Source organism: Lontra canadensis, unplaced genomic scaffold (genome assembly GCF_010015895.1).
Source record: "Lontra canadensis isolate GAN:19392208 unplaced genomic scaffold, GSC_riverotter_1.0 scaffold41, whole genome shotgun sequence".
NCBI lineage: Eukaryota > Metazoa > Chordata > Mammalia > Carnivora > Mustelidae > Lontra > Lontra canadensis.
The window spans coordinates 3016437-3084050 of NW_022631035.1; the positions used below are offsets into that span (position 1 = coordinate 3016437).

The window sequence follows — 67614 nt, forward strand, 5'->3', positions numbered from 1 at the left end:
AGGTAGCCAGTCCACAACGCAGCTCACCCACGAATTTTTCACGTTTCACTTCGGATCATTTATTTCAGAGTGACGACACCCGCCAGACGTGCACAGGCTTAAATGCCAACATACTCATTTTCCTGCCCCCGAGCCCCTACTCTGCGTGGGATAGGGACAGCGCTCTCGGGAGCTCTCTGCCCCCACCACGCACTGCGCTCTAACCCCTCACCTCTCATCGCCTGCTCACCAGACTGTGAGAAAATAATTGCACCATCAATTTTCCCTCCTCCTCTGCATAAACTGGCTGGGGGCACAGACACTTCAAGCCAACAGGCTGCGACAATGGAGAGCTGCTGCCTACCTCCGGGCACCCTGCCTCGCCCGACTCCCGCCTCTGGAGACACGGGGCAGAGCCAGACCCCCCGGTACAAAATGGGAGGCTCAAAGCAAACCAGTGGTCCACACCAAGAACACGGTCGCGGGAGCAGCTCCAAGCGGCTGTGACTCTGGTCCCCCTGCCACCGCCCTGTCCAGGTTCACGGGGACAGGCAGGTGCTGGGTGACCTGTGCTCTGAGCTGGTCAGTGGAGGCGTCCTCCTGTCCTGCTTGAGCTGTCCTCCCGCTCTGCTGGGCAAAGCCCTTCCCCACAGGGGACCAAGCTGGCTGGGCCACACGTGGGACATGGAGAGTAAAATGTCCCTCTGTCCCCCTGGGAAAGAGGCACCCGGGCCGGGGGCGGGGTGGGGGGAGGGGATGGAGGCAGCCCTGGAGGGACACACCCTCTGCCGTCCTAAGGGCCAAGGTTCACCAGGGCCACCGGACCAGGCTCAGATTCCTGAATTCTGGACAACCAGGAGCGGTGCGGCTGCATTGCCGCCTAGTGGCCGCTCCCCTCCCTACAATGTAGGAGCGAGGCTGAGGACTGGGGCTTGCACCCAAGGACAGCCAAGAGGCGGGACCCCGAGCTGGGAGGGTCATGGCCCTTGGCACTGCTTCATGTCGCATAGCACAGGTGGAGGGCAGAGAAATGGGCATAATACCCCCCATCAACGGCCCTGTGAGACGCGGGGGTAAGACCCCCAGAACAAGGGACGCTGCTCAGGCCAAGGACAGAAGCTGGGCGGCGCAGCAGAGAGCCCCAGGCTACGGGGTGGAGGGTGCCCACCCCCTGGAGGCCAGCATGCTGGCCCCGGGGTCACCAGGGGAGCCGTGTGGTCGGCAGGGGCTGTCTCTGGCCCACTCACCCCATCCTCTCCTCCCTACAGAGCCTCTGGCTGGCCTCAGCCCAGGCAGAGGGAAGGAAGGTGCTAGAAGACAGAGGAGGTGGCAAGACAGGAAGGGGGCCCAGTGGAGAGGGTTCTCAAGGCACCTGTGCTCACAGGGGCCTCGGTGCCCCACCCCCACCCCTTCCCCTGGGAGAGGCTGAGGCCGGAGGACAGGAAGGAGCAGACCGCCAGAGCTCCCACTGCAAGGCTGGGCTAGGCTGCAGCCAAGGGCCTTTCTGGGCCCTGGCCAGCCTCCCACTCCCCGAGCCTATACAGCCTCGCTCACTGCAGACACAGAGCCAAGACCCACAGTCCGGCTCTGTGCAAGCTTCGCCAGTACCCACGGCCCAGAAGAGACACAGCAGTGTGCGGGGCCGATGGGAAGGCTCTGCAAACAGCTCCGGCTCACGGGACCGCACACGGAGCCAGCCACAACATGGGAGGTCGGACGAGGACGGGCCACCTGGCCCAGGGTGGGGTGTGCAGCCTGGTGCCGGCCGGGCCCTGGGCTCCCTAGTCCTAAGGGGAAGCAGGTCAGCCCCCAGGGCACCACGTCCTAGCTCCCTGCCACGCTCAGCCCCCAGCCCTCACCCTGGGAATCGCTTCCAGGGCCTGCTGGGAGGCTTCCTGTCCCACGTAAGCCTGTCAAGTTAGGAAACACCCTTCGGGGAGCTGGTGTGACTAGCTTTCCCAAACCCTGTCCCTCGTACCTGGGAATCTGTACTCCAGACAGGGATTAGACATAACAGAGTTCATTAACCTCGGGAAATCATCAGCCCAGCAAACGGACTTCTTGGTTTTCCTGTCACCGGCATCCACCACTGAACAGCCCCAGCCACAGCCATCTGGCACCCGTGGGCTCCCAGACACCGCGTGGGGCCCTGAGCTCAGAGGCGGGGAGACGCCAGCTTTGGCGCTGGCTCACAGCTGGGGCAGGGAGTAGAGCAGGGCTGCCCTGCCCCACTCGGCCTGCGGCACCAGGAACCCCTCCTTGGGGACGGGCTCCACCAGGAACTGCACACGGCTGTCCCTGCCAGGCCCCGCGGCTGCCACCGGCAGCTCCACTACCCGGTATTGGTTGACGAAGGCCAGGCCCAGGAGCGCGGGCTTGTCGGGCCCTGGCGGCCCCCCGCGTGGAGAGCCCCCACCACTCCCTGGGAGGCAGTGGATCCGGAAGCATCGAATGGGAGAGAGGAGGTAGGACCAGTGCAGGGTGCAGCTGAGCCGCAGCCGGGCAGGGGCGCCCCCCTCCTCCTCCTCGGACGTGGCCGGCTGCCAGTGCACGCGGGACACAGTGACGGCCAGCACCCGGGGCAGCGGGCGGAGCAGGCTGTCGGCATCCACCACCTGGTGGGAGAGAGAGGGCTCGCCCTGACGCCCACCGGCGGCGCGGGGTGCCCGCCCCACACTCCCGCTCCTCGGGGACTCCGCCCCACTGGCCCTCAGCCTCCTGTGTGACCAGAGGCCCCTCCGCCCACACCCGCACCCCACGGCCCACCTGGATCTCCCCGAGCCTGCAGACAAAGCTTGCTTCCTCCCGGCTGCCGGCCGGCCGCGCAAAGCTAACGAGCAGGTCTCCCAGGAGGCAGTCCCGCAGGTTCACCTCGTAGCAGCTGGGGGAGGTGACGGGCCGGTCACAAGGCGCCCGCCTCCCCCAGTGCCTCGAGGCCGGCTGCTCAGAGGCCAGGAGCCGTGGCGGGAACAGAGGGCCATCCCGACATGGGCCCTGCGGCCAGCGGGAACCCCAGATGGAAGTCATGGCCAGGACCGCTCCCAGCAGCCTCCCGGGCTCATGTCCCCGCGTTGCCCGGAAACCTGGGGGGTCGGCCAGGGCCCCTCCAATCCCTCCAGTTCTGGGGCTTCTCAACCCAGGGCCCCTCCCTCAAGCCCCCCGCCCCCAGCAGGTAGCCCTCCCAGGCTGGAGACCCAACAGGAAAAGACTCACCGCTGGACCCAGCCCCCATGGAGCTGTTGGCCGCAGCGGCCCACCCATCTGGCCAGCTTGGTGGGGGGCACCCGGAGGGGCCGGGGGCTGTGCCTTGAGCTGGTTTCTGCTGGGGGAGGAGACCCAGGACTTGAAAATGAGAAGAATCCAAAGGAAACCGCAGAGAGGTGTCCACTGAACGGAGTGGGGGCGGGGGAGGCCTGGAGGCCAACAGACCCCCTGCTGGTGCCAGGCCTTGGGGGGAAGGAGAACAGGGCAGAGAGCCTCCCCAACCCCCTCCCCAGGGTCTCAATGCCATGGCAGGCAGGAGACCCGTTCCCCAAGTCTCTGTGGAACAGGGACCCAGGCCCACACAGCAAACCGTGTTGCCCAGTGGGGGCTGCAGGCCGGAGGCTGCAGCTGACCCGTGTCTCCCTGTCCAGGCCCGGCCCACAGCAGCATGGAGGACATCACCTGTCCTCTGCCCAGCCCCGGCTCCCCAACACCCTGGTGTGCTCTCTAGATGCTTCCCCAAGGCGTCCCCTGAAACAGAGGGGCCACAGGAAGCCGAAGCCCTACGCCTCTCACCATCCAGCGTCCAGAGGCCACCCACGTAGCAGCTGCCTGCGTCCCCCGTGGTGAGCTCCAATGCCACCTCGACAGCCGAGGGCCCTTCTAGTTTATACACCAAGGACAGGAAAATTTTGGGAGGCATGGGCACGTGCAGAGAGAACAGCCTGCCGGAGGAGGGCCGGGGTGAGCTCATGCAGGCTCTCAAGGCGTCGGACCCACAGAAACAGCAGAATGTGGTAGCTGGGGGGACGGGCGAGAACATTCTGGAGACTGATAGCATAATGACGTGCAAACAGCTCGCGCTACCGTACCACACATTCAGAAATGCCTCAGACGTACGGTAAATGGTACGTTACGTGCTTTCTACCACGAGAACCCCCTCTGTCTGTCTTCTGGTCTTCCGGCCGCTGCAACCCACCCGCCCAGGACAGTGAGGGACAGGGTCGAGGGGGACGCCGACGATGTCACAGATCTCTCCCCCACTCACTCACCTACCTCACGGCCACGGGTCCGACCTCAGGCGGAATCACCCCACGGATGAGCAGCGAGCTGCCCCCATGCCAGGCGTCCGCCAGACAGCAGCTCGTCCTCACCCAGCCCTGGCCGGCCCCTTCCAGCCTGTGCTCCGCAAACAGGGGTTGGATCTCCTGGGCGCTGGGGTGGTACCAGGGCCCCACCGCCTCCTCCTGGAGGACAAGTCCGGGTGAGGGAGGCCCGGGGGCCGACAGGGCCCAAGGGGTGCAGGGGGAGCAGCGTGGCCACCATGTCTCCCACACCCGGAGCCCCCTACGTGTCCCAGGTGAAACCAAAGCTGAACACCACGAAGCCCACCAGGAAGCCCACGCACCTGTCCGTAACGCACTCGCCGTGTCCCCATGCCCAGGCAGAAAGAGGTGACAAAGGGCAAAGAACAGATGCTGTGTGTGGGCAGGTAGCGTTCCAGCAAAGCCCAGAACCTGCGGGGAAAGGTGCAGGCGGACCCCGAACTCATTCCCAGCATCTCGGGGCCCCTGCATCCCTCCCAGAGTGAGCGCCCCCCCCGCTGAAAGTGTGGGGGATGCAGGTCTGCGGCGGGGTGGCCCCCCGGGGTCCCCAATCCTCATCCTTCCTGCTTGGGTTGCCAGGACCCTCCAGCCTGGACGCGGCCAAGACGGCTGGCTTCTCTCAAACTGGGCCCCTCAGCCCTGCCCGATGTGCGCAGCAAAGGTCCGTGGAGAACAAGGCCTGAGCTATCTTGGGAAACCAGAGAAAATGCCGGAGCCCCCATCTGGCCAACACCAACCCCCTGCCTGGGACGGGAAGGACTCACTTGTCCTGGTTCTGGAAGAAATCCTTCTTCTCCAAACACTCGTACACCCAGCCAGGGGCGAAGAGAGCTGCGGAGAAGCCGTGCTTCCGGATCAGCTCCAGCGACTGGGGAGACAGCAGTCAGGGCAGAGCGGGGCCTGGCCGGCCAGGCCTCCCACCCAGCCCGGAAGGGGGCTCCAACCCCAGCAGCTCATCAGCCCGCAGTGGGGGGAAGAAAGGCGGTAAGTGGGCCGGGGTCTGCGCTGGAGGCGGCCCGCCCACGGCCTGCACGGGCCTCTCCCTCGCTCCAGCTCTCATCGCGTTACCAGACTCCGAGCAGGTGGAGAGAATCTTCGGTTATTGGAATAATTTATTCACTTAGAGCTTAATTAATGAGCAGGAGCAGCCCCATGGCACCGGAAGGGGCAGGACGGCGGGTCCGGAAGATGAGCCAACTCCCTGTCCATCCCGCACCGGGGTCCCAGCCCCGGCAAGCCCCTCTTGTCTCTCCTCACTGCCCACGGGACTCGCCTTGCCAGAAAAAAATCTCACTAATTATTAAACCACCAAATTCCCCAAACTGGCTTTTTTACCCGGTCCTGGTCCCTGAGCTGCCTGTGGATGCGTGCGCTGCCAGTGCCCCCCAAGCCCACCCGATGCTCTAAGCCCCCAGCTGGGCGCCCGTCAGCGCCCACAGTCCAGGAAGAAGGAACAGCTCGCTAGAGCGCGGGGGTCGCCCAGCTGCTTCTGTCCATCTACACCCACGTAAAAAGCAGCGCCTGATGGCAGGAAGGGGCTGGAAGTTAGGGTTCCAGGGCACAGCCTGGCCTTGCGGCATCAGCCGGGTGTCCTGGGCCCCAGCGTCCCGGCGCTGGGAAGCACGCGGCCTCTTTCCCTGGAGCACAGATGGGAACGGAAGGTCCCGGGAAAACCAGGCCGCAGAAGGCACACAGGCCACGGAGGGCAGGCAGGCCACCGCGCCCACCTCCCCGGCCCCCAGGGCCACCACCCACCTTGTGCGTGTCGAACTGGCCTCCCACGACGTTGCTCCGCGCGAACACGTCCACGCCCACGTACACGTCGGCGCGGCGCCCCCCCGCCGGGCCGCGCATGCGCTCCAGGTGTTCCTCCCGCCAGTTGTAGTTGGTGAAGAAGCCGTCGCAGGCGTCGAAGAAGACCCTGGAGGCGGCGGCCAGGCGGGGCGGTGAGGCCGGGACGCAGCGAGGCCCCGGGGGCTGTCCACCCTGGGGGTCCTCCTCCTTGCCCTTCCGAGGCTCGCCTCCATCCGAACCCCCACACTGCGCTGCCTCCAGGCCCAGAACACGGCCCGCTCCGGACAGCGGGGGCCCGCCGGGAGCGCATGGCCCGCGGCCCGCGCGGCACCGGTCCTCCCGGCGGGTGGCCGGTGTCTCCGACTCTGCTCCCGGCCTCTCCGACCCAGGCAGCCGTGCGCCCCAGGCCCTGGGAGGCGGACGGCACTCCCGCCCCCAGCCTGCTCGGCCCTCACCGGTTGTGCTGGTTGAGTTCATCCTGCCACTTGAGCTGTCCGCTGCTCACCACGCTGTCGTACCACAGCACCAAGCCCCCAGGCACCCGCTGATGGAGCTGGGCGCTCAGGTAGCGCAGGAAGTGGGGCACGTTGCCCACCGCGGCCGGCTGCAGAGGGAGGCAGAGCAGACCCGCGGTGAGGCCCGCCCCGCCGTGGTCAGAAGTGCCCCTCGCAGCACAGACAGGAGGCTGCTTAACCCCAGGAGCAAACACAGACTCCAAAGAAGCCCCGGGTCCCTGGAGCCCCCTGACCTCACAGCCATGGAGAGGAGGATCCAGCCCGATGTTTCCCACTGTCCTGACTTTCTTTTTTTCTCATTTTAAAAGATTTTATTGATTCTAGGGGCGCCCGGGTGGCTCAGTGCGTTAAGCCTCTGCCTTCGGCTCAGGTCATGGTCTCAGGGTCCTGGGATTGAGCCCTGCGTTGGGCTCTCTGCTCAGCGAGGAGCCTGCTTCCTCCTCTCTCTCTGCCTGCCTCTCTGCCTGCTTGTGATCTCTGTCTGTCAAATAAATCAATAAAATCTAAAAAAAAAAAAAAAGATTTTATTGAATCTAGAGAATCCCAAGCAGTGTCCCTGCTGAGCGCAGGGTCCGACATGCGGCTGGATCCCATGACCCTGAGACGGTGACCTGAGCTGAAATCCAGAGTCAGACATGCAGCCGACTGAGCCCCCGCAGGAGCCCCAGCTGTCCTTCCTTTCTGAAGCAGGAAGGACATGGGCACAGCAACAAAGAAAAAATAAAACCCCAGGAAAGGGGAGGGCGGCGCCAAGGACAGCCGCACACGCGGCCCCAGCAGAGCGGACGGAGGAGGAGGAAAGGGAGGCCTTGAAAGGGCAGCAGGGCAAAGCTTAGCCAACCAGGGATTCTGGACACGGTGCCGGAGAAGGTTCTGTCCCTCAGTGAAGGGACAGAGGTATCACTTAACCGGCCACAGTGATGCTGAGGAAAGCGACGGAGGAACAGTGCGCGGGGCCTGGGCTGGGCAAGTGCCAGGAGAAGGCTGTGCTCACACTCAGAGAGTTCTCGATGTTGACCAGCCAGCCATCGAATCGGAAGAACTGGGCAATGAGGACCAGCTGGTCCGCCACGGCTCGGTACGAGCGCTCGTCCCCGGCCAGAAAGGCTTCACAGAGCTGCGCACCGTCCTTCCACTCGGTGATGAAGGTCCCTGCCAGGGCCGAGAGAAACGAGGGCAGGCGAACCCAGCAGTTAAGAAAGCGTGGCTCTTGCAAGAGCACAGCAGCCCGGCCTGCAAGCTCATTACACACTCCCACACCGGCCGTCCCAGATACCTGCGGAGTCGCACGCCCTGCGGCCGACCCTGCGGCAGTGAAGGGGCCAACCACTGACGCGGGTGTGGGGGAAGAGAGCCGCGCCCACGGACCGGCCACCTGTGGCCTGTGGGCCACGTCCGCCCCTCCCCCCCCCACTTCATAAATACAGCCCGTCTGTTTGCCTGTTGTCTACAGCTGCACTGTCTTGGTTAGGACAGTGACCCAGTGGCCTGGTCGCTTCCAGAAGTTGGCCCTTGCCTGTCGTAACCGATCAAGGCAGCCCCAGGCGAGGACTGCTTCGCCCCCAGAAGCCTTCTCGTTGCTGGTCACCTGGCAGGTGCACTGACGAGCGCGTGGGAGGCGAGCCCCGGGGCTCTTACCCAGCACGCAGACCCCATGCCGATGGGCAGCGTTGGTCCAGCCCACGGGGGGGATGGTCACGGTGTGGTGACTGAAGTACACGAAGATGTCGATGCACTGCCAGTGGTAGAAGCAGTAGGGGCTACGCACCGCCGAGCCCTGAATGAACCTGCGCGACACACGGAGCAGTCGGGACCCAGGACACGGGCACCCCGGGAAAGCTCCTCTTTAGTCCCAGCCAGCAATCGGGATGCTGGCTACGCACCAGGCACGGCGTAGACCCCAGGCAGAGTGGGAAGTGGGACTGCACCTTGACCCTGAGATCAAGAGGTATTAAGGGAAACATCTTCCCCAGGACGGGCTGGTGGTCACTGCTGGACCTGATGGCCGAGCGTTGTCAGCCTCGACAAAGACGGGGCAGGACGAAAACGAAGGGGCGGGGCTCAGGCAAAAGCTCCAAGCGCGGCCCCTGCACCATTTTTGCAGAACGGTCTCCCTACACCCAATGCTGGGCTGGTCACCATGAGCTGCACCCAAGATGTCGCCTCCTGCCTCCGCCCGTCCCTTGGTGGCCAGTTCGGACTAGGCCTTCCCATCTATCGTCCCCTCCAGGACTGTTTTACAGACGTCTAAGACCTCTAAGTGGACTGGGCAGCAACTCTGGAGGAAGTGTCCCCTGGCTGGGAGGGACACGGGAGGGTCACAGCTGAGCATCCAGAACTGATGGGCCGAGGACAGTCAGAGCTGAAGGGGTCGGGGGAGAACCACAGCTCTGGCCCAGGAGTGTGGAAAGGGTACCAGCTGCTGGACCTGCCCCGCACACCAGATTTTAAGGGCACACACTCCCCAGAAGCAAATGGGTGTCAGGCCTGCCAGAGGCCCCAGCTTTCACCTGACCCAGGTCCTTTAGAGATGACACCAGAGACCTGGGCACCTCGCCCAGTCAGAGCAGTCTGGTCCAGAGACTCCCCCTCCCCCAGTGCTCTTTGTCACACATCTGTCCCTCTCCCTGCCTCCTTCCCCTCCAGCCCCGTCTCAGGCAACAGAATTAATGTCAGGCGATGCCCTCACAAAGCCTCACTTGTCATCGAGATACCCGCCCATCATGTCATGGCACAGCAGGGTGCGGGGCCTCTGGCTGCTCAAGGGGGGCTGCCGGCACTCGGAGGGCTCCAAGGCCACGTTGAAACTGTCCTCCACGTCAGGCGTCCACGCCAGGAGTTCCTCCAGTGAAGAGAAGTAAAAACTGACAGGTTTGGTGGTGTCCTTGTCATAATATCTAGCTGGTCAGAGGAGGGGGAAATGAGGAATTGATTAGAAAGTATGGGGACCCTAGATGCTCTGACAACGACCCAGAGAGAAAACACTAGACCGGGGGGGCCTGCCCAAAGCCCCAAGAGTGAACACAGAGACAGCGTTCCGAGCCTCCGTCCGTCTCACCTGGCAAAGGCTCCGGGGTAAAACTGACCACTTCACGAAAGACGGCTTCTTCTTGCTCCTCAATTCTAAGCAATGAGGAAGTTTAAAAAAAAAAAAAAAAAAGGTTTTTTTAAGTAAAAGCATGAAGAAAAAGAATGCTGACAAGCACACGCACCAGGCGCAGGCAGACTGGCCGAGGGGAGGGAGTACTGTTCTCGGACTTATATTCTGAAGCCAATTATGGAAATACGCATTGAACCAAAGGGGCGAGTGGGCGCCTTCTTCCTGCAGCCGCCCGTGTTGGCGCCGCGGCCGGCCCTCCGTCCAACACCGGACACTGGCGGCTCCTCCTACAAATAAACTGGCTTTCTTTTCGAAGTAGCTATCACCATGCGGACGTGAGAAGACACTCCAGCCGCCGTCTGTTGGCCGCGGGCTTCCGCGTGGAAATTCTCTCAATCTCCCCAAACCCGCGCCACTTCTTGTGACTTTCGTGGGGGACCCTGCAACTAGCTGGGTGGGTGGAGGGTCAGGGACATTCAGGCCTCACCAGAGCACAAGGGCGGTGGAAAACACTTCCTTTAGAACTCCGTCCCACACCCTGCTGTCCTTCGGCCCCCCTGGCCCAGCGCGCATCGGGGCGCCTGCGAGCCCGCCCAGCATTCTCACCCCTACGGCCGCAGCCACTCCGCGGCCATCCCTGGCCAGTCGGAAACAGCCCTGGTCTCCCTCTCGGGGGGGGTTAAACAACACTGGGGACGCTGTTTCCAAGCAGGCCGTCCGGTGCGCTAGTGCACCCCAGGGAGCCAAGCAGGCCGTCCGGTGCGGGTGACCCCCCGGTGCGCCAGTGCCCCCCCCACAGGGAGCCAAGCGCGGACCGCGACGGTCTCCCCGCCCCTTCCGTGCCTCTGAGCCTGCGCCCGCTCCGTTCCTTCCACTCGCACACCCTTCCCCCGTCCGCCACGTGCTCCTACAGACCAGCTCGGCGGCCCCGCTCCGGGCGCGACCCCCTTCCGGGCCAGCGAGGGCGCCAGTGCCACCCGCCCGCCCCGCCGCGCCGAGCCGAGCCCCACCCGCCTCACGCGCGAGGACCCCGAGGCTCCCCGCCCACGACTGCGGCCGCGGCCGGTCCCCGCCCACCTCCTCCGCGGTCGCCGCTGCCCCGGCCGCCGCTCCGGCTCCTCCGGGATCCTGGGCGCCCTCTTGCGCGCCGCCGCTCGGGTCACCGGCCCAGCCGCCTCCATCACGGTGCCGCTCCCACCGCCGCTGCCGGCCAATCGCAGGCCGGAGCCGGTCCCCGCCTCCGGCCTCCGGCCAATCGCAGGCCGGAGCCCGCCCCGCCCAGTGGAGGGACCGCGCGGTACGGCTGCCCCGCCCCGGCCAACCCGGTGGACTCCCTGCGCGCACTCTGGGAGCAGCCGCGGGTGGCCGGGACTTTGTAGCCGGAGGGAGGCCTGGGGGCGGGGCCTAGACGGGGCGGGGCGGGGCTCGGGGCGGGGCTGCGGGGCTGCGGGGCTGCGGGGCTCCGGGCGGGGCTGCGGGGCTCCGGGCGGGGCTGCGGGGCTCCGGGCGGGGCCGCGGCTGCGCAGGCGCCCTGACTTGCGCAGCGCGGTCCCCACCTGCCCTCTGTGCGGAAGCGCCATGTCCCGAAAGTCACGAAGTCGGTGAGCCGCGGCGGTTAGATTCGGTTCGTCTGACCCCGTTCAAAGGCGATCTTCGGAGGAGATGAAGTCCGGAGTCTCGTTCGGGTGTGAACACGGACAAGAGCTGTCGTTAGCGGAGCGCTCGGACGGACGTTGCGACCAGTTCGAGGAAGGCCGAAGAGGAGGCCGGTGTCCTGAGGAGGAGCGCTGAGTGCGCGCCCACGCGGAGGCACAACTGGCTTTTCAGCGGGGCGGGGGGTTGGGAGATCCCTGAACCCCTGCAGAGACCACCTGCTCCCCCTAAAAGCCGGGGCCGGAGCCGCTCGCAGCAGCACGGACGGCCGGTAGACGCGGCGTCGTGTTCCCGGGGCACGGGCTTTCCCCACACCCCACGTCTGCGCTCCGAGGCTGTCTCCCGGATGCCCGTACCCAGCATCCCGGGTAAATGCGGAGGAAGGAGGCCTGCGCGGGGAGGAGCGGCGCAGCGGGCCCGGTGGTGCAGGAGCCCCTGGCCCCGGGGGTCCCAAACGGACCCGGCTCGGCCGCCGCCCGCTGACGGAATCCAAAGGCAGAGACGAGTGATGGGGAACCGAGAAGGGAGTCTACTTCCGAGAGGCCCGCTGAGGACAGCATCTCAAAGACTTGTCTCCGAAGTGCTGAAGACACTGCTAGGGTTAAATGAGGACAGTGTGCGACGAGCGTGGGGGGTGCGCGCAGGTGGGCAGGGAAGGCCAGGCTGACCGTCGTCTGGGGGTTGATCACACGGGGTCTTGCTGGCTCAGGACAGTCCTTATAGCTTAAGGGGGTAGTTTCGGTTCCTACCACGGGATGCTATGCCCGCAGGGTCTTTTGCCTGAGTTAGGAGAAAAGCCTCAAGGAAGAATTTAATCAGAAAGTACAGACCGAGGTCAGAATGGAGGTGGTTGACCTTCCCTTTCAGAAGCAGGAAGTCCAAGGAGGCCAGATATGGGACTGGGGCCCACGCACAAATCTTGGGCTAGCCTGAGGCTCTCCTCACTCTGCCACCAAAACCCCTTAGTGCAGCTGGGAGTGTCCAGCGCTGGGCTGCAGGTGCCGCCCAACCCAAGTTGAGTGGGCCTCTTTACAATGCTTGCAGACTTTGAACTGTAGAAGGCCCCAAGCTTCCATAAACCCCAAGCTTCCGTAAACCCCAAGCTTCCATAAACCCCAAGCTTCCATAAGCCCCAAGCTTCCATCAACCCCAAGCTTCCATAAACCCCAAGTGTGGGAGGGTGACGAAGGCTGCCACGCTGCAGGGAGGGCAGGCCACTGTGGAGCAGGAGACAGCAGTCCGAGGGGAGAACAGAGATTGCAAAGCCCTGGAAAGTTGGCCAGGAGAAGGGGGAGCAGGGCCACACAGCTCACTCCGGCTGTGATCAGGTGAGCACAGGGAATGGGGAGTCTTGATCTGGGCTGTACTTAACCAGCTCTTCACAAGCACTTATCTGCAGCTTCGCGATTACTAAATAAATCAACTTTTCCTCCTAACCGTCAAAACATAGTTCTTAAAGATATACTAAACAGCCCTTAGGTGATGCTCCGTTTCTGGGGGGAAATATATTCTCGGGTCTCTCTTTTCTGTTTGCACAGCACTGGCCTCTGGTCTGGGGGGGGGGGCAGGGAAAAGCAGGTCTTATGGCCTCCGTGTTGGCTCCAGCTTGCAGCCTTCCTGGTGGACCCTTGTGGCTCCTGGTCTCCCTGGGGATCAGGACAAGCCTGGAGGTCCGCATGTCTGCCTTGAGGTCACATTGGTCCCTGCTGGAGCTCTAGCTGTCTCTGAGATCTGGTTGGGCCCCCTAAAACCTTAACCTGGTAGGATTTCCAGATAAAATCCAGGACATGCCCCTCTCCCCCGCTCCCCCCCGCCCCCCCCCATACACGCCCTGCCTGGGTGGCTCTGGCCGTGGACTTGAGCTCACTGTCCGACAGTGCAGTGGCATACGTGGGGTGCCTGCCCTCGCTGGGTCCCTACGCGCACATGACATCCATTTCCTCCTCCTGGAAATGTAGAGTGCTCTGGGTAAAGCTAATGTTCCTTTTAACCCACCGCCCTGCGTGTCCCCTGCCTCCTGTACCTCAGAGACGCCCCTGCATTTCACTGATTTCCTGGGTCAGGCCTATGTCCTTCCAGATGTTGTAAATCCTTTCACGCACAGGTAGGCACCTGGAGCGTGGTGTGTGGCTCATAAAAACAGGATCGTGTTATACCAATTACTCCGTATCTTTTCCGTCCCGCTGCAGACATATTTTTGAAGTCGAGCAGTGCTGATTTATGCTGCTCTAAAACGTGCGTTTGCACGTTGCTGAACACATCGCCTCCTGAAGGCGCCAGCGGCTGCTTACCCCGACCGGTCGGGGGCGTGTCCACGGCAAGCTTGCATTTGCTTTCATGTTTTTTAATGTTAAAATGAATGTCATCGTAATGAAAATGAACCTTCTTGGGCTCCCATGGTTGGCTGGTGTTTCTTTTCCAGACACAGACACAGTAATCCCCACACATTCCCGGACTCGACAGCCACTCAGGAGCCGGTCCAAAGGGGCTCCGGCCTCGATACTCTTCCCCGCACCGATCAGGCTGCGTCACTGTCACTGCACGCCTCTCTGCGCTGTTAGCTTACGGATTTGCGGCTCACCTGATGGGTGCGTCGTCGTCGGCTCTGTTTCTCGGCCGGCCATTTGGAAATGAATTCTTCCACCCCTGTTGAAGCCCTCGCCCGCTTCCGCTGGGGTGTTTTCCTTGCCGACGTGGGGGGCGCGTCACGGGTCCCAGATACTTTCATTTTGCTTCATACACATGTAGACAGAGCAAACACACGGGCTGCGCACCTTTTTAATTTTAAAGATTTGGTTTTTTTAAGATTTTATTTATTTATTTATTTGACAGAGATCACAAGTAGGCAGAGAGGCAGGGGGAGAGAGGAAGGGAAGCAGGCTCCGTGCCAAGCAGAGAACCCGATGCGGGACTCGATCCCAGGACCCTGAGATCATGACCTGAGCCGAAGGCAGAGGCTTTAACCCACGGAGCCACCCAGGCGCCCCTAATTTTAAAGATTTTTTAAAAATTTTTTTAATTTATTTGAGAGAGAGAGCACAAGCAGAGGGGAGGAGCAGAGGGAGAGGGAGAAGCAGGCTCCCCGCTGAGCGGGGAGCCCAGTGCGGGGCTCGATTCCAGGACGCTGGATCATGACCTGAGCCCAAGGCAGATGCTTCACCGACTGAGCCACCCAGGCGCCCCAGTGTGCTCTGTTTCTTTTGAACTCTTTGAAGGTATCCGGTAGGATCGGCATTTCAGATCCGAGATGGTCAAATTACTAACATTGTTTTATGAGTTGGCTATTTTCTCCTGTTGAGGGCTGTCCCAGCGTTAAGGTCAGGAGGAGGTTCTCCTACATTTTTAGATAATAATCGTCACATTTAGGGGTGGGGTGTGTGTATTTTGCAGACTTATAACTTCCAGACGCCCCTGGTCTTTAACATGTCATCTCCCGTTTTTGGTCTCTGGCATGTTCAGATTTTCCTCTCTTCCTGGGCCAGTTTTGCTAATAAATGTTTTCCTAGATAAGTGTCCATTTCATAGAGGTTTTCAAATGGGGGGGTATTAAGTCCTTCCTGATCATAGTTTTTCTTCTCTCAGTGATGCCCTCTCTTTAATTCCAATGTTGTTTATTTGTGTTTTCTTCTCTTTTTTTTCTTGCCACTTTTTGCCGAGGGACGGTCTATTTTATTAGTCTTTTCAAAACACCAGCACTTGGGTCTCTTCTCTTTTTTGGTTTGTTTTCTCTTTCCCTACCTCTGCTTGTATTTTCTTTCCTCTCATTTTCTTTGGATTTATTCTGTTCTTTTTCTGGTTTCAGAAGTGGACAGTTGGGTTCACTTATTTGTAAATCCTTCTTGTTTTTGTGCAAATGCAGCCGGGGCGGGGGGTTGGGGGGGAATGCATGTCTCTCTGAGAATGGTTCCACCGCGTCCCGCAGGTGTCCTTAGGCAGCACTAACATTTCCATCGAGTTCTGAAGACAACGCGAATTCTGTTAGCTTCTCCCTGTGCCATCCAGACGGCCCTGGATTTTTCTGCAGGAGGATTCATCAGTCTCATCTGTTGTAGTTATTACTTTCATGTGTTTCTCAAAATGTATTTCCCTACCCCAAATGCACGACCACGCGGAACGCTCCGTCCGATTGTTTTCTAGAAGTGCTACTGTTGGGCCTTTCACCTTCAGACCTGCAGCCCAGCTGGAGTCATTGTTTATGACGGGGGGAGGAGGGCCCGTCTTATTTTTTTACCACACGGATCCCTAGTCATTCTGTGGTTTTTGGAAAGGTTCGCCCTCGTCCAGTGCTCTGCAGGGCTCCTTTCTGGAAACTCAGTGTCCATACGTGCTTGAGTCTGCTTGGGGCTCTGTGATGTTGTGATTTGATAGTAATAAATGCCTACTTGGAGCGGGGTGTGGGGGGGAGGGCACCTGGAATCGCCCCCCAGGCGGTGGAGTGTGTGTCAGCCTTCAGTTCAGGTCATGATCTCAGGGTCCTGGGATAGAGTCCTGTGTTGAGCTCCCTGCTCAGCGGGGAGTCTGCTTCTCCTGCTCTCTCTGCCCCTCTCCCTCCCCCGCTTCTTGCTCTTTTTCTCTTTTCTCAATTAAATAAGTAAAACCTTAAAAAAAAAAAAAAGGAGTGTATATTTGGCCTTCATTTCTGGCACAGACCTCCTAAACTCTTGGAAATTTCCTACGTGTAAGAGCCCTAAAGGTGTCTTTTGTTATTCATAATAAGCCCCTTTCAACCACACCAGAGTTTGTGTCAGGGGGACCGACTTCCCAGACTTTTGGAAAGCCCCTAAGCACAGGGGCTGATTTGACCTGGTTTGACCTCCACGAGAAGGCTGGAACGTCTGAGACCACCCCCCCACACACCTCCTGGGAGGGGAAAGGGACTGACCTGAGCTCATCGGCACTGGCCCCGGATGGAACCAACCGTGCCTGTAGAATGACGTCTGCGCACAAACCCCCGAGCTCCAGGCTTGGGAGAGCTTTGGGGTTGGTGATCCCAGGGAGGTGCTGGGAGGGCGGCACGCCTCCCTGCTCCCAGCGAGCGCATGGAACCCCCGCACCCCTTCCCACATGCTCTGCCCTTTGTACGTCTTCCATCGGGCTGTTCCTGACTGTAGACTGATAATTATGAATCTCGTCCATACCCAGCCCTGCCTCGGTGTTTCCTTCTCGGGGCCGAACACCAGCACACCGTTCGCTGGTTTGGGCGTTATATTGTCTGGATGATGTTCTGTAGTTCTCCGTATGGACATCCTCCACGCCTCCTGTTAGATCTACCCCAACAGTCGACGATGCGTAAGCGGCGTCTCTGCTGGGTTCGATGTGTGCAAATTCTCTTCCCCTCCTCCCAGCGGAGGATGGAGTCTGCACCCGCTTCTCCGGGCTGACTGGTGGAATATGGCCAAAAGAGCTCCGCTGGGGCTTGTGAGTCTGGGTCTCGAAAGGCCGCGCGGCTTCTGGCCCTGCCCTCTCGGCCCCCTGTGCTAAGACCACCGTGCTGTGGAGGAGGGAGGGAGGACAGCACGGAGAGAGAGCACTAGTCCCTCGGCCCCGGCCGTGCATGTGAGCCCGACGTGGGCCACCTGCCCCAGCCCCACTGCGGACCCCGCCAGGGAGCCCAGCGAGGCCAGCAGAATGGAGCACCCAGCCACCCTCCAGACTCACGAGAAACACGGAGTTGTGGATCCGTTTAAGATACTGAGTGTTTTGGGGCGCCTGGGTGGCTCAGTGGGTTAAAGCCTCTGCCTTCGGCTCAGGTCATGATCTCAGAGTCCTGGGATCGAGCCCCACATCGGGCTCTCTGCTCAGCAGGGAGCCTGCTTCCTCCTCTCTCTCTGTCTGCCTCTCTGCCTATTTGTGATCTCTTGTCTGTCAAATAAATTAATTAATTAATTAATTTAAAAAAAAAGATACTGAGTGTTTTAAGTGGTTTGTTACATGACAAATGACAACGGATCCAGCGTTTGCTTTCAGACTTCATTTTCGGCTTGGGGCTGGGGCAGCGGCCGTGCGTATCGCTCCCACAGCCTTCCACCACGATGACCTGCACGTTCTTCTAGATCTTCTGCGTAACTTGTCAACTGCAAGTAAGGACAATCTTATTTCCTCCTGTTCTATCCTTACCTCCTGCACCGACTTCCCCTCCCTTACCGCACTGGGCGAGACCTCCAGAGCAACGGTGGGTGCGTGTCCTCGGAGGGTCCCTGCCTTGCCCGCAGTCTCCGAGAGCTTTCCACACTTCCCCTGGAGTTAGGTGTGTGCTGGCGGTTTTTCCGCAGGGCTGCTTTATTAAGCAAGGGAAGCCCTTGGGGCACCTGGGTGGCTCCGTCGTTAGGCATCTGCCTTCGCTCAGGTCATGATCCCAGGGTCCTGGGATTGAGCCCCACATCAGGCTCCCCACAGTGAAAAAAAAAAAAAAAAAGGCAAGGGAACCCTGTCCCGCAGCAGGTTTACGGAGACCCTTGCATCCTGAATGGATGTTGAGTCTCATCAAACATGTTCCCTATAAGTCCCAGGTAATGTGCTAAAACGCGCTGACTTCACCATGTTCTCCAAGCCTGCCTTCCCACAATAAACCCGGTTTGCGTCTGACCCCCTCTCCTCGGTGCTCCCCCACCTCCGGGTGCTGGCACCAGCACTGTGATCACCTCCTGAAACTGTGGGGGATATGCCCTTTGCTCTCCTCTGGGAGAGCCCAGAGGACTAATTATGGTTGCTGGTGCGCAAACCTTTGGTAAAAATTCACACATAAAACAATCTGAGCCACGAGCTGATTGCGTTAAAAGCTTTTCTATTACCGATTCTATTTGATTCTTCCCAGAGTCTTCAGATCGTCCCTTTCCTCCCGCGCCACCGTTGGGAGTTGGGGTTTTTGGAAACAGGGAAGTGCTCATTTCATGTCATTTTCCGGATGCGTTACCGTGACATTGTCCCTAACACGTGCGTCGTGTTTCCCGTGTCTGTGCGTCGTGTTTCCCGTGTCTGTAGCATCTGAAGTGTTTCCTTTGTTTCTCTTCCTTTTGCATTGTTTTTTTTCCTTTTATCTTTGTTGTTTCCTTCCTCTCCCTTTCTTTGGGCCCATTCGATGCTCTTTCCCTAAGTTCTTGAAGCAAATGCTCATTTCACTGATTTCCATTCTTTCTTCATCTCTGAAACGTGAGTGGAGGCTGCGCCTTGAACGTGGCTTTACTCTGTCCCACAGGTTTTGATCCATCGTGGGATTTGTTTTTTTTTTTTCCATTTTAATTAATTTCAAAATATTTTCTAATTCCCTTGTGATTTGTTTTTTTAATCCAATGGTTATTTCAAAGTATGTTTCCTAATTCCCACACATACGGGGGTGCCCTAATTTGCTCTTTATCATGGTTTTTTAGCATCACTGAGTTATATACTTGAGTATACAACTGGGTAGATGCAGAGAAAATGCTCCGTATCATTCAGTCCTTTGAAAGTAAAACCTGCTTTATGGCTAAAACCGGGTCAGGTTTTTTTTTTTTTTTAAGATTTTATTTATTTACTTGACAGACAGAGATCACAAGTAGGCAGAGAGGCAGGCAGAGAGAGGGGGAAGCAGGCTCCCCGCTGAGCAGAGAGCCCGATGGGGGGCTCGATCCCAGGAACCTGAGATCATGACCTGAGCCGAAGGCAGAGGCTTTAACCCACTGAGCCACTCAGGCGCACCCCTCCCCGGTCAGTTTTTAAAAATAGGCCATGTGTGCCTGAGAAGATGGTGTATTTCGCAGTTGGTGTTCTATAAATGACCATTAAGTTAGATTTTCTTACCATATTTCTCAAATCCTCTATTTATTGATTTTTTTTTAAGAATGGGATTATTTTAGGGGCTTCCGGGTGGCTCAGTCATTTGAGTGTCCTGACTCCTGATTGAGGCTCAGGTGATGATCTCAGGGTCATGGGATCGAGCCCCAGTCCGGCTCTGTGCTCAGCACGGAGACTGCTAGAGATCTTCTCTTTCTCCTGCTCCCTCTGCCCCTTCCCATGCTTGCACATGCACTCTCTCTTTCTCTCTCTAAAATAAATAACTAAATCCTAAAAAAAAAAAAAAAAGAATGTGATTATTCTGCCAGCTACTGAGAAGGGTGTGATACAATTTCCCACTATGATTCTGCATCTGTTTCTGCCTCTTCATTTGCCTTTATGTATTCGGAGCGCGTGTTATTAGGCGCATGTAGATTTTAAATTTACCTTCTCTCTTCCTGGTGGATTGACTGAACAGTCATTGTGAAATGACCACCTTTGTCTCTAGTAACACTTCATGCATTAATGTCTGCTCTGTCTGATGTGCTAGTTTTGTGGGGGTTTGGGGTTTTCTTGGTTTTTTGGAGAGAGAGCAAGACCGAAGGCACACGTGTGAGCCGGGTGGGGGGGGGGCGGCGCAGAGGGAGCGGGAGAATCTTTTTTTTTTTTTTAAGATTTTATTTATTTATTTGACAGAGAGAGAGGCATACAAGCAGGGCGAGTGGGAGAGGGAGAAGCAGGTTTCCCGCCGAGCAGGGAGCTCAACGCAGGGCTCGATCCTAGACTCCAGGATCATGACCTGAGCCGAAGACAGCTGCTTAACTGACTGAGCCACCCGGGCACCCCCAAGTCATATTTTCTTTATACGCACAGGATCTCTTTGTTTAGAATTACCACCCCATTTACCATTTTGTTATTCATGTCTGCTTTTCCGACCTTCCCCCTGGGATCCCATTCACTTTGTGCAGGTTGGCTTGAAACTGTCTTTATTTTGTATACTGTCACAGGGAACTTTAGATCAACAACTATCACTTTTTAGTTCTTCGAATGTGCTGTTCCACTCTCACTTGGCTTCCACTCCTTCTGCCCAGAGGTCAGCTGTCAGGCTTATTAGTGCTCCTGAGAAAGAAAACAATCCCCCTTCCCGTGGTTAAACTTTCCTCTCTGTCTTCGGTTTGTAGTGGCTCCCGCCCCCGTGTCTGTGCTGGGTGCGCCCTTGCCTTCATTCATGCTGCTGGGAGTCACTGAGTTTCTCAAGTCTGTGCCTTTGTGACTTTCATCCATCAGGTGAAATTCTCAGCCACTTTCTTCTCAAATATCGTTTCTGTAACATTTTCCATTTCCCCTTCCGGGACCGCCCCCCCCCTTGTGAATACGCTCTCCACTCTGTATCTCCCCTCCCTTCATCTCTCCATGCTTCTTTCTGATTATCTTCTGATTTATCTTCTAAGCCACTGGCTTTTCCCTTCAACTCTGTACAACATGCGGCGCGCTGAGTCACAGAGCCCTTCGCGTCTCTTCTTCTGTTTCTCACTTCTGGACGTTCCCTTTGATTTATTTTATTAATTAGTATTAGTTTCAAGTTCTCTGCCACAATTCTGTCTTACATTTATCTCCTCCAATGTAGCAAGCACAGCTGTTCCAGTGGTTGACTGTGACAATGCTACTGTGAGTCCCCCCACACACACACAAGGCACACTTGCTGGATATTTTTAGTGAGGAGGATCACAGACCCGACGGACGGTTCATTTGGTGGCTATCTCAACCGTTGGAGAGTGTTGGAGGAAGGTTTCCGAGTTATCTAGAGTATACATACTTTTACTCTTATTTGTGAAAACCTCTAAAGTGGAAATTTCTTGTCCTTGCCTGACCATCTGCATAAAGGGAAGTAGGCTCTGCTCCATTCAGCACTAGGAGGGCCTGGTGACCAGGGCCAGCTGATGGAGGGCATCTGAGGTCACTACTCCAGCTGTGTGGGGACATCAGAGAGAAAGGCATGGTCCTCAATTAGCTGTTCCTTGTGGAATGCTTCCCTTGGCACCTGAGTCAGCCTCCCGAGTTAGTGTGATCTCATCCAACAGTTGGTTCCAGAACCTTTGTCAAATAAAGCTCTTGGAAGAACTAAGCCTGACAATCCCATCCCAACTCACTGAACCCTGGACCCCGACCTCCTCCTGAGCCACACCCGGAATAATGAGACTGGCTCTGAAAGTCACCCATCTGGAGCTCCAGGGCTCCCCAGGCCTCAACAGAGAAGGGCGAGGCTTTCTAGTTTGCGTGTGAGCGTGTGTTTGTAACAGCCGAGATATAATCTACACGACATACACTTTGCCCATTTCAAGCGCGCAGTGCTTGGTTTTAGTACATTCACGCAATGGCATGACCGCCCCATCACCAATTTTAGAACATTTTCATCCCTCTGAAAAGAACACCCTGTCCCGGTTAGCGCTCGCTCCCTCCCCCCACAGCTCAGACCCTGGACACCTCTAATCTACTTTCTGTCTTTACGGATTGGCCAGATCAGGACGTTTCACATCGGTGGAATCATACAGTACGTGGTCTTTTGTGACTGGCTGCGTCCGCTTGGCGTCCTGTGTTTGAGGGTCTTCCGTGCTGTATGCAGCAGGTGTCCGTATTCTCTTTATAGCCGAGTACTGTCCCGTGACACGGACAGACCGCATTTTGTTCGTTTATTCATCACCTGAAGGACATTTGGATTGTCTCCGCTTTTTTTAAATTATGAATCCTGCTTCCAAGGACATTAGCCTACAGTGTTTTTGTTCCTTTCGGGGATCCATCTAGAAGCAGACTCGCTGGGTCACCTGTAGCTCTACGCTTACTGTTCTGAGGAAGCACAAGGCTGTTTTCCGAAGCAGCAGCACCATTTTACGTTCCAGCCGGCCGTGGCCAAGGCTGACAGGCTCTCTCCATCCTTGCCCACATGCGTCGTTTTGATGACAACCATCCTGTTGGTGGTGAAGTTGTGTCCTACTGTGGTTTGGACTTGCGATTCCCTGGTGGCTAACAGCACGAACGTCTTTTTCATGTGCTCCTGGGTCATTTGTCAGTCTTGTTTGAGAAACGTTGAGAACCTTTGCCTCTTTTTAATTTTTTTCAATCATTGAGTTGCAAGAGTTCTTAATGTAGTCTAGATATAAGTCCCCTATCAGATGTACGATTTACAAATATTTTCTCCCATTCCGTGTTGTCCCCTGACTTTCTTAGTCGTGTCCTTTGAAGTCCAGAATCTGAAATTCTGGTAGTGTCCGATTTATTTACATCCCCTGCATTACTTGGGTTTTGGTGTCAGATCTAGGAAACTACCGCCTGATACAAGGTGATGATGATTTACAGCCATACTTTCTTCTCAGCATTTTGTATGTTTAGCCCTTATCTGGAGAACTTTGATCCACTTCGAGATGATTTTTATATATGGTGTAAGATAGGGATGCCATCTGGAGGCATCTTGGTTTTTTTATTATTTTCTGTTAACTTTTTGTTGTTGTTTTTCCATGATCTGGGAGAGGATCTCATTTGATTCCCGTTAGTAAGGCCCCAAAAAAACAGTTTGCCATCCTGCCGTTGCCTTTTCACGCACACACACACACAGGCACACAGATCCCATAGGATGGGGAGTGCACGCCTCACGGCTCCCACCCCAGCTACGGTGTCCTGAAAGTGGTAGCATAAACGGTGATCTCCTTTGGCTGAGTCACCGGCTGTTTTTAAGCCCTTTTGCTATAACACTAGCATTGGTTTTGCGGGTGAGTTTATCAGGTCTTTTCCAGGAACGGTTTGTCAGGGCCTTACTAGCCGAGGTCAGGGCTCCGCGGAAGGGGCCTGGACAAAGTGAGCAGTTTGGGGCACCTGGATGAAGCTGAGCTTCTTTGGGGAACGCCCTCAGCCCCTCCTCCCAGCCGCGCAGAGGCCCTTCCTTCTTGCACGGCTGTGGCTCTGTGGGGTCTGCTTTCCATCCTACTGGGAGCAGAATTGCAGTGTCTGCCCGGTCCTGCCTGGCCCTGGCCAGGGCTGAGCACGGGCCGATCCTAGGACCAGGCAAGAGAAGGACGCCGGTTGCTGCCAGCCTGTTGGCACCAGAGGAGCAGAACAGCCTCCGCACTCCAGGCGAGGCCGGGGCTCAGGCCGCTAACCCAGCTGGCAAGCCGCGGGGGGAAGAGAAAGGGACATCTGCTCTTCACTGCTGGAGCGTGAAGGAAGCTCTTGGCAGGGGTGTTCAAGCCTGCAGGTCACTGTAGGAGGTTGAACTGCAGCCCCTCCAAAAGGTACATCTGAGTCCTCGCCCCTGAGACCCATGACCGTGACCTTACTTGGGAATAAAGTCTTGTGCCGATGGCATTAAGGACCTTGCTAGGAGATGCTGGGTCTAGAAGGGGCCCTAAATCCAATGGCAGGTGTCTTAATAAGGGAACGGCGAGGGAGGTGTGACGGGCAGGAGAACGAAAGCCACGTGAAGACAGAGACTGGAGGGACTCAGCCACCAACCACGGAATCCCGGGGCCGCCGGAGGCCATAAGGAGCAGGGAGGGGTCCTTCCCTACAGACAGGGAGGAAACCTGGCCACGTCAATACCTCCATGTAGAGGTTCTGGACTCTAAAGCTGCAAGAGAATAAATGTGTGTTGTTTCAAGACATCGAGCTTCTGGCCGTTTGTCACGGCAGCCCCGGGACCCTGGCACCCTGGCCCGCCTGCCGGCCGCTCACTGGCTCGGGGAAGCACCGGGCACCCAAGGAGACCACGTCCAGCTCAGCCTGTAGGGCGCGTTCCCGTGAACCACAAGGCAGTTCAGGGCCCATCCTGTGCCCAGCTTTGTCCCCGGGTGCCCCGCGGCAGGCCCCGCGGCAGGCCCCCCGGCTTCCAGCGGACAGTAGGTGGGGTGCGGGGCCGGGGTGAGGAAGGAAGAGGGTTTGGTTCAAGGAGCAGACTGAGGAGGCTGTGATGCTGAGACACGTGGCTCCAAGTTTAATGTTTTCTGAAACAGCATTGGGACAGCACGAAGCAGCGGGCAGCGCTGGCGGGCCCAGAGAAACACCGTTTTCAAGTCTGACCAGCAGAAGCCCTTCAGAGGGAAGGATGTGCAGACCCCAGACCCGGTGGCCAGGCCCTGGGGGAGCCGAGGGATGGGGTCAAGACCAAGGGTCACCGGGTGGTGGGGAGGAAGGTTCCTGTAGTGGGCTTCAGGGCCCGAGCAGGTAGGATGGGGACCCTGGCCCTGGGCGTTGGTGGAGAGAGGCAGGGAAGGGCCGCCCGGCAAAAGCCAGCCACAGGCCAGAGCACCAACTCCAGGCGGCAGACGTCTACACCCCGCCTCAGAGAGAGGGTTCGGACTCCTGTGGTTGAGACATGCCTTCTGTCCTGGGCAGAGAGATGGCGCCCCACAGGGCCTCCGAGACAGTAGCTGGGAGCCTTCCAGCTCCTTCCGGCTCTGCCCCGAGCAGGGGCCCAGTGCAAGCCCTTCCCATGTTGTCTCAGGCTGCCGGTCAAAGAGGCCTGGGGAAGAGGCCTGGGACTGCCGAGTGTTGAACCTCCGGGAAACAGGACTGGGAGATGGTGTGCAAGGAGGTTTGGTAGAAAATAGTATATAACCATGACCCTGCTACAAAACGAAGGTCCCAGTGCCTTCCGTGACAGACCGTGTGGGAGGAGGGACAGCGACCCGTCTGGGAGGCCGACCTGTCTGGAGGAGGGACACCCTGACAGCAGGGTCACCGGTGTGAGGGCCCTGCACAGGGCTCCCGGGCAGCGTCGGGGAGTGGAGCAGAGCTGTGCCAGGATGGACGGCCGGGCCGTGGATATACAGAACTTTGCTTCCCCAGAGAAACATCTGCGGATCCAGCAGCTCCTGAGGTCCCCGGCTGCTGTCAGGAGTCTGTGCGCCCCAGCGAGCCAGCTGCTTCTCTCAACCCAGAGACCCACGGGCAAGGCCATGGTGCCCCCAGGACGTGGGCGTCAGTCCAGCTGCTGACCAGGAAGGCTCCTCCGCGGCCTAAGAGGGTCCCACGCCCTCCACCCCATTCCCCGTGGCCCACAGCGTCTACTTCAGGTCTTCTGGAACATGCGAGAACAGCCTTCCCCAGGAGCCGGTGCAGCTGGAGGAGACCCAAAATGCGCACCACCCTTCCCCACAGGGCTTACTTTGCTCCTTTCACAGACTTCAGCGTTTCCCTCGGTCTTTCCAGCCACGGGCAACAAGGATGACTCTGGGACACCCTGCCACGTGGCGGCCGGCCCATGGGGTCGCCTACGGACTTGGGCACAGAGGGCAGCTGGACGCCCCACCCTGGCAGGTGCCTGCCCGCCGAGCCCACCCGGGAGCCCTCGAGGCCCGCAAGCGCAGCTGCTCCTGCTCTCCCTTCCGTGGAGGGCGTCGTGTAGGAGGTGGAAGCTGGGGCTGCGGGGCAGGGAAGCCAGGCCTGGGGGGCGGGGTGGGGGAGCAGGGAGGCTGCGGCGGGCGCGGCGCGGGCCGGCGGGCTAGGGCTCCGCCGCGTGCTTGACCAGGTAGCCGCTGAAGGTGATGTAGGTGTCGAACTCGTCGCTGAAGATGGCGTTCTCCCGCTCGCCCTTGAAGAGGCGCACCCACACCTCGTCCTGGTCCCGCAGCTCGAGCATCAGGCTCTGGCTCTGCATGATGCTGCGGTCGCTCACCTGGGCGTACAGGATCACCACCTCCTCCGCGTTCTTCATGATGTGCAGGTACGTCTCCTTCTGGTTCCAGGTGTGCACATTGAGGCTGAAGAAGTAGATGCCCGGCACGTAGCAGTAGAACTTGCCCGTGAACATGTTGAAGTGGCCGTAGAGGTTCACGAACTCCGTGTCAAAGACAAGCGTCTGGTAGTAGTCGTTGCTGTGCAGCGGCTTCTTGCGGCCCACCGAGAAGGCGGCGTAGTGGTTCTTGCAGCGGTCCCCAGGGGCCCCTATCGAACCCTTCTGCCCTTTGGGGCCCACGTGGCCCCGGGCACCCGCCGAGCCGGTCTTGCCGTATTTGCCTTGCAAGCCGCGGTCTCCCCGGTCACCTTTCTCACCTAAAGGGACAGGAAGACACGTGGCGTCAGGCCGGCTGACCCAACCGTGAGGACGGTTCTGTTTTCATCCAGAGGCAATCATTTGTTTTTCCCCCTCTGGAAAGCCCTGGCAGAGAAAAGGGAACATGGGGGTTTGTCCAAAAGCAGCAGGCACTGCGGCCAGCCCACGGCAGACTCGGAGCAAATGAGCTGCAGGTGGCAGGCTCGCCCCAGTGCTCTGGGGTGGGACCCGCAGGGCTGGGCCGGGTTATCTGGACCACGGGGCTGGGGGCATTTCAGAAGGCCTGGCTGGGGGCAGGGGGGGTGGCACTGAGCCTCTAAACAAAGGTTAAGGAGGCTCGGGTGCAGCCCCAGGGCTGAGACCCTCTTCCGGCCCTGGTCCCGTGGGCCTCTTTCTAGTCTGTCCTCTTGGCAAGGGGGCAGAGCCTGTACCCCTAGAGGACAGCCTGCCTCTGCTCCGGCCCTGTGGAAGCTGTCTACACCCGCTGCCTCTTCTCCCCACTCAGCACGGAGCAACCCCCCCTCCCGTCCATGGGAAGGTCCCTTTGGCTTCACGGCCATCTGACCTTTCAAGATGGTGATGTTGATCTGTGGTACGGGGATAGCCTGGTACACGGGGGTACCAGGGTCACAGCAGCGGAAGCACGGGGAAGCTGCGGCCTCCTCCCCCCACCTGGGGCTGTGCTTTTCATGGTTTTCTTCATCCCTGAGGGAATAAAGGCGGTACAGGGAAAGCCATGAGCTCTCAGAGCTGGGACTTCCCCTCACTCCTGCAGCCGGAGGGTCTGGTCTACCTGCGCGCCTTCCCTCTGTCCTGGAAGTGCCAGACAGCGTTCACTTTCCCGGGACAGGGACAGCCTTCGCTCTGGGCAAGCTCTGGGACCCTCCAGGAAGTTTCAGCAAGAGCTCTGCCTTCTTGTCATGCCAGTACTCGTAATGGAAACAATGAGTACAAAAACACCAATAATTTGAGCCCCCCCCCCCCCGGAAACGAAGTCTGCTTGGAGAGGTGTGCCCCTCCGGGAGGGGTTTCAGATGATGTGTGACCCAGCCGCGGGTCCCCTTCATGCGATGTCCAGAAGCTAGGACATTAAGATGACTCATTTGTAAATGCAAGGACTCAGCTCCGTCTTCAGGATTCCCTTGAGCTGCAGTGTTGGCAGCTGGACACTCCCCTCTGCTGTTTACTACCCACCCCTGAAGGACCGCAGGGCGGACGGGGTGGCCGCTGGCAGCGGCTCCATGCTGCCACCTTGTGGCACCGCACTGTGCTGCACGGGCTCTTTCTGGCTCCCGCCCTAGAGCCTGGACATCTCAGAGACAGTCCCTCCTTCTCTGTGGCCGCTTCCTTCTCTACCTCTGCTCCTGCTCTTAAACCCCAGACAATCCAGAAAATGGATCTGTACCCCCTAAACACAGGCCTCCGAGGTGGTCCCCCACCTCTCGCCAGAAGTCTCCATCAATGGTCTGCAAGCCCCACCAAGTTGATGTGTCCAAAAGTGTCAGCCCGTCATTCTGCCCCGGGAACCTTCTCTTTCCAAACCCTCTTCACGGCGCCATCACCAGTCGCCCAGAATGGACCCTCGGGTTCATTCAAGAGGCTTCTCTGGGCTCACGACCACATTCTGAGGATCCCGGGGTCAGCCCCACCCCCCACGAAGGCACTTGCAGAAGCTGGGCCCTCGGGCCTCCCCATCTCTGGGGGACCGTTGCCATTCTGACTGCTCTCCTGGAATCCGCCCCTTTCCACACCTCCCATCCCTCTTGTTCTCTGCCTCCTACAACGCTCTTTCTGGAACGTCATATCGAACCCTCCCTGTGACATCCCCACCCCCTCATGATAATCCCTCGTGACTCCCTGTAGGATTAAGTGCACGAGAGACCCTTTCCCATCAGGCTCATCTCCCCTCCCCTTCCTACCCTCTAGCACCAGCTCCACTACGCCAGGCCCACCTGGCATGGTCACACCCTCCTTCCGCACTTGGGATGCTCCCCAGGCCCAGGTATCCTTCAAGATGGGGACACTCCTGTGCTCAGCCTCTCCCACCTCCCCCACCGCCCCCAGCACCGCGGGCAAACCGGTACTGCAGAGACTTCCTCCGTGCTCTGGCTCATGTGTGTCTGCATCCCCACAGCCTCAGAGTCCCTGGAGGCCAGAACTGTCATTCGTGCGTTCCTCCGGTGCCCCCCAGACGGCCAGATCGAGAGTGGGCACTCGGTATTCATTGAATGAAAAGTGAGGAGAGGAGGAAGAGGAGGAGGAGGGGGAAGGGGAGGAGGGCGAGGAGATGATGGATGTCAGCGTGTCTCATATCACACTCTGAAGACAGCCTGAAGCCTTGGGTATCAAGTCAGCCCAAAACTCAAAATAATGAAGAAATTCAAAGCATCAGCCTAGCTCCCAGGTGTCTAGGACCTCACATTCGATGAGTGACAGTTTCCCGAGCAATCCTAAGCATTCTGTGCCTCCTTACAAAATACTCCAGATAGCCTGAAGTCTCTGTTCTCGAAGGTCACATCCATGAAGATGATGCCATTCAGGAGACATCATGACTTTCCGAGAAAAGCACCCCCTTCTCTTCCGGCCCTCGGCAGTCCTCTCCCGCTGGCAGCCTGATCAGATGGTCAGGGTCCCTGGGCCAGCTCACGGCTGCGTCCCTGCCTATTATACCTGCAGGTAGCACTCAGAGCCCTGAAGATATTCTCGAAGGACAAAACTAGGATAGAAGAACCAATGGAAGGCGGGTGGGGGTGCAGTTTGGGGGAACTTTACCAAGGATGTGGCTGCAAAACCTTACAGAAACCCAATCCCTTTGGGGTTAGAACAAGATGGGTCACCACCCTCAGTTTCAGATAAGGCCCCGGGGTCACCAAGAGGAGAAACGGCAGGTCTGTCCTCTGGGACCAGTGTGTGCAAGGACCCTTCCTCAGCCTCAGCTATGACCCCTTCGCATCCAGCCCTGAACGAACCCTCTGGAGTGCCCCGGACCCCAGGCTCCACCCACCAAGCCCGAGCTCCTGCCTCCGCACCTCCCCATCTCTCACCTCACAGCGTGGTCCAGCGGCAGCTCCTTGGTCCCCTCCTGCTCTGGCGGCTCCTGGAGACCACGTGGCACACGGCCCAGCACCGGGCCACAGGCGAAGGCCAGCAACAGGCCACCCGCCAGCACGAGTCTCAGTCCCCGGGAGCCCATTGTCCCGCCGGTGCCTGCTGGGAAACACACCCAGGGAAGGACTCGGGCTGGGGCGGGCCCTGCAGAGCAGCAAGCCCGAGCTGGGTCCTTACCCACGAACCCCGGAAGGCTTCAGCCACCGCAGCTTCAGGGAGGCCGACCACGTGCACGTGCACTCACGCTCACACACACCCACACGTTCTCCTCACGCTCGTCCGTGCACACTCACACGTGCACACTCTCAACACACATGTGCCGCGTGCACACTCGCACACCTAGTCTCACACCGCCGCACGTGTGTGCACACGCACGTGCACAGCTACGTGCTGCCCCTGGGCTGGCGCCGGAGCTCTCAGGGGAAGCCCTGGACAGGCCCTCAGCCAGTACTGAGAACAGTCCTTCCAGAAAGACGTGTCCACTGTGGGTCCCCAGGGAGCCCCTTAGGGGGCAGTGCCTGGACTTCAAATAGGCACAGCATCCCACCCCTTTCCACCACTAGAGGCGTCTCCCCCAGCCAACTCGGGGAGCCTTTTCTGCTGTCTGGCATCGGCAGCCCCGCGTGCCTGGCTGTTTCGGTCGGGCGGGTGGGGAAACGTCCCCGCTGCGGGGGCCGGTAACTGGTCAATCCCAACCCATCTTGGGATGGTTCAACACCCCGCAGGCCTAGTGGGGACACCAGTCCAACCATCTCAGCAGCCCAGGGAGGGATGGAGGCCTGGGGGAGGAAGAACCACCGTGCTTGAAGGCAGGTTACCAACGAGGTGAGAGGCATATCTCGAAAGGAATTAAAGGAAAATATCTGATTGTCCCTTAACTCCTCTTTTATGTTTAAGGACAGTTAAATCCCGAGACAGATTTCTTCCTCTGGTCAGTAATAGTCTACGCAAATGATAGTCTATGCAATCCTTCCATTGGCTGGGGGAGGCCATGGGCTGCCCTCAAACACCCCGTCACTCAGAGAACTTCTAGCTGGTGCGGCATGGCCTTAGAGCTCCGTAGGTCAAATTTTGGGCTTTGTTTTTCACTCTGCACGTCGGTGGGCTCGCTGCTGTAGCACTGGAGAGAGGCTGCCCTGGGAGCCCTCCCTGCCGGAGCCCCCGTGCCAAGTCAGGAGAGCGTGGGGGAGGCAGAGAGCTGGGAACCCGAGGCCTGGGACAGAAACAGCGGGAGCCAGAGGCTCTCTGGATGGATCCTCAGACATGTGCTGAGCCTCTGAGCTGGGGAGGCCGCCTCCCCAGAAACCCCCTCCTCCCTTGTCACCCACACCTCCACTGGGTTTTCAGTTCTCTGCATGGAGTGGATCAGCGGGGCCTCCCTACGTCTAGGCTCTGTACCAACCAACCAACCCTCCTAAGCATCAGGACCCAGAGACCTGCCCAGTGGCCAAGAGACTACTTGGACCAGCAACACCCCAACTCAATCTCTACTGTTCGTGTTTATGTGAATTTATAAAATATGTATTAAAGTTATCTACCTATCCATCCATCTGTCCATCCATCCATCCATCCATCCATCATCCATCCATCCGTCCATCCATCCGTCCATCCATCCGTCCATCATCCAACCATCCGTCCATCCATCCGTCCATCATCCAACCATCCGTCCATCCATCCGTCCATCCATCCATCATCCATCCATCTGTCCATCCATCCATCCATCCATCATCCATCCATCCGTCCATCCATCCGTCCATCCATCATTTCTCCTTGGCAGAGCATGGGTGGGTGACACCGTAGTCTGTCCCCACTCTTTAGCCACCTTGTACAGCACGTCTCAACCTGTGCCCAAGCTCCCTGCTTTGCAAACTTTCACGTACACACATACCACCTGGGAAATCTGGTTAAAATGCAGATTCTGATTCAGCGGGTCTGGGACAGGGCCTCGAGGGTCTGCATTCACAGAAAGTCCCAGGCACTGCCAGTTCTCCTCCGCCTCGGACCATGCTTTCGAGCTTTCGAGCCCCGCTTCCAGCCCTTCCCCTAAACTCCTGGCATCTGTCCACCCACACACAGCCTGCCCCCTGCCCAGGAGTTCCCATCCTCTTCCTCTCTTCTATTAAAAACCAGCCTCGTAGGACCCACAGCCCCCCCACCCCGCCCCCGCCGCCAAGTGCAATGCTGAGTCTCCCGGAATCATCTCAATTGACCCCTCTGATCTCGTAAGTCAGGGTTAGGTCTGAGAACATTTCCTCATTCGTCATTCTTACCCCCCGCCCCCCACAGCAGCCTCAGCAGGGCCTGCGGTGAATCCTTCAAGGAGACAACATTCATTATTATACCGAACTCACAAACAAGGAAACAGAGATGTGGAGAAGTTAGTTCATCAGCCTCAGACCGCCCCACCGGTAAGCCGGGGCTGGAGGAGGGCAGTGGGCTTGACCTCAGCTGGCTTCCATCGATCCAATCAGTATCCTACCCGGTCCTCAAGACCCAGTTCAGGCGCCTCCTCTTCCTCCCGAGGCCTTCCCAGTCCCTCAACTGCCAAAACCTCTCCATCCTCCTTTCAGATTTTGTTTTTCCTGTTGCCTCGTCCTGCAGCGTTTTGCTTGGCCGGTAAGACTGCACAGCAGACCCTGACCTCCTGGTCTTGCTCCTCTTGGACCCGCCGAGCGTCCCGCAGCACCCTGAATTTGATCGCTCCTCGACAAATGTTTGTGATGTGGGATTTTCTAAAGTTGTTTATTTCCCCTTTTCTGTATTTCCTCTGTTTTTCCTTGGCACCTCAATAATGACTCTTTTCTCCCCCCGCCTTGAGATGCCAGGCTTGCATCACTTGAAAGAAAAAGAGGTTTTCCTTTCTTCAAACATTTTTCTTTCCTGAATCCAAAGTAATATATATTCATTTTGGAAAAGTCGGGAAGGAGCCACAAACACACATGAATCGGATTCTGTTGTCCCCAGGGTTTCTCGACCTCCACACGCCTGGCGTTTGGGGCTGACTCACTGTTGTGGGAGCTTGTCTTGTGCATTGCAAGAAATTTATCAGCCACCCCGACTCCATGCCCTGTATTCTACTGACAACTCCCCCCCACCCCAGTTGGGACAGCCAAAAACACCTCCGGGCTTTGCTGCACGTACGCTGGGAAAGCAGAATTCCCCCTGGCTGAGGCTCAGGGTTCGACACCCGACAGGAGCACCACTTGGCATGTTGGTCTGTCTCCTCCTACATAAGAAGGGATTTTCCTGACCTCGACCAGAAGGATTGGGGACCGGGGCCTTCGGGGTGATGGGATGAGTAGGGTGGACCCAGCAAGGAGTCAGAGGCACCAGGCTGGCAAAGTGAACGACAACAGAGGGTGCTGGGTTCTTCTCAAGAACCTCCTTTTCGGGACCAAAGAAAACCCTGAGTGAAGTCTTTCCTTCTCCAAAAATATCTGAAGAGTCATTTTACCAAGACCCACAGAAACGCCAGCATCATGACATTATGATCATTGTAGTCACTTTCGGGCAAAAACAGCATTGCCCAACATCCAACCAAATTTGGCTCTAAATCACTTTTAGCAATTTCCAGTGAAATGAAGTCACCTACAGAGGCCAAGGCTTTGCCCCCCCCCCCCCCCGAGGAAGGTCGCTCAGAAGACCACGCGTCTCCCAGCAAAGGTGGGGCGGGGAAGGCTCCCCCCGCCGGGACTTCTCCACCGGTGCTGTGTAACCCTCACTGTCTGGCCCACACGGTCCAGCCTCCAGGCTGCCTTGCGGTCAAGGCATCTGAGGCCAATTACAACGTGACTCAAGTTCCTGACTTGTCTTTCTCAAACGCAGTGAAGAAATTCATTTGCTGAATCCCATGGCCACTCCACGGACACCTTTTTCCTCCTACTCCCTGCCCCACAAGGCCCGCCACCCTCGGCTGCTCTCCCCTTGGTGCTCCCCTCTGCTTCAGCTTAACCTCCCCCCAACAAGGAAGAACCCCCCTTTGCAGGACTGGGGGGGTGCCAGAGGGGGAGCTGGGCCACTTACAGGGTCAGAGAATGCGTCCTCGTTAATAATCGGCATCCCTCCTCTGACCTTTTCTGGACACGGGGTGAAACCTTCAAGGTGACAGTCTTCAGACCCACAGTGCAGTTCCCCGGCGTCCGTCTGAGATCCGTCCCACCCCCCGTCCATGCTGCCCTGCCTGGGATCATCCAGGAAACTTCTAGAGCCCGGTTGCCACATGTCTGCCTTTGTCCGTGATGCCACACCCAGACCAGGGCCATCTGGCAAAAGCATTTACAAACATGGTTTTCCCTCTTCCTTAATCCTCAGCGGACGACCAGCTGTTCTGGGAGGCAAGAAGCCTAGAATCTCCCTGGATTAGAAGCAGCTTAGACGACAAGCCGTTCCCTCCCTCTCACCAGAACATCTCGCACGGGCCTGGCTCCCCAAAGACCCATGATGTCCCCGGCCTTGTGTGGGAGCTCGGGAGGGAGTGATCCTGCCAGAAACTAAACTCCCTCCCTGACCTCGAGAAGATGACCATCCAGTGACGAGACGACGGGTGCTAGATCGCGGCTCAAGACAGTACAGCGAGCACGGGAGCAAGGTGGTGAGCGGGTAAGGAAGCTTCGAGGCCTTCTCGGTCCAGGAGACGGCCTCTGGGCCACATGCCTTTCATTTTAAACCAATTAAATAAAACGAAATTCGAAGCTGAGGGCCTCGGCCACACCAGCTGGATCCTGAGCCATGGGGGCGGTCATCAGCGGCCGCCATGGTGGACAGCAGGGGACAGAGCGTTCCGATCACGGCTGGGAGGGCTGTGGGACCAGATGGCATCAGCGGGGGAGGAAGCCGGGCTAAGCACAAGCAGCCAGCCAGGAATCTGGGAGTCATTTGGGCTCTTTCCTCTCCTGTGTCCGCCACATCGGATCAGTCACCCACCCCCTTTAATACCTCCTGAAGGTCTCTCCTCCTTTCCGCCCTTTGCCTCTACGTGATGCTTTCCAGGAGCTCTGGCTGGGGCCCAGACCTCAATACACCCAAGACAAATATCTTTGTCTGGCTTTTCTAGGGCCTGGACGTCACCCGAAAATTTTACGCGTGGCTCCCGTGGAAGTCTGGCATAAGATGGGACTTTTCTCCTACACCTAATGGCTTCGAGGCCAAGAATGCAACTCAGCGTGGCATGGGATCCCTCCTTGTTTCCACGTGGCATCAACTGCGCTCCCACGGCCGGGGCGTCCTCCACACACCCGCTCCCACCACCTTCCGCTCCCCGGCGTCCTCCCAGCCAGAAAGGAAACTCCAAGGCTGCCCCTCTCTCTGCTCTGACATCTGGGGGAACTCTCCCACGGGGGAGCTTAGAACTCTCCAGCTGTCCCAGGAAGCCTGCTCGGGTTAGGTCCCGGGGTGCCCAGGAAGGAGAGAGCGCCGTGTTGGGGTGTCCCTCTGGCCCTAATGAGCATCACATGACCCCTGCTTTCCTTCCCCAGAAGCCATTCATCACGCTAGCTTTCCTCTTACCAGATTCCTCTGGTGACAGGAAGGAGGGAGGCCAAGGGACTTCCAGGTGATGAACGACGTCTGCTCACCGATTCCAGAAGCCCACCGAAGATCTAATTTCCCCTTCTATAGCCGGGCAGCACAGCTGGCCCCAGACCCTCCCTGCTTCCCCCCCTCCCACCCACCCCGCCCTGTAAAGGAGGCAGCGGTGGGAGCACGAGGACCCCTTATTAAAGGGACTACAGTCGGTTCCTGCCTGGAGCCCATGCCACTTGCTGAATCTCTCTTTTCCCTTCTCCAGGGAGCTGCTGTCTGGCTTAGAGAAGAAGGATTTTTTTTTAAGGTTTTGGTGCTTATTTGGTGACCTCCAAAGCACATGGCCAGGGATGGAGACGGAGTCTTTTGGGGGCTACTTCCTGGTTAATAAGCAAGGGCTCCCTCTTCCCTGCCTAGCAGAGACACCTGGTTCGGGACAGAACAGTACACAAAAGAGAAGGCAAGAGGTCCCCCCCCATCCTAAAACATCTCCATCTCTCCTGGGACAACGGGGCCTTGGCAAGGAAAGGCTCACCTGGCTTCTGCCCCTGCCCGGCAAACAGCGGGGCCACGTGGGCTGCAGGCGTTGGGCCTCCGGGGGCACCTGGCCAGCCCAGCCTCTCCAGCTCCGAGTCCGTCCCGGTGCAAACAAAGACCTCCTTGACTAGAGCACTGTCCTTAGATCACCTCCCAGCTGCCAGGCCTTGGGCTGCAGGCTCGCCCCTGCTTTGAGAACTGCCGGAGAGAGAAGAGCCGCGACAGCTCGTGCCGTGAGCCTGCTCTGCAGGTGGCCTGGCCCAGGGCCCACTTCCCCACAGCGGGGACGCCCTCGGGGTCTGACTGCTCCGGAGGCGGAGGGAGGGGAGAAGCCGGGGAATGCCACCGCCCGCGCCCGTCCCTTTACAAGCTGTACTAGTGTCTTCCATTCTGGGGCCTAGACATCACCCCAACATCTCACAAACACCCCCGAGGAAGCATGGCAGAAGATAGAACGTTGTCCCACACCAAGTGGCTTCTCAGTCATGAATATAATTTACTCAGCGTGCAAACAGTGCCGGGCTGGCCTCCTTCTCTTTGGTCCCCGCTCCGGCTCAGCCTGTCCCCCAGCATCTGTCCTTTACCGTCTCCCCCTCAGACACCGGTGTCTCCCAGGCTGTGGCCTCGGCCGTCAGCAACTCCCTTTTCGAAACACACTTTTCTGTCACTTTCTACAGTGACAGCTCCCCAGTCCTTGTCCCCACGCCGGCCTGGCCAAGGAGTGATTGGCCCATGCCCCCCAGAACAATGTGGCCACTAGCCCCTGGGGCCAGTTAAATTTGTTAAAATTAAGCAAAATGAAGAATTCGGTTCTCAGCCACACCAGGACGAGGTAGGGGGCTGCCCTCTCGGACAGCACCGCTGCAAAACATTTCCATGATGGCAGAAATTTCCATGAGACAGCTCGGGTTATCTGTCTTCTGAACACTGCTCTTTGCTCGGACCCCTGCTCTCCCACCTCGAACCCCATTTAACTCTGCTCCTGTCCCCACCATACCTGCTTCTGAAGCTACAGCCACTGCCCGCTCACACGGGGGCCGCAGGCCAGAAATCTAGGGGCCACGCAGACCCTGCCTCTCACGCACCTGTCACCTCTCATCCGTCACCCAGCCTCCCGAAGGCCTCTGGTCCTCTCCTCCCCGGCCCGTCACCTCTTCTCAGCCCCCCGCTGCTCTGTCTCTCCTCCGTCCTCCCACCTGCTCACCAGAGGCACCAGGCGGTACTGCCAATGCGAATTCCACCCGGGGCTTAAGAGGCTTCCCGTGACAACAGGAAAAATGTTTAAACCTGCAGCTTGCTTCACCACCGGGCTTCTGCCTTGCCTCTGGCCACGTCACCGCCCCACTCCAGCCATCTGGAGCTGCTCACGGCTCTGCTCCCAGCCCCAGCACCCGCCGCAGGCTCTCCTCCGTCTGTCCCTTCCCCCAACACCTTCTCCAGCCAGCATGTGCTCTTCAGAGCCCAGCCTGAGGGCACCCCTCCAGGAAGGCACTGCCCCAGCATCCCGTGGCTCTAGCCCCTCGCACCAGGAGCCCCTCCCAGGGAGCTGTGTCTGCTGTCCCGTGTGTCCCCAGCGTCGGATGTCTGATGTCCCACCCTGATGGAACTCCGCACTCACCTTTCTGCAAAGCCAACGTGCAAACAGGACTCCAGGATCCCACACTTCTTGCTAGGGCCTCAGGGCGTTCAAATCTCCCTCTAGCTCCTGGGTGGGGCTATTTGGGGAGAGAGGAGGGAAGGGGGGAGAGTGACCCAGGGTGGGCTCTGGAGTGCCGTGGTCGCAAGGCTGAATCCTGGAGTGGCCAGTCATCTTGCCCTCTTATCTGCGCTCAGAAAGTCTACTTCCTAAGGGCTACGACCCCTTGCCTCCATTACCAAGGTCACAAGTCACCTAACCAGGAGAAGCGTGCTTTGTGGAAAGGCAAGTAAATAAGTAAATAAGCACCTGGGGGGAGGGGAAGCTCCAGACTGCAGTGCCAATTAGCGACCTCGGATCATAGACGCCTCTCCGCTAATCAGAGAGATCTCCCCGACGAGTGAAGGCTGAGTCGAAAACACACACACACCAGCGCACGTCCGTGCCCCCGGCCGCCGAGATCTGATCGGCCACCCACCTGGCCACTAACAGCAATTATCCCTGGGGTGATGAAAATAGGCATGTTTGCCATTTTCTTATTTTGGCTTCTCTGATTTTTTTCCTCTCTAGCAGGCACATACTTTTTTGCATTAAGTACACACTATTTTCCACTTAGAACAATGACGAGTGAACCCCACCCTGGGGACTCAGAGAGCATTTTGTGTATCACAGGGGATCGGACTCAAGCGAAGAGAAGGAGGGGCTTGGGGACAAGCCGGGACGCCCGGAGTGTAAACTCCATGTACTGAGCTGGGGGCCGGGGGCACAGTGCAATAAGAAGGAAATACAGCCTCCCCCCCCTCAGCCCTCCTGGGGGAGCAGAACCCCTGGAGTTACCATGGGTATGGGTTAGGCCAGGGAGGGCCACCTAACTTGGACCAGAGCCAGGCCTGGTGGAGAAATCACTGTTTCCTAGGAGGGGGGATTTTTTCTGTCCTTGACACGCCTTTCGCTGGTGGTACTTGCCGCGGAGTCCGTGGGACCAAGGAAGCCAAGTCCTTGAGCCCATCCTTAGGAACCCTATGCAACGGCCAGGGAGTTAATGAGCCCAGGAGCAGCCCCGTCATTGGCAGAAGTTCCCTACGACCGTTGACTGAGACTCCTGCCTCTCTGGGCGTCCACCTGCGTTGCTCCCTGGGCAGGAGCTGAACAGCGCCCCGTGGCGTTTGGCCCCGAGGAATTTATCCGCCAGCCGAGCCCTTCCATTCACGCACATTCAGCCGACTGAGCACCTGTGTCGGGCACGGCATGGGGCATGGGCGTCCATGACAACCATGGTCCCTGAAGCCACGTGCTAAGATCTCCCTGTCACCAGGCTGCCACCTTAAACCCCACCCCCTCCCAGTTGAATTCCTTTGGATTTAGGCGCAGAATCACCAGGAACCACCCCCAACCCACCCCTTCCCTCAAAATGTCAGCGGTGCAAGCGGGAAGTGTGGCCCATTGAATGCGCATTTTGAGAGGCTTGTTGTCACTGGGTAGAGACACACAGCCCACTGGGGAGCTCCGAAAAGGAGAAGGAGGGGGAAGCCCACACCCGGCCCCCAGTGCACTCCGATGGACAGAAGCCGACGAGAACGCTGGGTTGCAGAGAGACCCATGGCCAAGCACAGCTAGCAGGAACCAAAGGTGTACAGAATTGGCATGGGGGGGGCAGCATGGGTGCTCTGTGTCTGCCCATCCCCAGGGGTCTGCCTGGGGGTCAGGCTTAGGTGGAGCCTCCAGCGGGGGCTCCTACAGAGAAGGAGCTGAAACTGGAGAATGTGGGAGCAAAGAAGGGAACACAGAGGGGAAGGTGGCCTAGGGCCCCGCTCCCCTCCCCAGCGGCCCGGGGCTAGCTCTGCGTGCCCTTCAGGCCTCCTTCTCAGGGGCTCATCTAGCCAAGCCCATGGCCACTTCACAGAGCCATGCGTCTTGCTCTCATGGCTGTGTCCTCGTGGGGAAGGAGGGAGTCCGGAATGCCAAAAGACCTGAGAGCCCCCAGGCCACCCCCAAACCCACCCAGACCCACCCATCTCTCACCGGAACCCACTTCTAGACTCCTCGCAAGGAGAAAGGGCCTGAGTGTTTCTGCGTCTCCAGACCAGCCCCAGAAACCTGCAGGGCAAAGTCGCAGGGCCCAGCCCAACTTCTGGCCTGCCCTCGCCTGCAAATCCGCCAGGGCTGGCAGCTCTCCCAGGCAAGGTCTTCTTCCTTCCCTGGTCCCCAGGGTAGAGGGCGGCTGCTAACCAGAGGGTCCCACTTGGGGTGGGGGTGCAACCCCAGCCAAAGGTTTTGGGGGATTCCGCAAGTATGGCTTTAACTGGGGCCAGCAACAGCCTTTGACCAAGCCCCAGGCACCAAGGACTTGACTTCCCCACTCCCCCAACTCCCCCATTGCCTTCCCCGCCCGTCCGCCTCTTTTCCTGTCCTCCCTTCCCATCCAGCCTCCCTGCCGGCAGTCTCCAGCTCTGCTCCATCTTGTTTCAAGGAAAATTCCTACAGGAGCCAGGGAGATGGTCAGACACTGGGCCCAGCCTGGCCCACGGCCATCCCGACGGCCATCCTGGACAGGGCGGGACGCCCCCGGAGGACTGGCTGGAGAAGAGGTTGACTCCAGGGGCCTGCAGGGCAAGCCAGAGACACCCCGGTGGGCAGTAGGGGGCCTCCGTGCCTCTGGCCACACCCGTCCCACTTTAAGCCCGGTCCTGGAAAGAAGCATGGGTGAGGATAAGAGGCTAAAAAGGATGCTGGGAGCTCTTGTCTCCTGCTCACGGGACCACTCCATTTTCACAGCAGAAGCCCACAGCCGAGCTTGCAGAGCGGGAAGGGAGCCGGCAAGCCCGCTTCCCCGCATCTGTGCCAGAGCACAGGGCCGGCCTGCCGGGCCGAGAACCCAGGCACGGATCCCCTGGCAGGGCCCCGAGAGTCCCAAGTCCCAGGCTTGCTGGGTTGCCCCGAGAGAGTGGGCCAAAGCGCCTTGTGTGGGCTTTGATGATTCTTTTCCAGATTGTTCTCCAAGTGGGCAGACCGAGTGTGGAGTCAGGGGGACACCCACGGTCCTGTCCAGGGACTGCCTTGTCTCACTTGACTTTAAGAAAGAGAAGACAGATTTCAGCAGGTAAAAACAGGAAGAAAAAAAAATTAATAACCCTAGGCCCACGCAGTAGTTACACCACCAAGACGAAGCGCGGGGGCGGGGGGGCATCACCTCCACGTAAATATCCATGGGCTCTCAGGGCCGGAGGCGAGGCTGCTTCTGAAATGCCCATTTTCCTCTCCGGTGGCTCGGCAACATGGCCTCAGGCACGAGGACCCTTTCACTCTTCCTTCCCTTTGTGAGCCATCGTCGCCCCCCGGGGGCCCTGGAGTCTCAGCCGCCCCCAGTTCTAGAAGAGGGTCCCCCGTACGGGGCCAGACTCAGCAGACAGAGCCCCAAGGGCAAGCTCATGTCCGGTGAGGACGCCCAGCGGCACGACTGTATCTACAAAATTCTTTTCATCTTTGTTTTGATGGGTGAAGTTCAGTGCCAGAATATTTGGTTTATGAGTCATACTAATTACAGCTTGGGGGGAGGAGGGCTGGAGGCACCAGGAAGAACAACAGAAAGAAGCATGTTCTGAAAAAAATTATGCTGTGCTGGTTGCCCTGAATAGGGAGGTTTACATCCCAGGAATGAAGAGGGAGCTGGCTGTGTACCTTTCTGGGCCCATGTTAGCTTCTCACCACCCACCTGCGTGGGCGCCCCTCGCTGGCTGGCTGCACCTGTCCTTCTGGCCGGGGGGCAGCCCCCCAACACCTCCTGCACCCGCATTTCTCTGTCTCCCTGACCTCTTGCTCATGGGAAGCACTGCCCTTGGCATCATAAGAGGCTCAAGATGGGAGAAGGAGGAGGCCAAGAATAGGAGGAGAGGGCGGGGTCCCTGGGAAACAGAACCTGGCTGTCCTTCCTGCCCTCGGGCGCTTTCTCCCTGGATAACTGGGAGGCAGATCAGCCTTCGCTTAGAGAGCTGTTGACCCTTGAGCTAGTTACACTCCTTCTCCGGGCACTGAGATGCCGGCCCTCCAAGGGGATCCTCCACGAGTGTGCATGGGCCGGTCAGGAGCCTCTCTGAGCTCTTCAGCACTGAGAGTGCCACTGATAGGATCTACGGGAATTGAATCCGCATCTGCCCAGCGCCTGCCGTGCGGGACACACACACGCACACGCGCGTGCACACACAGCACTCACCCCAAGCTCCTCCCAGCTCTCAGGTCGAGAGGGAGAATGGGGAAGGGAGATGGGACAGGATAACTCAAGCCTCAGCCCCCATCGCCCCTTCCTCTTCTCGCCGGTGGGGACACGGGGCAGGCCTCTCCCTGCAGCACACAACCGTCAAGTCCATCTGTTTGCAACCTCACATGTGGGACTGACTGCGTGCTTTCCTGCTCTATAAAAAGCAAAGGCCTGGCAGCCCTGGAGGACCTCACATCCTCCCCTGGGGACCCAGGATGTAGCTAGTGGTTGAGAAAACTCAGTTTCTCAGGACACGCCTCATCTCCAAAGCTAGGAAAACAGCAGCCCCAGTGTGTGGCACTAACCTCCATTCCTGGAAACTCCGTGAGATGGAAGAGCCCCCCCAGTCACAGAGGGAGGCCGCTCCCTCCCTCCCTTCCAAGTGGACGGGGAGGGCCCACACGTGCCCACAGAGGACACGGGGCTGCCCAGGAGTCAGCACGCTAGGAACCAGCCTAACACAGTGTGGGTGCCCGGGGCAAGTGGGAATCACACCCGTCCCTGTGGAATGCCTAGAACAACAGAGCAGTACGTGGGGTCTCGACACAGAGGTCCAGAGGCTCACGGGCCCAGATGACTCGGCCCCAGGCCAGGGATGGTTCTCGAGTGGTTCGGGAAGCTCAGGAGGGTCCCCAGGGAAAGGGACATGATCTTCCCCTGTCCACGCTGAATCCCTCCAGGAACACCAAGGCCATTGGATGCGGGAGCCAAAGTCAGCATTTCCTGTTTTGTGTGGGGTCCAAACAGGCCCCGGCAGGGCTGGGCAAACCTGTCTCTGAGGTGATCCAGGCAGTATCGGGGTTGGGGACCCCACCTGGGACGGAGGGCCCTGGGTACCATTCCTTTTCCTCTCATGCCCAGAGAAGGGTGTAGCAGGATACACAGTCCACAAAGAAGAGGGAGGCACCATCATTCCTGAAAGCATCCGGCCGCCACAGAGCCCCGGCTCCCCAGTCCCAGCATCAGACGGAGCCCCCCGCCCCCCGCCCGCACGGTACATCCCGGCGCCCGCAGGACCAGCCCCGCAGCTCCCAGGCTTTCTGCCCCTTGCCACCACTGCCACCCTGGCCCCTCCTACTCTGCTCTGGCAACCACCGCGGCAAAGCGCCGAAGCCCGGAGCAGGAGCAGAGCAGCCCTGCGTCCTGTCCCACCCGCCGGAGCCCCCACCTACCTCCAGCCCGCGTCCTGCAACGGCCTCTCGGGCTTGGAGCATCTCCCGGCGGCGGGGCCTCCTCCCAGCCAGGTCGCGGGAAGAGCAGACTTGTCAGAGGAGAGAGCCAGGAGGACGGAAAAAGTCCTCTGGGAAGAAGGTGCGGAGGGGGGCGGGTGCAGGCTGCAGTGGGTCCCCTGCCTTCCCGGCACGGCACCGTGACCTCCTCCGGTCCAAGGTCTCTGTGGCCAGAAGCGGAAGCGCGGTTTCTCGAAAGTAAGGGAAGAGACAAGAAAGCGGGACAGACTCGTAAAGAGCAAACCCCAGCCAGATGTGAGCAGGGCGCCGAGCCTCCAACGCTCCCAGAGCACATTATCCAAACAGCAGCCGCTGAGGATTAACTGTGTGGTGCCCGCGGGCAGAGGAGAGCCGCACTGCCCTCCTCCTGGCCACCCTGGGGAGCCGGCCCAGCCTGGGGGGCACGGGGGACCCATCCCAGCCTCTGGAGGTCCTTCCAGGTGTGGGGGCAGCTGGGGGTCCAGGACAAAGAGGGTGGGGGCCCCCGAGTTGCTGGGTGGTAGGGGATGGCTTCCTAGGAGCCCAGGGGGCACTTGTTGCCAACGCTGTGGGATCGAGTCCCCAAACGGTGGCAGACCTGGGACACACTTTCAGTCAGAGGCTCCCTGCTGGGGTCCAGGGACCACAGACAGGTTTTGGAGAATCTGGGATCCCCCCCAACCAATGCAAAGCTGTGTGTGCATGCAAATGTTCACTGGGGGACGGGGAGGATCTACTGCTTTGACTGGATTCTCAGAGAGCTCTGTGATCCAAAGGTTAGGAAGGTTAGGAAGCCCTGGCTGGAGGCGCAGATTTTCCAGAGGACAGTGTGGCCGCCTGGGTAGGGCCAGGAGGGACGTCAGCATTGCTCGGCCTCTATCAGATTCTGGTTCCTTGATATGAAAAACAGGCCTTTTCCTTGTCTTAGACGCAAGCTCTAAACGGGTTCCCCCAGCCCCGCCTCGCACCCTGATAGCCGCTCCCAGCTTCTACGGAGCTGCCCGGGTCAGGCTGATCTCCGTCCCCAGACTGAGTCAGAACGGTTAGTTCTGACGTCTTATCATATCGCAAGAAGAGGAAGGATCCGGCCAGAGTAACAAGGCTCTGAGATGGTGAGAACCGTTTTCTTGCTTGCTTGCTTCTTTCCGGACCATGTGCACGTTCTCCCTGAGTGGCTTGGATGTCACACCTGCAGCTTGTGGACTGTCATCGTCGCTGCTCCCAGGGGCCTCTCTGCCTGGCTACGTGCGCACAGGATATATAGAAACAGGGGTGCTCATTTGAGATGTTCCGGGGAAAACACAGACGACGGCACCCTAATCTCTCTTGCCTTGGAAACTCCTGTCTGCTGCTGCTCCCCATGTCTGCCCGAAGGGCTGAGAAATCAGGAGGAAAGGGGGGGGACTGCAGACCTCCCACCCAGCAGGCACAAGGAGCGCCGGCTCTGGGTGGCAAAGCCAGGAGGGCCCAGCCAGAGACACGGGCCGCCTGCGGGCTCCCGTGGGAACAAAGGGAGAGATGCCTTGATCCCTGAGGGGCCCTGGAGAACTTCAAGGACACTGGCAGGATCACGTAAATGCGTCTCCCTCGGAGATGGGAGACGCTCGGGAATCATTCACATCTTTGGCATGTGCCTGAGGCTTGGCAAAACTCACATCCCTGCTTGCTTATCGACACAGGAAACCCAGAGATAAGCTCATCTTGGTTCCTGCGCACTTTCCTGGCCAACAGGACCCAGGCCTAGCACACTGGCTGACCTTCCCCTAGCGGCTCTGTCCTTAGGTGGCCTTCACAGCAGGGATGCCCGGGGGGAGACACACAAGAAAAGCAAGAGAGACAAGTAGGCCACGTCTCTGTGCAGCCCCTGTCAGGCCTTCGTCTGGGGCCTTAGACAAGCCGTGTCTTTCTCAGAACTCCTGTGAACCAAGAAACATCCTGGATGTGATGGGAAAGCCTCCCCCTCCCCCGGAGGCCCAGAGCTTGGGAGTCCTGGAGCCACACCAGGACACAAGGCTGGGCACGTGGCTTGAAAGAAAAACAGATAAAGAGATTTGCCCCTTTCTTTATCCCATCCGAGATGGCTTTAGTGTTGAGGAACTGGAAGACAGTTATCTTTTTTTTTAAGATTTTTTTTTTTTTATTCGTTTAAGAGAGAGGCAGAGAGAGAGCATAAGCAGGGGGAGAGACAGCCAGAGGGAGATGGAGAAGCAGGCTCCCCGCTGAGCAGGGAGCCCAACGTGGGGCTCGATCCCAGGACCCTGAGATCATGACCTGAGCCGAAGGCAGACGCTTAACCCTCTAAGGCACCCAGGTGCCCCTGAAATATAGTTATCTTAGAGATAATTAAAAGACAGGAATCCAGAGGCCCGATGGAGAGAAGAGTTCTAGAAACACAGCCAGTCAATGACCCTGACTTCCAGCGGCAACTGCTCGTTCTAGCCAGAGGCTTTACGTCCTGAGCCTGAGACGGCAGGGGGCCTTAGTCTCCTTGTCTATAAAGCAGAGATTGGGTCCAGGGTCTCTAATCCAGAACCCATGCAGTCAGACGCGGCCAAAGTAAAATGCAGACATCTTTCAGCACATCTCACCCCGCGGGGCTCTACGCAGGGCCCCCCGCACCGGACCCGTGTTTACCCTCACAAGGCTGCAGGTCACGCTCTTTTGCCAAAGTCCTTCATGCCAAACTCGGGGGGGAAGACCACGGTTTCAGAGCTTTTCGTATTTTGGGGACTTGGGGTAAAGGACTGTGCCTATGTAATTGTCACGCGGCCGATGAAAGGCCCAACAGCAGATAAAAAGCACGAGTATGCTCATGATAACTGTCATTATGGTAAGTATAATCTTCCTCCTTCCCTCCTCTTGGGTCGAGCCCCCACATCTCCCAGGAGGTTAGGAAAGGGATTACTCAGATCTCTTGAGGCAGAGACCAGGAGGCAGAGGGGCGCTGGTATGAAATGTGGCAACAAGGACCTGGAGTTTTCCAAGACATCCGCATGAGACAGAAGGCTCAGAGGCGTGGAAAGTTCCAGAAGAAAGGGAACCACAGTCTGAGCACATCTCAGGCATCACAGCCCACAGCTCAAGCCAACAGGCAAAGGGGGAAAGAGTCACAAGGCCAGCTCAGCCCTGGATGAAAGAAACAAATTCTGTCACCCGAACACCGAGCTGGCCAGGTCCCTAATGCTCTTTGTACTTCCTCACTGCTTTAAAACGAAGTAGGAAAGCGACGCGGGGCAGGCTGGGGGTGGTCCTGCAGACTACCTGATTGTCGGTCCTCCATCAAGGCCGTAGTGCCCTCAGGCAACGAGGGCAGAATGCTCCCAATTCAGCAAATATCTTCCGTGTTGGAAAGTCCTGGCCAGAATTAAGGACAGGAGTCATGGTCCCAAAAAAAAAAAAAAAAAAAAAAAAAAATTAACAACTCAGAACCCAAAGCCAGCAGCCGTGCCTGAGGGAGATTTCATCAGCCCCTTGATGGGTCAGAGGCCACGGCCAACCAGAACGATGAGCCCCTCCCCGCGCAAGGTCTCTCTTTTCAGTTTTCCCAAGTGGTTCTAGGTCACGCCCATCCTGGAATTCCCTAGGAGCTCACACCTCCTACACAAGGATGTCTGGGCCAAACACTTAACGGCTTCCAGAACCTTCCCAAGTGGCCCCACATCCTCAGACAAGGGCAGCTCATGGAACCTGAAGGCCAGAGACTCACGGGGGAGAGAACATTCCCAGGAGGCAGCATGTTCTACGTCCCTCCCTGTTTGGCAATCCCTTCTCTCTCCCTGGGCATATCACTGCTAGTCACTGGTCTGTTTTCACATTCCTGGAAAAGACTATGTGACCTCGGTTAACGTCTGTAAGACGCTGGGTTCCAGATAAGCACAGCCTGTCATTAGCAGCGCTGTGATTTTTTTTTTTTCCCCGCTGTGGCCCCAGCATTCTGCCTGTTCTAGCTATTTTGGGCCAGGCTGCCCAGCCGTCCCACAAGGGCAGAGACCAGCATTGCAAACTTCTGCATTCTGTTCGGAAGAGGGGGGCCACAGGCAGGCCGATGGCGGTGTCCCACTGCCAAGGGCGGGGGTGAGGGAGTCTCCGTGGAGATTTGGAAGAGATGGAAACTTGGCGGCCAGACCCAGCCTCCCTGGCCGCTGGCCCATGCTCCTTGCTCCTGGATGGCAGTGCCTGCCTTCTGGAAGGCTGGGGGCAGGTGGGGATCAGGACTGGCCACTGCAAGGACAGAACAGGCCTACCTGTTGCTTCACCAGCCCTCACACCCGGAGAAGCCTTCTGTCTAAGGAGGACAAGCCTTTCTCTGGAAGGTCCCCCCTGCCGCCCTTGACTGGACGCAAAGTCGAACCATGAGGGACAAGAAAGCACACTGGCAGTTCTGCCTTTTGCCATCTATGTGCTTCCTGACTCTAATCAGGCATTTACTGTCCCATGCCTCAGTTTCTCCATCTCTCGGAGTTGACATCCCTACTGCGGGAGTTCCTTTCCCGCCCTTACAGAGATAACCCAGAGCTGTCACCAACAGGCAGCCCTGGACTCGATAAACAAAATGGGAGGGCCCCCTGGTGGACTGCTCCCTTCTAAGCCTTCACAGCGACTCGAGTGAGCTAGAACGTAAGTAAACAGACAACGGGTGATTAGCGTGAAGATTTTTTAGTCTTTTATGTAGAGTTACGGAAACAAAAGGGGGAGAGAAAAGTTCTGGACGAAGGCCAAGGTGATGTCTCCAAGGATGCACAGGAAGTAAGGAGAATTTAAACCACCTAGGGGCACTCGAAGAGCATTTTCAGGGCCTGGTCTCTCCAGAAGGCAGGAAAGCAGGTGTCTGTCCACTAGAGGACGCGAACACCCTTTTACCTAGTAATTGTCCTTCCAGCGATTTATCCTACAGATGTAGGACAGATGTAGTACAGATCCTGCTCGTGAGTTCAAGGACTTGCCCCGAAACGTTGTAATGTAAGAAGATCACACCTATCCTAAAAGGACAGCGTTAGGGGCCTGGCACAAGAAATAACGGGACAGCCACACAGCGGAGTATGACGAAGCTCTATAGAGAAGGAAACATGTCTTGACATAACCACACAGACCAAGCTATGGGGCGAAGAGAAAAATGACAAAACTTCCTGAAAAACATTAACGGAGACCTGAGTAAATGGAAAGGCAAACCATGCTCTTTGGCAGAAGGCTCAACGTCATAAGAGAGCAGTTCTCTCTGAATTAATCTGTAGATTCCATTCAAAACCCCAAAAGTGAGGGGTGGATGGGATGTAGGAGGGGCCTGAGGGGGAATTGTCCTACCACATGTGAAGGTTTATTATAAAGTGGCAAGAGTGAGGACAGTGGTACTGAAGAAGACAACTGTCCCCATATGACACACTAAAGCCCCTAAACAGACCCATGTATTTATGGAAACTTGATCTATGACAAAAAAGGTATTGCACCCATACCAATGGAAAGGACGGATTATTTCCTAAAAATGACACTGAGAGGCTGGGGCATCTGCGGAAGAAGAAATATACACGGCCAAAAAACATGGGAAAGATACACAACTTCCCAGCAATCAGGCAGTGAGAAGACATGTAATCCCAACACGCCAGATAGCATCTGCGAAGCGGCAGGATCTCCCGGCCATTGCGTACAGTTTTATTTCCTTTTTTGTACAAGTTATAGTAGGCATAGATATTGTTGAGGGATACATATCTATTTGCTAAAATTACAACATAAAGCGTGAGAGTGATTCAAGATTGCATTCACTTCCTGGGGTGGGAGGGGGTTTGGAAGGGGGAGGAGTATGGAGGCCTTGCCAGAGAGCAGGGCGAGACTTTTCTTCCTCGGATCTTAGAAAATAAAAGATTTGAATAATTTAAAATAGTGGTAATATATGGTACATAGTTAGAACTCAGTTTCGCATAAGGAGAAAACAAATGAATTCCACAGGGGTTTGTCTCCTTTCCACCCCCTCCCCTCCCAAAATGCAGAACCGAGTGGAAATAGCAAATTTCCATTTGGTTTTTTAAAAAAGTAATTTAATATACGCATTTGTGATTGGTTTGCGTGTCACAAAATCTCTCTAACCACAACAGCAAGAAACTAGGAACAGTGACTGCCTCTGGGCAGGGAATGCAGAACAGGGACCAGGAGGTTGTTTTTCACCGGACATCATTTACATAATTTGAATTTTTCTCTTGTGCATCTGTTACCTAAGGGACGGCTCCTGGAGGCCCTGGGGTGACTGCGCGCAGGCCAAGGCTGGAGTTGCAGGCCCACAGAGCACTAGCCCTCGCCTAGCTCACTGCTACCGGGCTTTTCTCGTTATTTCTAAAATGGGCATTTTTGCAGGACTTGGGGGTGGAGAGCAATATATCCCATTAAAATAGCGCAGGGGCCGGGAGGGGACTGGAGAAGCAGGGCGAACTGGATACCCTTATTTGGGAGGAGGTTCCCAGACTGTAAATCAGCGGCGGGGAACCCACCCCCACCCCACCCCCGGCACCCTCCCCCGCCAGGACACTCCAATCTTAGAGACCTGCGCCCTGATCGCTGCTCTGGAAGCTGACCAGCTTTCCGAAGTGGCACATCCGAAGGGCTGAGGAGAGGGGCTCGCTGATAACTAGGGTGGCAGAAAGGGGTCCGCGCTTCCCCGCCTCCCAGGAGACCACAGGGGTCGACGGGGCGAGGCGAGAGGTCCTAAAATCTCAACTCGAGAAATGATCCCGCCTCCCTCTTTTGCTGGGCCGGCGTTCCGGGACAAAGCGGTGGAAGGGGCCTGCGGGGTGGTCCCCGCGCAAGTCTGCGCCCCTCCCTCTAGTCCCGGCCGCCGGAGGCGCCCTCCGAGCTATAAAAACTACAACTCCCAGCAGTCCCTCTCCCGCTGGTGCGCAGCCGCAGAGCAGAGGCTGCCGGGAGCGCGCGCCGGGCGGAAGTCGGCCGCCCGCAGGGTCCCGGCCTTGCCGCAGGGAAGCCCCGCCGCCCGCGGGCCCCGGAGCCAGACTGCACCGGGTGAGTGACGGCTGCTCCCGCGCCCGCCGCGCCCTCCCTCGCGACGGGCCTGCCCCGTAGCCCTCCCACCCCGCCACGTCCCGCCGCCGACCCTCAGACTCCCGAGAAACGGTTTCCTTCGTCCGACCAGCGGTGGACACCTACGCTGACTGACTCGCGGGGCTCTCACTGGCTCTCACTACTGCGGGACACCTCCTCCCTCTGACTGGTGCGGGACACCTACCCCCCCTGACTGGTGAGGGACGCCTCCCCCCTCTGACTGGGGAGGGACACCTTCCCCCCACTGGTGAGGGACACCTCCCCCTCTGACTAGTGTGGGACACCCTGCCCCCTGACTGGTGCGAGATGCCTCCCCCGTCTGACTAGCATGGGACACCTCTCCCCTCCAACTTGAGAGATACCTACCCTGACTGACTTGTGGGACTCTCAGTGGCTCTGACTAGTGCAGGACACCTCCCGCCTCTGACTAGTGCGGGACTCCTGCCGCCTCTGACTTATGGGACTCTCATCCCTCTGCCTAGTGCAGGACACCTCCCCCCTCTGACTAGTGTGGGACACCTACCCCTTCTGACTAGTGTGGGAGTCCTGCTCCCTCTGACTTAAAGGGACTTCCATCCTCTGACTAGTGTGGGATACCTACCCTCTCTGACTAGTGCAGGACACCTCCTACCTCTGACTAGATCAGGACCCCTGTCCCTTCTGACTAGTGGGGGACTCCCATGCCCTCTGACTAGCATGGGACATCTCCCCCATCCGATTCAGGGGACTTCTACTCTGCTCTGACTCTTCCCTCTGACTTGAGGGATTCTTCCCCCCTCTGACTATCATGGGACAACTTTGAGCCCTGGAGTCTGCTCCTTTCACTGGGACAGCTATCCCTGGGTCCAGTCCCTTCCTGCCCCCACCCCCACCGTGATTTTAGTGATTTAGCAATCACCCCTTCCGTGATTGCTGGGCCTCTCCTCTCCCACTTGGGAGCCCTCCCCTCTCAGACTGGCACTTTGTCACACCGGCAGCCGGCCACCCTCCCCTGACCCGGGCCTCACCTTCCTTCCTTCTCTGCCCAGACCACCCGCCGTCCTCCCGCGCGTCCGTCTGGCCTGACGCTCTCACCCTAGGTGTGGCGCCCCCTCCTTCGTCCCTACGGCTTGCTGCCTTCCCTTTGCCCTGTGTGTCCCCAGGCCTGGCGGATCCCGGGACCCGCCGTCACTCTGCCTGCCCGATCCAGCTCTCTCCCAGACGCCTTGGTGTGCCCAGGGAGCCGGGGTCTCTTAGCGCACCAGCCCCGCTTGTCACCGTTGTCCCAGAGGACGTGCTCGCCGCCGTTCCCCTGCGTGGTTCCAGGGCGTAGGTTTGCTGTTGTCAGCGGGCTCCTGCCGGCTCCTCAGCGTAGGGAACAAGCCCGGCAAGAGCACAGGGTCACGGGGGGGTCCCCGAAGAGGAAGCAGGTGCCGCAGCCTCCCCTTCCTCTCCCTTTTCGGAGCGGTACTGGGACGGATGCCCCCCAGCACCCGGCCCCAGCCCGCAGGCCTCCAGGCAGGACAGTCCAGCCTGGGCCTGGGGGCACCGCGGGGAGCGGCCTCCCAGGCCCCTCCCCGCAGCCTCAGGGACCCTTCAGTTCTGGCCTCCGGGCGCCGCCGACAGGCCCGCCGCTGGGCCAGGCTGCGCGCTGTGGGCCTGGGCAGTGGGGGCTCCGGTGAGGCGCGCGACTGTTCAGGGGCGGCCTGGAGGCTGAGCGGTCGCCGTGTTCCCGCGGGACCCGTCTCGGAAGGCGTGGGCGCCCCGGGACGTGGAGGAAGCCCTGGACTTGCACGTGTACCTGAGCCACGTCGTGTCCCTCCCCTCGCTCTGTCCGCGCGTTTGTGCTCTCTGCGGCCGCCTTCTCCCCCCAGAGCCTCCCTCGGCCGTGGCTCCCGCCCACCTCTCGGCCACGGCCCTGCCCTGAGTGTGTGGGTTTCGGCTGTCGATCCGCCACGCTTCCTTGAGCCTCAGAGGGGTGCGGGCAGACCCGGACAGGGACGGGACCGCGCTTCGCTCTGCTGCTGTGTCCCCCCACCCCCCGGCGAGGGGCCCCTGAGGTGGGCCCGTGTGGCCTCACAAGGACGCGGCCCCTTTCTTCCGAGTCGTAAGACCCTCCGGCGGCCGTCTGGGGCGCTGCGCACACACCTGAGTGTTCCTCTTTCGGAAGCAGCATCTCAGATCTGAGGGCGCGGCCGGGCGCCCTGAAGTGCATCAGCCCCGTGACCGGGATGTCATTTCTGTGTCGTGTGGACATCTGTGGAATGGTACCTGGGACGCGGGAGGGGACACCTAACCAGTGCCCTCGTCCTTCCAGAATGCTCTGGACTGTGGCTTTCGGGCTTTTGTGTGGCCTTTCCTCCTGGTGCGAGCAAGACAGTTCCTTAGACAGGGGAGGTCTGGGAACGTGTTCAGTTTGTCCGTCTGTTTCTCGTTTACCTGTAACGAGGGACAGGTACCGGGACCTCGCAGCTCAGGGTTCCCAAGCAGAGTGCCGCCGCGTCCGTGTTCACCGGGGACGTGCCGTGGGAAGCAAGGCCTCGCGCAGACACTGAGGGACAGCGTGGAAGGGTCCGATCCCAGTGCTGCCAGAATGGCCACAGGGGTCCGGCCGGGCCACGTGCGTCCTGCGGTGCTGACCGCTGTGTCCGGGGAGCCCGGCCCTGGAGAGGACGGGACAGAAGACGGGCTCAGGCAGGTGCAAGCCTGCTGATCTGGGTGCGTGGTGGGATTTTTATTGCGTCCCCTTATTCGCAGGCTCTCTGGAAAACAGCCCTGACGATGCAGTGTTGTCTGGGATGTGGCTTGGACTGGAAGGGCAGCTTTTCGCCGAAAGTCCCCCTGACGCGTAACCTTGGCGATGCAGCACCGGCACACGGCCCTCCCGTGATGTAACAGGTGCAGGCGGCGCGGGGCTCTGGAGCTGTGCCGCCCGCACCGTGGACAGAGCCGTGTGCGCACGGTCCTGGCCCCTGGGAAAGCTGGACATCCTCTCCCTGTCTCCCTTCTTGTGGTCGGCAGAGTAACGGCTCCCCGAGATAGCCACGTCCTAACCCCCAGAACCTGCAAGTGTGTGCTGCGGCAAGAGGGGACGAAGGTAGCAGATGGAAGGAAGGTGCTGATCAGCTGACCTTGAACCAGGAAACGCATCCTGGAGTGTCCAGGTGGCCCAGGGTAACCCCGGCTGGAGGAAGCGGGAGACAGAGGCAGAGGAGCGGGGGGCGGGGGTAGCAGAGGGGTGCGGAGGTGCAGTGCGGCCGCGTGGAAGGCGAGCAGTGCCCGCTCCTCCAGAAGCAGGAGGTGTCCGAGGGGAGGGTTCTCCGCGGGGGCCTCTGAGGGAGCACAGCCCTTGATTTCGGCAGTGGGGGTCCTGCAGGGCCGCGAATGAGTGTGCGGCGTCAGGCCGGGGTCGAAACCCCAGTCCCCTCCGGGGCAGGCTTACAGACGGAAACACAGCGGAGGACGTTACCCCGAGCTGTGTTTAACCTGCTTCAGGAAGCAGGCGTGAGCGCCGGCTGTGTGCAGAGTGAGGGAGTGCGAGGGCCGGCCCCGCAGCCTTTGAGGAGACTGCTGTCAGCAGGAGGCCCTCAGGTAGTCCCTGGAGGACATACTTGGCCTCTGTGCCTTGCCCTCTGCCTCTCACACCTGCCCAAATTCGAAAGGAAACTTTCCAGCGATAGAGCCTTGGTGAGTCCCAAGCAGCCTTGGATGGGGCAACACGTTCGCAGAGCCTGGTGTTGGACGATCGCTCCCCTGAGACACACCCAGCCGTCTTGGAGGCTCTGAAGCCCTGGGCCTCTGTGTCACCTTGTGTCACTCTGACGAGCGCACTCCCGCCAGGAAGCACACGTAGGCAGCGAGCAGAGCGGGGACTCTGACCTGCCTGCTGTCTGGACACAAGCTCTGCAGGACCGTTCAGTTCACAGGCCGCGGTGGGGAAGGGGAGGCAGCCGCTGCCCAGGACAAAGGGCCTGAGGGGCACAGGCACAGTCTGAGGGGGGAGGCAGAGCCTGAGAGGGGAGGCAGAGGAGGCTGCGCGCTTGCTTCCTGCCCCTCCTAGATCCTGAAAGGGAGGAGTTTCGCTCTGGCAGCTGCTGTTAAACCTGTTTGTTCTGCCACCGGCCACACACCTGAAGGAAGAGGAGATAGAGACCCTCCGGGTTGGGCTGTATCGGGAATGGCTGCCGCCTTTTTTCCGAGCCTCCTGTAGAATCCCAAAGATGGCCCAAGAAGGTAGGGGTGGCCCCTTCCTCCGGGGGCCAGGGCAGGAGCGTCTCCCTGGTAGTGGCGCTCCCTCGGAGTCCAGGGACCCACTTGGGAGTGGAAAGACAGAGTCACACCTTGCTGTTCCGGCCTGTGTTAAAGGAAGTGCCGGCGAAAGAAGCCACAGGCGTAGGGGTGTCGGTTAGCCATTCTTGACACCTGTTTGAAAACGAGGGGAGTGGGGAAGGCAGTTGGGCCTGCAGCAGCCTGGGTGGTGGTGGTTCCTCTGGGGGGCTCTTTGCAGGGACCTCGCCCTGCAGCGTGGTGGGCGCGGGAGAAGGGAAGCCAGCAGGGGTGCGGTCCCTGGGGGTTTCTGAGCGGGAGAGAACTGGCGCCGGCCCACCCGGACAGGTGAGCTTGGCCCGTCAAAGAGCCTGCGACGTTTTCCGTAGCAGCTTGGTTCTGATTTTCCCGGAGATACCAGATCCACCCATGAGGCTGCAGGTGGTGGGGCTGACAGCCTTGTCCCGGAACAGCCCCTGTTTGGACCGCTCAGAACCTCGCGGGTCGTGCGCAAGGAGACCCCTTCCCACGGGCCTGTCCTGGGAGCGGCTCGGTCCACTTCGCACTGAGCCTCCGCCGGCACATTGCAGCCGCGTGCGTGGCCGGAAGTGTTGGGGAGGGGGTTGTTTTGTTTTGAAATAAAAACACAAGCTCTCATTCTGCACAAGACAGGCCGCTCATCGCTGGCTCTGGGTGTGACCAGCGGGAGTTGTGGAGAGCGGGGAGAAAGGCATCTGAGCTTCTGCTAAAAATGAAAGTGACTCCTGGGATCTTAGCGGAGGGATGGCGATCCAGGTTGGGTTTTGATGCAAAGAGAAATGATTCCAGTGGCAAAAAGGGATTTCTGGAAGGCGGACAGAGTTCCGCGCTGCCTGGAAGCGGTCATTCCCTGACTAACAGAAGGTGACGGGGCCCGGGGGCTCCCTGCCCTCCAGGAGCTCCCAGCCAGGCCGGACAGATGGCGGCAGGAAGGCGTGGTCCGCGCTGTTACAGAGCCACGTTCCGGGAGGAGGAGGCACAGAGGGCCGTGTGAGGATGTGCCCTTGTGTCCGGGGCTCCCGTGGCAAGTTCCTGCTAACATGGTGGCTGGAAACCACACATGCGTGCTCTCATGGGGCCGAGGCCAGAAGTCCACTGTTCGTGTCACCGGGCTGAAATCAAGGGTTGTGCTCCCTTCGAAGGCTCTAGGGGACAATCTGTCCTTGTCTCTTCTGGCTTCTGGGGGTTCCAGGTGCTTCTGGGCTGTGGCCACATCACTCCCCTCTCTGCCTTCGTGGTCAGTGGCCTCTTCCATCACTGTCTAATGTCCCTCTGCCTTCCTTTCATAAGGACACTCGGGGTCGCCTCTGGGCTTCCCCTGGATTAACTTCCCATCTCGAGACCCTAAACTGAGCCACATCTGTAGAGTCTTTATTGACAGATGAGGGGACACTCAGTTCAGGGTTGAGGCCGGGACACCTTTGGGTGTCCACAGGAGGGAAGCTCACTGGTTGGAGAGGGAGTCCTTCACCAAAGACTGAGGACAGGGTGGGAAAGGGACAGCAGAAGCATAACTATCATGGCACACCCAGGGACTTCCAGATGGTTCTGTGCGGTCAGAGAGAACATCATCCCAGGTGGCAGTAGCGTCACGCACAGGGGCTTGGCTGTGGGCTGTGGAATTATAAAATGCCCAGCACTAACCAGGGGAGTGGCGGGGGGGGGGCAGCTGAGGAGTTCGTCCTCTAGTGGGCCAGCTTTGGGATATAGCAGAGAACTTTAATCCGGATTCACTTTTTAGAAAAATCACGCTATCGGCTGTGTGGAGGCTGGAGTGGAGAGTGTCTAGGCCAGGGACCCGCACAGTTTCCCTGGACAGATGGGCAGTCCGCGTGTTCCGCTTTGCAAGCCGCAGCGTCCCTCACCAGGCTGCCGTGCTCTCTGCTGACAGGATGGGCCAGCTGCTCCTGCCGGTTTACCTGACGGGTTTCCCTCCCCTCCGGGCAGGGGGCAGAAGTGCCAGCAAAGGGACGAGGGGAGCGGGCAGCCAGGAGCAGGCGACCTGGCCCGAGTCCTGCAGCACGTGACTCAGCCAGCAGCTCTGGGGAGTCGGCTCCGTCCTGCCACGGTTTACGTGCGGGGAGCCGAGGCCCCGAGATGCCAGCTCGGGCAGCTGGTGAGTAGCACAGCGTAGGTTGGACCTGGAGGACCTAAGTCAGCAGGAGGCCACGGCGAGACAGGACCCAAGTCTGGAGCTGGGGTACAGACCGACCGGTGAGGGGGCCCGGCACCTGCTGGGATGTGAGGAGGAAGTGACCCAGCTGTGCCCCAGGCTGCCTCCTGAGGTCTGGGAGCAGCCTCGCTGGCCAGTAAATTCCTGAGGGAGCCCTTTCCGCAGGCAGACGAGGAGGCTCGGCCGCTGGGCCTGCTGGGGCGGGAATTCAGGGCACAGGTGCAGGCTAGGAAGGCGCGGGGAGCCCTCACTCTAGTGGCTGTGCCCCTGGAGACAGGTCATCTCGGGGAAGTTGAAGAAGAAGGGGTAGGTGGCAGGGGAGGAGCTCCAGCCTCGGGGCTGAGGAGGGACGGGAGGGAGAGGACCTGGGAGAGTGTCGCCGTGCAGTCGCACTGTCCCTGCAGCAGGAGGCTCGGCCGTGGGTCGTGGAGCATCCTGGAGGGACCGAGGGGTGGTTGCTCTCCCAGGGTGGTGAGGGATGGGGAGGGACCAAGGTGTCTCAGGGTGGGAAGGGGTTCTTTCTCCATCCAGAATCAGGGATTCCCCACTGCTGCTCAGGATGGTGAGGGCCAGGGAGGGGCCAAGGTGTCGGGGCTTGGGGGTGGTTCTCTGCTGGCTCACGGATGCACACGCGTCCACGGTATTCACTGGGTGCTTTCCGCACACCTGCGAGTAGAACCTGGAGACCAGATGGCTCCTCGGGTGGCAGATTTGGACGTGAATGTAGGAGGCGAAGGACCCAGTAGAGCAGGTGCAGCAGAACCGTCCCCAGGCAGCAGGATGGGGGCTTCTGTTCCCCCGAGCCCCTGGAGCAGGGCCAGGCAGCCTGGTGCATGAGGTGCGCGTATGGGGGCTCTACCCTGGGCCCCCACATCCTCTGCAGGAAGCCAGCAGACAGGAGATGTGCCGAGATGACCAGTGGCAGGATGGTGACTCAGGAATGGAGAGGGTGCAGACCAGAGCCAGTAGGACCACACATCACAATGGGGACACCAGGCTACCGCTCGGTGTGACAGCTAGGGGCGGGAGGCAGGGCTGGAGCTGAGGCTGTGGCAGGTGTGGGCACCGTCGTCATTCCTTCAGCAAATGTGTGCGGAGTTTCCACTGTGGGCCCCGCTGTGGACCTGGGCTGTGAGCTCACGGTGGGCTAGTCCCTGCCCCGCGGCGCCAAGGTAGAGCGGCAGTAATGACGTAAGCTGCCATGCCAGCGAGTGGGCAGGCGTGCAGGGCCGCCTCGGGGCAACGGGCAGCCATGTCTTCCTGAGGGGCATCCAGAAAGGAAAGTGAGGCAGCCGTGCAGGGGAAGGAGCGGCCTGCGCAGGGGTGCAGGAGGGCCGCGGCGGCCAGTTGGCGGCAGAGGAGCCGGCTCGGAGGGGTTTGGTCCCGGCAGGGGCCGGTAGTAGGGAGCATTTACTCCTACAACGCGTGCTGACGGGGTCTGAGCTGCTTGCGTGGGTAGCAGGGGTCTCTGGCTCTGGGGCACGTAGGTCCGCGGAGAGGGGCGTGGCAGCAGGTGAGTGCAGGGGGCGAGCCGGTGGACAGGCCTCCCGTCGTCGGAGCAGCTGCTGTGGAAGGGGACTGCGGGCCGTGCCTGGGGTGCTCCAGGGGCTCGTGGTTCAGAACTTCTGGTCGCAGAACAGCCTCGCACAGAGAAGCGCGTCTCCCCTTTTCTGTCACAGGTGACAGTCACAAAAGGGAAGTCGGCTTCCCGGTAAAAGTCTGGCCCCGGGCAGCTGGGAATGTGGCCACTCCCATCCGCAGCTATTCCGGAGGGAGGAGTCGGGGCGAGGGAGGAAGACTTACTTGGAGATCAAAGTTCCAAATGCGTTAGGAGCCCCGGCAGAGTCTGGAACAGGAGGGGAGAGGTGGGAGGCGAGAGCCAGCGGCCACGTCACGCAGGGGCTCCAGGCTGGGTGGCTTGGGCCCAGCCGCGGTTTGTGGAGATCCGGGGCTGGGCACAGCGAGGAGGGGCAGCGGCCGGGACCCCCGTTTCTCCGCCGAGGAGGCTCAGCCCCCAGCTCCATGGCCACGGAGCCACTTTCTGGGGAGGAGGGAGCCCCGGCCCAGGAGGGAAGCCCGGGACAGCACCTGAGGGAGGAGCGGGAAGTTTCCCGAGCCTGCCCCCCTGCCCCCCAGTCCACATGGCACCCTCCTGGCGCCTTGCTCGCTCCTTACAGGTCCCTTTTGGACACTTGAGCCTATGGGCAAAACCCAACATCTGCCCAAACGCAAGAGAAGGAAGGGCTTCCACACGGAACCGTTGCCTTGTTTTTCCACCCTCGGTGCCAGCAGCCTGTGGTGTGGACGGGAGCTCCTCAGCAGCCCCTGCGCGTGGGCCACGTGGACTGGGGTGCGGGGAGAGGCCTGGGTATTGTGGAGCTGCCCAGTCCCCACCCTGCCCCACTGCCCCCCCAGCAGTGAGAGGAGCATCTGTCCCTGAAGTCCCGTTGTTGGTTGTTTTGGGACAGGGGGCAGAGGTGCCCCCGTGGTTCGGGGGGGGCCTGTCTTGGGCGGGGACGGACTGAGTCACAATTGGAGACAGAGGGCGAGAGCCACAGACCAGGGCTCTGCCGAGTCTGCCCCCCCCCCCCCAGCTTGGCAGCTGCCCTGAGACAGACGCGGGCCTGGCGCCGCAGTGGCCTCGCCGACCAGGCCACATGCTCTGCTGGGGACGGAAGCCGGGGCAGGTGGGGAACAACAGCCCTTGCCAGCTGCTGCCCCCCAGCTGTGCCGCTGCACCTCAGAGCGGGCCGGGGTCCCAGGCCAAGCCAGGCCCCCGGTGAGGCCAGCTGTCCTTTGAGGCGGGTGCGCTGATGCTAGGCTCCAGGCCAGGAGGGCCGGTCAGATGCTGGTCCCTCTGTCATTTGCATTAACAGAAGGGCGCCAGAGGACAGACTTGGCCAAAAACAGAAGTATTTCGTTTAGCCTAAATCTGCTTTATGCTTGTATTAATATTACAGAATCCTAGCCCAGGCGGAAGTCAGGACTCCCTAGGTGAACAGACATCTCCCCTGGGCGCTGTCCTGGGCGCGCAGGACACAGCGGAGCCCACCGACTGCCGTGTAACATGATGTCGTGGCGGGCGGCAGACGCCCAGGAAGGGGATGTGGAGGCTGCTGTTGGGAGCAGAGCCCTCGGGGAGAGCTGCCCGAATGAGATCACGTTTGACAAGCATACACAGTGGGCCCTCTCTGCGCCCTGCGCCCCCCAGACCCCTCAGCACCCCCACTGCCTCCCTCGCCCCCTGTGGCTCCCTCTTTCCAAGCTGGCAAAGCACCAGCCTACGCAGAACTTGCCCTCACTGAGCTTTCTGTCGTGCCAGTCAAGACAGAGGACAGGGAAGAATTTTGCTTTGGAAAGACTTCTCCTGCCAACGAGGAGTAAATAAAGATCTTGCCAGACTCAGGGTTTAATTAAGCCAGGGAAGTGACAATGGCCGCAAAGTAGCGGCCGTGCCGTTCTGGGTACAGCAGCCTTCGGGCCATGTACCTTCTAGCCATTGGAAAGCCACCGTGCTTTGCAGGTCGCTGACCCCTGTCCTCTCTGTCTGGGTGCCCAGGTCCTGCCTGCCCTTCGGTCTGATGCCCGTGCAGCCCTCCAACCACCTGGAATGGAATGAGCCTATGCACTCCCTCCGGATAAGTGTGGGGGGCCTTCCGGTGCTGGCGTCCATGACCAAGGCGGCGGACCCCCGCTTCCGCCCCCGCTGGAAAGTGATCCTGCCGTCCTTTGTGGGCGCTGCTGTCCTCTGGCTGCTCTACTCCCACCGCCCACCCCCAGGCAGGCCCCCTGCGCCCGACGCCCACAACTGGAGGCTCCGCCAGGTGCCCGCCGACCGGTACAATGACACCTACCCCCTGTCCGCGCCGCAGAGGACGCCGGGCGGGACTCGGTACCGAATCGCGGTTATTGCTGACTTGGACACAGAGTCTAGAGCCCAAGAGGAAAATACCTGGTTCAGTTACCTGAAGAAGGGCTATCTGACCCTGTCAGACAGCGGGGACAAGGTGGCCGTGGAGTGGGACAAAGGCCACGGGATCCTCGAGTCCCACCTAGCTGAAAAGGGGCGGGGCATGGAGCTGTCCGAGCTCATCGTCTTCAATGGGAGACTCTACTCTGTGGACGACCGGACCGGGGTCATCTACCAGATCGAGGGTACCAGAGCCGTGCCGTGGGTGATTCTGTCCGATGGCGATGGAACCGTGGGGAAAGGTAAGTCGGGCCCTCCCAGTCTCCCGGCTTCGGCTGGGATGGTGGGGGCCGGGTTGGCGTTGGCTTGCGCACGTGTGGTAAAGCAGTCAGGCGACCGGGGAGAGACGCCAGGTAGAGCCATCTCCCTCCTTCCGACCCACAGCCGCGCCCCCCTACCCCCGGCCGCTGGCCTCACACCGAAGCTTGTTTCTAGAAGACTGGCCCGGAAGCGGGTCCTTCCCAGGACAAGTGTGAGGGCGCTGTCCGCCGCTGCTCCCGGCGCTCCTGGGAATGAGTCCCTTCTTATGTCTTCAAGGGGTCTTCAGAGCACGCGGGAATGACAGCCCCACGCGTCGTACCTTTAAGCCGTGGGGCCAGATTGTTCCCGTTTTGAACTGAGACTTTCCTGAGAAGGTAAACGTACGCTGTCCCGCTCTCCTTTCTGCAGACGCGGCAGCAGGAGGGTCTGCGCGTGGGTGGCAGTGACCGTGCTCGAGTGGGGTCCGGGCGTGGAACTCCTGTGACCCGCTGCTCTGCTGCGTGCTGAAAAGGACTTACCGCGTTCAGGCAGGGGGGAGCACAGGGCTCCGAGAGGGAGCCGGAGTGGCCCAGAGACCCGGACAGGAAGGAGCAGGGAGGCGCTGGGCGCAGGCGGGGGCGTGGACAGAGGCCTCCGTGTTCGTCCCCGCGGCCCGGGTGGGCGCGCACACTCCAGGAACCTGCGTGCTGCCGGCCCCTCTCAGGTCAGGAAAGGAATGGCAGCACCCAGCTGGGCCCCTAGGACACATGCTGTCCGCCAGGCCTCCGCGCGGCTCTAAAACCCCTCCGTGCTTGCCCAGGCCTGGGGCAATGGGCCGGGGACTATCTGGAGCAAGTTTCAGAGAAGATACTGGTGGCCCGATTCCTGCTGTAGTCGGTCCGCATTCATGGGCAGCCGTCGTAGTTCAGGTCTTCCCCGTTGGGTCAGGAAGAAAGCAGAGCCTTGGGTTGCCCTGTGGTCGGGTCATGAGAAAGAATGGAAGGCCTGATAAATGGAGAGGGTCTCTTCTCGAACGTGACCCAGGGGAGCTGGCAAGGCCGCTGGGACCACGGGAGCTCAGCAGGTCCCTCCAGAGCCGCCCGCAGAGAAGCATTCTGCTCGCTGCTGCCGTTGCTCGGGGCGGGCCGCTGCTCTGGGTCCTCGGTGCCAGCAAGAAGCTTGCAGAGCATCTGGGAAAGCGAGCGCAGTTTAGAACACAGGGCGCAGCGGGAAGAGCAGCCCACACGGCCTGAGGGCACTGCAGCCTGCAGGTCAGGCTCACGGCACATGAACGAACACAGTGCTCGCCGTGGACTCCGGGCGGCCCCCCACCATCCCCTCTTAGCTCTGGCTGCTGGCACTTCCCCTGCTCTCCGTGGGCACCAGGCATGGTGGCGAGGAACCGCTCTCTGCCGTGGTAATCACCCCAGACGCTTCCTCTGCCCCGGGTTGGAGGGGTCCTGAGGCTGGGGCGTACGGCTTGAGACACAGCGTGCGGATCGGAGGAGATTGACCAGCGGCTGGCAGGGCCTTCGGGAGTGGATGGGCAGGCAGCTGAGGTGCCCGCGGCAGGACGCATTGGAATCCGAGTAGGAGAGGCCGTCCCAGCGGAGGGTTCCTGGACCCACTGGCCAGAGAGAACGGGACACATCCTAGAGGGTGGGGAGAGCAGAGCGTAGAAGGCGGAGGGAGGTGCCCGACTGCCGGCCCTCTGGGAATGGAGCCCTGAGCCAGGCTGTCCTGCCCCCTGCCCTCGCGTCACTGCCTCGTGGGACGTCCAGCACGGGTGATCTCCGACACTCCACGTCGCCGGACGCCGCGGGAACCTGGGGAGCAGAGGGGTGGCTGTCCTCTCAGGCATGCCCCTCGTCTCCTTGTCCCCAGGCTTCAAAGCCGAGTGGCTGGCTGTGAAGGACGAGCATCTGTATGTGGGCGGCCTGGGCAAGGAGTGGACCACCAGCACGGGGGAGGTGATGAACGAAAACCCGGAGTGGGTGAAGGTGGTGGGCTGCAGAGGCAGCGTGGACCACGAGAACTGGGTGTCCAGCTACAATGCTCTGCGGGCCGCTGCAGGGATCCAGCCTCCAGGTAAGGGCCTGGCCCCGCCTGCGGGGGCGGCTGGCAGGTGCTGGCGTGCTGTGCATGCGCGTTCTCCGGCCCTTGGCTTCCAAACCGCCGCAGTGTCGTCCAGGGCTCAGGTTTGTTGATTTCTGTCCGTGATGGCTCCCACAGGCCAGTGGCTTCTGGGGACAGAGGAGCCATTTGCCCTTCCTTCACTCGCCCCGACGCATTGCCTCCCACTGTGTCAGACTGCAGCCCCCTCCCGCTGAGCTCTCTGTCGCACCCCCGACAGAGCGCCGGCTCTCCGCCGCGCCTTCCAGGAGCTGTCGCCGTGTGTGGAGGGGGGTCGTCCTGCTCAGGGCGGGCAGGCAGCTCTAGGCTTGCAGAGCGTGACGCCGAGGACACGGCTTCGCCCCCAGGTGGAAGGCATGCTGCTTCCTTTTCAACTCGGAGCAGCCCCTCCCCTGGCCCCGACCTCTGCCTGACAAATCAAACCTGCTCGTTCACCCCGCTCCCTTCCCCTGGCCCCGCTTGGTGCTCCTCAGCACCAAGGACACAGAGATGCCAGAACTCATGACCACAGGTGACCAGAGATGGGGCGCCGACGACAGAAGGGCCTGTGTGGTCTTTGTTACTCTGGATAATCTAGAACAAGGACAGGTGGAGAGGCCTGTAGGGCAGAGGGAGGTCTGAGGAGGACTGGGTGGGGACGCTGCCCCAACGGACGGGACAGGCCACCGCCTCGCAGTGTCAGCGGCATAAAGCCCGTGCGGGGAGGGAGGCGCCGCGGGCACGGCCCCGTGTGGCGGACCGTCCTGCCCACATCTGGTCATGGGTGGGGCGGGGCCGGGCCCATTGGGTAGTCTGGTGACCTGTGGGTCTGGCGTGTGTCCCCAGGCTACCTCATTCACGAATCTGCCTGCTGGAGTGACACGCTGCAGCGGTGGTTCTTCCTGCCGCGCCGGGCCAGCCACGAGCGGTACCGCGAGAAGGACGACGAGCACAAGGGCACCAACCTGCTCCTGAGCGCCGCCCAGGACTTCAGCGACATCTCCGTCAGCCGCGTGGGGGACGTGGTCCCCACGCACGGCTTCTCCTCCTTCAAGTTCATCCCCAACACCGACGACCAGATCATTGTGGCCCTCAAGTCTGAGGAGGACGGGGGCAAGATCGCCACCTACATCATGGCTTTCACACTGGATGGCCGTTTCCTACTGCCTGAGACCAAGATCGGCAACGTGAAATACGAAGGAATAGAGTTTATTTAAATGGACAAAACTCAAACCAGCGAGGCCCAGAGGTGGACACTTTTCCGCTCCATCAGGACTCGAATTCCATAAAAACCAGAGACTGCACTTTTCTGTGGTGTTTTGTTTGCTTTCTTTTCCTTTTTGGAACTTGCCTGGTTCAGGGAGTTCAGTCCCAGGGTGCGTGGCGGGCGGAGCCCGAGTCCGGGGCGCTGGGGTGTCCCCGCCCGTGTGTGCGCTGCCATCGGGAGGCAGGAGCCGTCCCTGCAGGCACCCTGAGCTGCCCGCCCCCGCCTGGCCTCGCCTTTCCTCCCTCCGACCCCTCTTTCTCCTCTTTCTGTTTGTTCCTCCCCCAATAAATGTATCTTGAGCCCCTGCTGTGCGCCCAGCACTGTGCCCCTCTGGGAACGAGACAGCGAGTCCGAAGTGGACGGGCCCGTCAGACCCTCCCCGGCCACCTCCTTTTCCTCCTTCTTCGTGAACCTCGTGCATTAAATCCAGTTCTCCAGGTTCCTGGGAAAGCGTCTGTCTACACTGCAGAGAATCAGAGAATCGCAAGACTGGTGGGTGAGGGCACCCCAGGGACGCCTCTGCCCGGATTCTGCCGGCAAGGACGGAAGCTCGCTCGCTCGTCCTCAGCCTCACATCAGACAGTCTCCCCGTCGCGCGGCCGACTCCAGTGCTCCGTTCGGGAAACTTCTGTGGCCGTGCGGCACTTTGAAGTTGTACTTATTAACTTATTTTAATCAAACCAGTTTCCTTTCTCGGAGTCACCAGATCTGATCGCACAGAGAGAAGTCCCACAGTCAACAACTGCATTTCCAGCGGCGGGAGATTGGAATTAAGTTCTGACCGTTGGTAAGATAAGATTTTAACGTTTGCAAGTCCTTGGTCAAAGGACACGAAGGTGAAGCGTTGCTTCTCATGACCGGCTCCCAGAGCTTGTCATGCCCTGAAAGGCTTCCACAAATGTTCTCTTGTGCTTCCTGACCCAAGGGGGACCCTACGTCCTGCCACACCCGCCCTGGGTCGCGGGCGCTGGGCTCTGTCCTCAGAGGGTAGTGGTGATGCCTGCCTGGCCCCACGGCTTCTGTCCCCTGACCTTTTGTTCCCCCTTCCCTGGGGAGCTTTGCAGTCTTTTTTTCTGGAAACTTCGCACAAACCCTGCCCGTCCGCATCCTTTGGCCTCTTCTCCATGCTCCAGGGCAAAGGCAGAGGGTTAGGACAGGTGAGGCGGGACTGGAGCCTAGAAGGGCGCCACCGTCAGCCATAGCGCCCCTCCCCTAAAGCTAACTCTCCCCTCAGGAGGATGTGGGGGCTGAGGGGGATGGCCTGGGAACGGCCGTCAGACTTTTCTCACAGACTCTAGGAAGGAGCCCAGTGAGGGTCCGTCTTGTGCTGCCGAGTGTTTCTTCCACGGCGGGACAGGCAGCGAAAGAATGTGACCCGTTTCTCTGGAACTCGGCTCCCGCTGGACACAGCCTGAAAGACCGGAGTCTTGTCTGACTTTGCCTGGCCGGGCTCCCCGACCCACGTCCTTCATGAATGTCACTGATGCCGGGGCTGTGTGAGTTTTTAGGACAGAGGCGGAGTCAGGAAAGTCGGGGGGGCTCGGACCGTCACTAAGGTGAGGCCTTTCAGCCGCGGCCCGGGGGCCGTGAAGAGCATTCCCGCAACGTGATTTTCAGCTCTTTAAAGTGATTTTCAGCTCTTTAAAGTGAGAGGGGTTTTGGTTTCTTGTATCTGCTACTGTCCGCGTAAGGATTGTGATCCTTCCTACTGGAGCCGTTGTTTTGTAAACAATAAAATGCCAGAGGGGACTGTGAGTTCTCTTTGTCTCCTGGTCGGTGTCGGGTGGTGGCTGAGGGCCTGCGGGGAAAGCCAGAGCCGCGGTGGTTTCGCGGGACAGCTGTCTGAGGGGTGCACTCTGTCCTTCTGTTTTGGGGCTGGGGTCTGACATGCCATGGGATTTCACGGGACGGGCACCATCGGCAGATGGGGAAAGACTTTTCTGGAAAATGAATCCTCCAGCCCCGGCTTTTCCTGATTCTGAAGAAGGCTCTTTTGGTCATGGTGGTTAAGATTACAGGCTGGGAAGCCACTGCAGGCCCCAGTCCTGGCCCCGACACTTGCACGTGACCTGGGACAGCTTCTCTAACTTCTCTGTCCTCCGGCTTCCTCGTCTGTAAAGGGAGGATGCTGTCGGGAGTAGCCCGATGCTCGCTTGCTTAGTGTGCGCTGCCCGCCTCCCCTGCGGCTACCCAGGCACGGGGGCGCCCCGGATCACTGGGTGGGAGGAGGATCCCAGGAAGGAGGTCTAGACCCATTAGGGCTTCATTAGTGTGGCTGTGAGGCTGCGGGGATGAGACCGTGTCCGAGGGCGGCAGGATCCTAGGAGGCTCTACATCGAAGCCTCTGGAGCACTGGAAAGGGAGGCCGGGACCGGAAGAGGAGAAACCACTGGAGCATGAGGTCTTAAAGCCAAGTGCGCCCACAGTTCCTTTTGTCTCCTCATGATGACGGAGCAGGAGGCTGGCTGAGGACAAAGCAAAAGCTGGCACCTTGCACCCCCTCTCCACCCGCTCCCCCTCGGTAACATGTGTGACATTCCTCAGGCACCCCTGGCTGCCATAAACGATGAACAAATACTTAACTTGCAGAGATCACAATCCTGCAAGACAGGAGTCTCCCTTGGTTTACAAATGTCCTAGAGATCTACAAACAAAGAAGTTACCTTATCAATAGCACAAATTTCCAGAGGCAAATAACTCAGTTCCTCAAACCCTAATGTCACCCTCCCCTCCATAAACAAAACTGAAGGAGGCTGAGGTAGAAGGAAATGTAAATATAGTTAAATCTCTTCTGAACCTAAATCTCACTAACAAAAACGATTGATAGCAGGATTGTGACATCCCACCAGGAATCTCCCAACTATCTTGATGTTAATGGCCGGCCTAAAGACAACACGGATCAAGGATCAAGCCGCCAGGGCAAGGCCTCCGCTAGGCCTCGGGTATCCCGGCACCTTGTAGGCCCTCTTTAGCATATGAAAACTCCATTGAAACCTCCCTTTCCCTCACCTTCCCCCAACCACAGGGTACTTAACCTGCCATCCCTCACAACCCGGGGCAGCAGCTCTTCCTGCCCACGGGTCCTTTTCCCGTGCTTTAATAAACCACCATTTTGCACCAAAGATGTCTCAAGAATTCTTTCTTGGTCATCGGCTCCGGACCTCAGCCCACCGAACCTCACCTAGGTTCTAGAACTTCATCAGTCCCTCCTGGCCTGAGAGCAGCCAAGCTCCAGATTCCACTCGACCCCTTGTGGTGTCCCTCCCCTGCTCACTCACACCTTATAACTAGCCCCTTTCTTCAAGCCTCTTCGGTGACCCCGGTTTGGAGCCATCTGTTTCCTGCTAGGAGCCCGACCCATCAAACACCGCAGGGAGGTCACTTAAGAAGGTCTAGAAGTATCTGTGGACTGAGCGACAAGGAGGATCCAGTGTTCTTGGCGATCCTGGCGAGAACAGTCCCAGGAGAGCCGTGAGGGAGACGCAGGAGCGCGTCGGGCAGGGGTGGGAGGAGACAGGGCATCGCAAAGTGAGGAGGAAGGATCCGAAAACCCACCCTCAGCCCTCGGAGAAGCCGTGAGCCTGCGGGCGCCACACGCGGTGACTTTGGCCCCCGCGGTTCTCCGTGTGTTCAGGCGCAGCTGATCAGCAAAAAGAAAACTCCCGAAAGCCACTTTGGAATGGAGTGAAACACAAGTGACTGAGATTAATTTCTTCCCCAATGTTAACCCTGTCATGTACACTTCCAATTGGTAAGTTCCAAAGTAAACTGTACCTTAATAAAGTTGTTAAAAAGGTCTAAATAAAACAAAAATAAAATGCCTCCATGCAAAGAAAATGGTTTTACTGGTGAATCGTATCAAAGATTTGAAGAAGAAAGGATGCCAAGCCACCACAAAATCTTCTATGATTTTGGACACTTCCCAACTCATTTTATGGGGGCTTCACTATCCTGATACCACAACCAGATAAATATATTACAAAAAGAAAGAAAGAAAGAAAGAAAGAAAGAAAGAAAGAAAGAAAGAAAGAAAGAAAAGAAATCTAGACCAGTATCCTCCCATGAACATAGATGAAAAATCTTTAGTAAACCTTTAGCTGGTTGAATCCGGCTGCGTATGA

General features: G+C 59.0%; 3 protein-coding genes across 10 annotated transcripts; 1 reads left to right on the forward strand and 2 right to left on the reverse strand.

The window, feature by feature from the left end:
- Positions 1-1983: 1983 nt before the first annotated feature.
- Positions 1984-10934, reverse strand: ENGASE (endo-beta-N-acetylglucosaminidase). Of its 3 annotated transcripts, none has more exons than XM_032870461.1 (14): positions 10776-10934; positions 9657-9721; positions 9298-9499; positions 8237-8385; positions 7593-7750; positions 6539-6687; positions 6045-6210; positions 5054-5157; positions 4592-4700; positions 4240-4430; positions 3760-3908; positions 3193-3301; positions 2746-2860; positions 1984-2594 (listed from the first exon to the last, which is right to left on the reverse strand). In XM_032870461.1, the coding sequence occupies exons 1-14, from the start codon at positions 10877-10879 to the stop codon at positions 2169-2171; spliced, it is 2196 nt and encodes a 731-aa protein (XP_032726352.1). In that variant the 5' UTR covers positions 10880-10934; the 3' UTR covers positions 1984-2168. The 3 variants fall into 3 exon arrangements, with proteins under 3 accessions (XP_032726352.1, XP_032726353.1, XP_032726354.1); XM_032870462.1 differs by having other exon boundaries at positions 3193-3298; positions 10776-10911; XM_032870463.1 differs by having other exon boundaries at positions 9298-9495; positions 10776-10812.
- A 14451-nt stretch (positions 10935-25385) lies between these two features.
- Positions 25386-42751, reverse strand: C1QTNF1 (C1q and TNF related 1). 5 transcript variants are annotated; one of them, XM_032870466.1, is made up of 5 exons: positions 42371-42750; positions 36926-37022; positions 29187-29349; positions 26708-26847; positions 25386-26141 (listed from the first exon to the last, which is right to left on the reverse strand). In XM_032870466.1, the coding sequence occupies exons 1-5, from the start codon at positions 42410-42412 to the stop codon at positions 25591-25593; spliced, it is 993 nt and encodes a 330-aa protein (XP_032726357.1). In that variant the 5' UTR covers positions 42413-42750; the 3' UTR covers positions 25386-25590. The 5 variants fall into 5 exon arrangements, with proteins under 5 accessions (XP_032726357.1, XP_032726356.1, XP_032726355.1 ...); XM_032870465.1 differs by having other exon boundaries at positions 29187-29352; XM_032870464.1 differs by lacking the exon at positions 36926-37022 and having other exon boundaries at positions 29187-29352; positions 42371-42751.
- Positions 42752-49317: 6566 nt separating this feature from the next.
- Positions 49318-63534, forward strand: CANT1 (calcium activated nucleotidase 1). Of its 2 annotated transcripts, XM_032870469.1 has the most exons (4): positions 49318-49408; positions 59464-60116; positions 61999-62202; positions 63073-63534. In XM_032870469.1, exons 2-4 carry the CDS (start codon positions 59486-59488, stop codon positions 63441-63443), a joined length of 1206 nt encoding a protein of 401 aa, XP_032726360.1. In that variant the 5' UTR covers positions 49318-49408; positions 59464-59485; the 3' UTR covers positions 63444-63534. The 2 variants fall into 2 exon arrangements, with proteins under 2 accessions (XP_032726360.1, XP_032726361.1); XM_032870470.1 differs by lacking the exon at positions 61999-62202.
- The last annotated feature ends 4080 nt before the right edge of the window (positions 63535-67614 follow it).

Bases quoted from the DNA above. Each gene is read 5' to 3' on its own strand.
- ENGASE (XM_032870461.1), bottom strand. From the start codon at position 10,879: ATGGAGGCGGCTGGGCCGGTGACCCGAGCGGCGGCGCGCAAGAGGGCG. The intron at 3,909-4,239 runs GTAGGTGAGTGA...CTCCTCCGGCAG, and splicing joins GTCGGACCCGTGGCCGTGAG to GCTGTTCTCTCTGCACGTGC. The intron at 2,861-3,192 runs GTGAGTCTTTTC...CACCTCCCCCAG, and splicing joins CATGGGGGCTGGGTCCAGCG to CTGCTACGAGGTGAACCTGC.
- C1QTNF1 (XM_032870464.1), bottom strand. From the start codon at position 42,722: ATGTGCTCTGGGAGCGTTGGAGGCTCGGCGCCCTGCTCACATCTGGCT. The intron at 29,353-42,370 runs GTAGGTGGGGGC...TGTGTTTCCCAG, and splicing joins TTGCAGGACGCGGGCTGGAG to CAGGCACCGGCGGGACAATG. The intron at 26,848-29,186 runs GTGAGAGATGGG...TTATTCCCTCAG, and splicing joins CCGCTGGACCACGCTGTGAG to GGATGAAGAAAACCATGAAA.
- CANT1 (XM_032870469.1), top strand. From the start codon at position 59,486: ATGCCCGTGCAGCCCTCCAACCACCTGGAATGGAATGAGCCTATGCAC. The intron at 60,117-61,998 runs GTAAGTCGGGCC...CCTTGTCCCCAG, and splicing joins CGATGGAACCGTGGGGAAAG to GCTTCAAAGCCGAGTGGCTG. The intron at 62,203-63,072 runs GTAAGGGCCTGG...GTGTGTCCCCAG, and splicing joins TGCAGGGATCCAGCCTCCAG to GCTACCTCATTCACGAATCT.